Consider the following 63,807-nt stretch of genomic DNA (forward strand, 5'->3'; position numbering starts at 1 on the left):
ACTGGCTGATTCCTTCACCCACACTTTTCCTCTCAAAAAAAAAGTCATCAACCAACTTGGAAGCCAGAAGGGATGAAAAGTGCTGTATGCCCCTAGAAACAGGGTTAGGAGGACAACTGCAAACTATTTAGCAGTGGCAGATGACAACTGAGATCAGAGCTAACACCAAAATTCCTGGTAGACACACCTCCGGAAGGCAATGACAGAAGGTACCCTCCACTACCACGATGCTCTTACCACAAACCTCATTTCACCTTCTTGATACTCTTCAGTGGAAATTTTAGTCTTCCATATTTAACACGGCCTGCAGGTTTCTGATATCTGTAATTTTCTGGTGGCACTTCAGTTGTGACACACTTTAGATGTGACCTGTTCATCCACAGGAAGCTGGAGACGAAATTTCAAGTATTTGAAGAACTCTGCTTGAGCATATGCTGAACGCAGAGCAGCTGACTTCTCCCTAAAAGTTACTTACAAGCAGCACTAATTATCTTATTTTTCTGAAATTCTACGAGTGGCGTCAGTGCTTAAAAAAAACACCAAGACAGTCTTGAGGATAAGGTTTTGCTGGAAATGTTGAGCAGAGCTCAGAGCTGTAGATGATAAGGTCACAGCAAAAGGGAGCACGGAAGCCGAATTTCTTCCGACAGCCCTCCTGGTGCACTAATGCTGAGTATCAGAGAGAAGCAGAGGTTTCCATACCTAATAATAAATTGAAACAAGAGCATCTTGCAATGTGCTTAGTAGCATACAGCAGCAGCAGCTATGGCACTTCCCTTGGTCTCCCCAAGGCTCCAAGTGGGAGGATTCAGGCCACTGCCTTTTGTATATTGTTTAAATTGAAGCACTCAAAACAAGCAGCCAACAAATGTTTTGACATGAAAAGCTTGCCTTTAGGGCTTTTGCTTTTTCTCATGCAATTTTTTCTTTTTTTTCCCCATCCTTCCTACTTGTGCCTTGTTCTCCAGCCCCCTTATTAGCACAGCAGACGAAGAGCCAGAGAGCAGTCTTGATTCTCATCTATTTCAGATCAAAGGGAAGAGAAAAACAGGGCAGGACCAGCATTGCCCTTAAAGAAAAAAAGGAAAAGGCCAGGATCAAGCACTTTTTTATGTCACAGGGGTGCAGCAGACAAAAATGGGTTCACAATGACCCAACTGCCTCGGGCAAAGACCTTTGTCCCCATGCTGCCCTGGACCTTTGCTGCATCTAGCAGCTGACCTGGGGGCTTTGTGAGGTTACCACTGGCAGGTGAGGGGCCACACAACCCCAAAAACCTACTGGCGTCCTTGCTGCTGCATTCCCAGGGTCTCTGTGCTCTCCTCAGGGCAAGAACCCACACAAGTAGGCAGCCCCTGGGGCCACACAAGGAAAAACGAGGCAGGGTTGCTGTCAAAGGGACACAGGGATGGATTTTCCTGGTTTTAGATAAAAATTTGGTTTAAGAGAAATACACATTTGAAGAAATTCTTCCCTCTGAGGACGGTGAGGCACTGGCACAGGTTTTCAGAGGAGCTGTGCACACCCCATCTCTGGAAATGCTGAAGGTCAGGTCAGACAGGGCTTTGACCAGCCTGGTCTAGTGGAAGATGTCCCTGCCAGTGGCAGGCAGAGTGCAACTGGATGGTCTTTAAGGCCCCTTCCAACCCAAACCATTCCATGATTCCATGATTTTGTGTTTCTGTGACTCTATGATTCTATGATTTGATGTTTCAACGCTTCTTTAATTCTGTGGTTTTATGATTTTGGAGGGGGAATTCTAAGGTCACATTTTAACCAAAATGATGCCAGCATGATCAGAGATGGGACTTGACACATCTACGTTATTTTATCTCTACCTCCAATAAAGCTTGAAGAGGATTCTGAAGGAAATCCTAGAAATTAGGCTCCAGTAGATGAAATGTTCACTGTTCTGTTGGTTTTTTCCCCCCAAAGTTGGATATATTGCTGCTGTTTGGTGGGCATCTGTTGACTTTTGCTGAGTATCAGCAAAGTGCTTAGTAGATCCTGGGATTTCAAAGCTCTGCACAGTGGTGATTGTTGCTTGTCAGTAAACAGCCACCTTCTCCTCCCTTCAGGGGGCAAAACCAACTTGCTCCAGTGGAAAAACTAAGAGCTAACTGAGCTATTTCAATGCTTTGAAACAGGCTTCCAATGGATAGGAGGAATGAAAGTGACTCTGGATTTTTTACAGTAACTCAGAGTCTGGATAAAGCACTGGCTTGTTCCCTGGGATGCTGAGATTTTGTCTGGCTGGCTGCATGGTCCCTGCAGAGTCATGGCATCTCCCTTCTCCTCCAGTTTCCCTCTGAATAAAAGAGAAACAAGAATTCTGTTCCATGTAAAGAGTAAGTTGATGAATCATGCTGTCTTAGTGCCTTATCTCTTAACTTGCCATTCTCCCAAAAGAAATTATGGAACACTGTCAGAGTACATATTAAAAAAAATTGGGATTTCTCCTTATGATATTCTTAGCATTTGTAAAACCAGAACAGATGTTATTGTTTTATTCAGCTGAAACAGATCTATGAATTTTGGCTTTCTTTCCAAACTAAGAGCTGGCATGCTAGAAATTCTGTGGAACCTAAAAAACCACCAAGATTCTTACCCAGCACCTCTTAAGTTTCATCAGCTTGAGGAGGGAAGGGAAGGCAAAGCAAGGCAAGGCAAGGCAAGGCAAGGCAAGAGAAGAAGTAGAACATGGACAGAGGAGCAGACACACAAGTGCCCCAAAATCCAGAAGGATGCCAGGATGCCAGAGAGGCTAGGGAATCACATCAGAGAACATCTCCAACCTACTAAAGCTCACAGAAGTCGCTAGAAAACTATTAGGTGGCTGACACCACGTTCAACATCTTTTTTTCTCCATTTTCTTCTACACTCCCCCCACCCCGTTTTTTTGGGGGGTTTGTTTTTTTTTTTTTAGCTCCGAGAAAAATACCAGCACAGAAACCTCCACTCAGGAAATAGGGTTAGCATTCTCTCTCTCACATTGGCATTTTGTTCTGAAATTTTCTTCAAGAACTGTTTATTCTGAGAAGTGCAATTTTAAAATAAATGCCACGGTCACTTTGAATTCCTCAGCCCCATTTAACCACCCCTCTTATCTCCGAAATCAGTTGGGTAGGTGATACATGACACTGTGATAGTGCAAACAAACATCTGCTCCTGTGGGCGTGGGCTTGCTCACTCCAACATGCTCTTGAATCTAATTGGGAATTTCCAGGCATATATTGCTCACGCTCTTTCCAAAATAACTTGTATAAGTATAAAGTGTATGAATTAATCATCCCTTTAATCCAGCAAAAGCTGCGCTATATCTGCTCAATCACAAGACATTTATTTCTGTTCTGGGTATTCAGGATGGAATATTTTTGGTTTGGTTGTTGAGTTTGGTTTTTTTTTTCACAAGTGCTAAGAGGAATTTCCAGCTTAAAGAAGTAAAGCAGTTGATTTTTGCAACAGAAAAGAGATTTAGCAGCATGGTTGTCAATCCTACTGTCCAGAGGGAGAGACTGGACCGAGGCTGTTTGGTTGGGTTTGTCCAGAGCTTCATGCCACACTGAAGTGCATTTTCAGTGTGACTGCACAAGTGTCCCCATAGCTCAGAGTCTGGGTACACACACCAGACAGGCAGCAACATTTCTGTGTCCAGCCTCCTCCTTGGCGTGGCTGAGGGTGAGCACTGTGGCCACTCAGATACCAGCCCAGGTGTTGAGATGCCACTGACCATTCTGGCCACGCTGTTGCCCATGCTGGACCGTGCAGCTGGCTGTGCTGGTATCAGCTTGGGGAGGTCATTTAAGGCATGTCCACAGCTCAGAGCACAGTGCAGAGAGGAGTGGGCAGGGATGAGCCATGCAGGTCCATGTGGCACAGACAGTGCTGTCAGCATGTCCTGGTCCATGGCCGTGAGCCGGTGGTGCACACCTTCCCAACAGGGTTTCTGAGCACGGGGGGAATGTTCCCCTTGGGTTCCTGCTATGGAACTGTGCCCAGGCAGCAGCCAAATTGTCAGAGGCAAGTCGGTAGTGCCATCTGAACAATGCATAAATGTGAGAGGAACAGAAAGTCGCCTGCTGCGTCCAAATGTTGATGGCATCAGCCTGGCTGCTTTTGCCCCACTTGCTGCACTGCCAGCTCACAGCGGTGCCCTGCGGCAAGTCCTGCAGCTTCCAGCTCACCAGCACCTCTGGCCTGCAGATCAGCCTTGGGATGGCTCTGGCAGTGCAGCAAGGCAGCCCAGGTGCCTACCTGAGCATTGAGGAGGCAGCAGCCAGCCCTGCCAGCAGCACCAGAGGCCACAGAGCTGCTGCCTTTCAGACTCACAGCAAAGCCCACCCAGCAGGACAATTTCCAAATTAGACCCACTTTCCTGTCACCCTGGTGGAGTGAAAGAAAACGAGGCCTGGAGACCAGTTTTGGACGCAGGAACAGAGAATCTGCACATCCCAGAGACTGATGACACAGTTCAAGAGGAGCTTGGCACAACCAGAGCTCAGAATACATTTCCCTCACACTTGGCAGGGGTAGCATCCCGAGTCTGCGGGCTCATGTCATTTTTCCAATGGCTTTGTCAATGCCTGTTTCCTCAGGCAAGGATCAAGATGTAGAAAGATGTTTCCAATAGATGACTGATGAAGTATGAAGGTGATTGCAATGCTGAATACATAGTCAAGGTGAGTTTCACAACCAGCAATACTGTCATACCATGAGCCAGTACCACACAATGCACCAAAACAACAATCTTAGTCCAGACCCTATGGAAGATAAACATCTGGAAGCAATAGAGCAAGAGGAAATGGCCTCAGATTGTGCCAGGGAGGGTTTAGTTTGGAATTGGGAGAAATTTCTTCACCAAATGGGTTGTCAAGTGTAGGAACAGGCTTCCCAGGACAGTGGTGGGGTCACCATTCCTGGAGTGGTTTAAAGATGTGTAGATGTGGGACTAAGGGAAATGGTTCTGTGGTGGGCTTGGCACTGCCAGGTCAGAGTTGAAGTTGATGATCTTAGAGGGCTTTTCCAATCCAAATGATTCTATGATCACAAAGGAGACATGGCTAAAATTACTGGAACTATAACATACATCTCATGTGCTGGGCTGAACAGGACATTTCTGCCAGACTCACAAGAAGGAGATAGGATGAGATATGGAGGAAGAGCTCCACTCACTTGCATGACCCTTCCTGGCAGCTACAACACAGGAGATTGACTGTTCACCAATTGCATTCTATTAACAATATCAAATCAAATAAAATCAATTTAAAAAATCAAATAAAATTTTATTTACTTTACATGGAGAGCAAGCCTTTAAGTGGTTCTTGCAACTGCAAAGAAAGCATTTTCTACAATATAGAATTTCAGCAAAAGTTATTGTGATTTGGCTGGAGGAGAAAGAGCCATACAGATATTGGCAGAGTAGCTGAAGGAATCTCTAATTAAAATTTATCCCATTTCACTCGTTAGTTAGAAAAGGTCATTTAATAATGAAGGCTGTCTTAGCAGTTTTATCAAAATGGTATCTTTAAGCCAAACAGCACAACATCTTATTTGATATATTCTAGAATATGGTGAAATATAAAATACTAGTCACAAAGTCAAGTCAGATTTTCATGGGAGAAAACCATTAAAAGAGAAGCAGTTACAAGAAACTGAAATGTCTACAGCAATTCAAAGATGAGCTGGTATGGCTTGCCTTCTATATTGATTTTGCTTTCTGCTTAGCAACGGGATCTCATGTGGGTTATATAAAAATACAAAAACATCCAGCAATATGATTCAGGATAACCTTTTCCAGAAATATTACTTGTATTAATCTTGAATAGAGCTGTTTTACCTTGGAAGATCTGAACAATAAAATACAAACCTGAAGTATTTGTTCTGTGGGGAACTAACTGGAAGTGCTTGCTTGCATCTAAAAAAAGGCTTTGATTTTAATGTGATTAAATATATCTTTATGTGATGTCTGTTCAAGCATATGAGAGGCAACTGAAGACAAAGGAGTTGGGTTGAAGGGAAGCTTAGAAAAGCACTATCCATAATGGCTTATTTCAGAGAATAGGACCTGTTAAATATTATGTAAAATTCCGAGAAACCCCAAGTATTTCTATTTATGTAGTTCCTTTCAACTCCCCAGCAATGTTATGGCAGGATACCTTTTGTTGTACACCCAGTCTGGTGGCTTTGGCAGGACTACTGAAACATTCGTACGAGATGACTGAAGTTTCAAATGCACATGCTTTGGTTTTGCTAACCTTTTACATCTCTTTTCTGATGATACTCAAGTGACTGTATTCCCCAGAAAGGACATTTTTGCCTGTGGCTAGACACCATCATCTTGGAAGATGCTTAATGTTTTCAGCTGTCATTGGAATTAACTTCAGCTTGTTGGGAGCTGAATTTTCTTTGCTTACATGGTCAGCTTTGTTTGTCCTGCGAGGTCTTCCCCAATCTCATGGCTCTGTACTCTGCCTGAATTGTCTTTTTTACAGGAAAGGATGGCAGATTGCTCTTCCCTGGACCCGAGAGTGGTAGCTGTGGAAATCCCAACATGTCTTTTCTATGCAGGCTGAATACATTTCTGTGGTTGTTTGGCATAAGAAAAGTGGAATGGGGAATGCTTTTTAAGACATACCTGCTTCTCCTCCTTTTGTGGCTTCCCTCAAATATAGGATGAGAATAAAACATCCAGTGTCACATGAAGGTGCTGCTTTTGTACATGACAAAGGAAATAGTTCTTCAGATAGCTGGTAGACACTGTATGGAAGGTAACATTAGAAAAACCCCAAAGAGCTGGGGTCAGGTTACAAGGTAAATTCATCAATCCCAATACATGTGCCTAGGGATAGTTTTCATGCCCACTTAAAGCATGCAGCAGCTTGTTTTGTACCCTGCCAGCCCTGCTCACTGCTTCTTGGATAGCTCCTGGTTCTGCACTGCTGTGGGGAATATCAGCTCTCTCATGTGCCACCACACGATGCTGAGACAGTACAGCTGGGGAAGGGGTCTTGTGTCTCTTCTTGGCTCCCCTGTCTTTCATTGCAAATGTTATAAATCCTAGATCTCACCAGATACGTTACCTCTGTGATAATTTATAGATGTTGATGACACACTGTAGTGGGCTGACCCCAGCCAGCCCCCAAGCATCCCCCGTGCCTTTCACTCATTCCCTTTTGCTGGGGGACGGGGAGGAAAAAATTCAAAGGGAGGCAAAGAGACTCATGGGTTGAGATAATGGAGTTTATTAAGCAACACAAAAGCTGCCCACGTAAGCAAAGCAAAATAAAGGATTCATTCACTACATCCCACTGGCAGGCAGATGTCCAGCTGCTTCCTGAGAAGCAGAGACTCAGCTTGGTTAATGGCCACTTGCAAAGACAAATGCCATAATCACTAACATCCCATCCTCCTCCTTCTTTCCCTGAGCTTTTATTGCTGAGCCTGACATCATATGGCATGGGATACCCCCACGGCCAGCTTGAATATCTCCATGTTCCCTCCTAACTTCCATACAACCCCCAGGCTTTGGAACAAGGTGGAGGAAAGAGAAAGAAAACCTCAAAGTGGTTTGAGCACCATAGTTCACAGCAATGCATCATACAGGGTGCTATGAGGAAAGTGACCTCCATCCCAGCCAGACTGGCATCAAAATGGACTGTGGTGGGTTGGCCACGGTTGGCAGACAGACAGACACACACCCTGCTGCTCTCTCACTCCCCTTCCTCAATGCAGCAGGGAAGAAACGAGATGGAAATGCTCATGGATCAGTATAAAGACAGGGGTTTCACAAACCCATTACCATCATGGGGAAAATGGACATGGCTTGGTGAAAATTAATTTATCAGTGCCAAGTAGAAATGAAGAATGGTTAGAAACAAAGATGAAAGCTAAAAAAGCCGTCCCCCTTCACCCTTCATTTCTGATTCTACCTCCTCCTACCCAAGCAACATGAGGCCATGAGGAAGGGAGACTGCCATCAGTTCAGAACATCGCCTCTGACACTCCCTTCTCCTCATGCTTCCTTCCTGCCCCAGCATAGGCCCCTTCCCTGGGCTGCAGTCCCTCAGATAAGCCTGTGCCAGCGTGGGTCCTCTCCATGAGCCACAGCTCCCAGCTGAGAATGAGCTCCTGCACAGGCACCTCTCCCCACACTGCAATATTCCTCACACCAAAATGAAAGTAATGCCATCACAGCACCAACAAAAGTGGCCAATTTACAAACATGATAAAACTCCAGTGCCCGGCCCCTCACAACATTGTAACAATAAAATATTCCCCTCAATTATCCCACTCTTCTGGGTGTTTCCAGTCCAAGTTTTTTTCCACTGCCTTTCCCAATTGACTGTCTTTATCTCAAATTCCTGACCAGATCCTTCCTGTTCCTAACTGGAAGGAAAAAGCAAATCCAGGTGCCATCCTCTTGTTCTTCCTGCTGACCCGTGGGAGGACATGAGAAAGTGAGATGGTGAAGCCACCTCTAAGCTGAAAGGTCACAGACTAAAATTGAAGGCGAAGACAGCAGCTCCTTCTTCTGTACTTATTGATGGCATGGGTCCCTGTCTCAACCATGCCCCTCTAATGGTGCTGAATGCTGGGACAGACACAGCCAAGTCCCAGCAGAGTGGTGAGGAGATCTCTAAGAACACCTCTTAATCTTAGCAGTCTCCCTGAGGTCAGCAGGGCCAGAGCAGCTCCATTTGCTGTGGCACAGGACACTTAATCACAGGATCACATATTTCAGCCCATGACGTGCGAAGCACGTTTTCCTTCTTCTCTTTGCTTCTCACCATCCTACCCTTATTTTCAAGCAGTAATAAATTATTGTCAATTAAATTGAATTAGTTAAATGAAATTAATTTTCCCCAAGTCGTCTCTGTTTAGCCTGTGACAGTAATTGGCAAGTAGTGGTCTCCCTGTCCTTATCTCAACCCATGAACTGCCACTGTTTATTTCTTTCCCACCACCCTTTTGAGGAGGATGAGGGAGAGAGCAATAGGGTAGAGACCTGGCAGCCAGTCCTGGCCAGCCCACCACACATATGAAGGTATTTAATTACTTTGTACCCTTAGCACTTAATACTCTTTTTATTTAGGATGACACCTTGGGGTTTTTTGTTATTTTGGGCTTATATTTCCTGCAGTGCAGAAGGTTTTTGAAAACCCCGCTGGAAAATCGTCTGGGGAAAAGAATTCAGCAAGAGAACAGATGCAGAGCCCAGCACTGCAAGATCCAGGCATCTTTAATGGGATGAGTATGTGCATGATAAAAGAGAAACATACTTGGCATTCCTTTCTGGGTTCAGGAGAAGTCTCTAATGAGGAGACAGTAGAGTCCCAGGGAACCTGGAGGTCTTGGATGTATCTTCTATGGGACAGTGTTAGATGGAGGGGTGCATGACTATGCTGATCCACTGTGGAAAACCTCTGAATTTGCTGCTGCATCATTAAAGCGTTTTCTAAAATGCATACCCTACCCTTGAAAATTGTGTTTGTTTGGCTGCCACAGCACTGGTAAAAATGCTTCCAAACCACATGCATGACACACAAACAGAAGGGCTGGTTTTGTGTATTTATCAGCTTTGGACAGGGCTGAGTGGTTTGCTTTGAAGCGCCATTGCTTTATCATAGCTGAACCTGGACTCAAAGAATACTTAAAGAAATCTTTTCCAACTGTCAGTGGTACTTCAGTAGCCCAAACTCTTATACCTTTGAAGCTAGATTGTAACAATTTGATATAAAGCAGCACTTGAGTTATTAGATAAAAGTACACAGGCAGCCCTTGGAAGCATCCAAAAGTGTCTAAAACCATCAAAAAGCACCCAAAAGCATGATGCATGGCCCAGTGTCACCCAGCAGGGCAGGCTGTGTAGCACAAATGCTTGAGATACTGCACCAAGGAGCAGCAAAACCCAGGCACAAGCCTGGCTTATCCGCAGCCTGATGCTGTATTGGCCAAACCAACACAGGGGTGTTTTAATTACAGTTTAAGGATGGTTAGACTTATTCCTCATTGGCATAACAAGCCAAAGTTAGGTGTTTTAAGCAGTGAAACAATGAGGAGAGGAATTTTGTGCTGTTTGAAGACATCAGACCAACTTTAAGCAAGTTTAGGGACATGGCTGATTGTTGGGCTTGGCAGTGCTGGGTTGGACTTGGTCATCTTAAGGGTCTTTTCCAACCTTGGTCACCCTGTTCTGTGATTATTTTCCCTTCTCTGTGCACATTATAGACCCAGACATTATACTGGCTTTCACAGGGAGTTTAGATTCTCCCAGTTTTCTTCAGCAAGACTACCCTTTCCTCAAAAAGAAAGCTTTCCTGGAATTTGAACCTAAAATCAAAATTTATTGTCATTTTTTGTTACTCACTTTTTAGTTCAAAAAGAAAAGAGAGAGAAAGATGAGACATTTTTTAAATACAGCTTTTTATATAGCTCTGAGTGGGGTTCAATCTGTTTTTCCATGTATTTTTTTCTCTTCTCTCATATATTCATGCTCTTTGTTCTTTCCGGTCTTTTCTCTGTTTCATCCTACTTGAAATGGAACATGAAGAGGAAGAACACTGCATAAGAGCCATTTAAAATAATTAATCAATGTACTTACTCTTCTAAAAATACTCATACAAAACCACCCCCTTTAAAATAAACGTGTAACTAAAACAGTAATTTTGAATTCTCAGAAATGTTTTCATCAAGGCTAAATATTAATTATGCTGTTATTAAAATAAATCAACAACAAATTTATGAATTTATTCATCCTCCTATAGGGATTTACTGAAGAGCTTGCAAGTGAGGACAATAAAATCATCACAGTGAGTAAAATATTATTAAAAGTGTAACACAAGTGTGAAGAATTTTTAAATGTCAGGTTTGTAGATAAAGGCAATAAAATGTTCCCTTAGAATATTTCCTTTCTTTGATCACCTCTTCTATCAGGATTACAAAAAAACCCAAACTGTGAACTCCAATAGTGCCTCTTTCTATTGCCACCAGTAAAATACTTGAGTTGGACTTCGTCCTCACCAAGTAGAGATATTATTGCTGTTTCTCTGGGGTTTCCACCTCTCCTACAGTCCCACCTATGCATTTTCCCAGGGCTTTTTGCTCAGATTGGCTTCAGCTGTAGAGCAAACAGAATTATCCAGGTGGCCACAAATGGGTGGTTGTTCCCCAACTGCTTCCTGCTGGCCCCTGGAGCTGCCTGGTGTCATTAGGGCCCCTGTTTAACCACGTGTATGGCTGGGAGGGCATGTTTGTGTTTCATTTGTACAGACATGATTAGCTCCTTCTCAGGGTTCATCTGCTGTAAAACTGGAAATGCGTTATGCGCTATTACCCAAGCAAATGTAATGCCCCCAGAATAAATATGCCCCGCGAGCTCGCAGGCTGTAATTGATGGAAAAACAGGTGTTCCCCCAATCGTCTGTGATTGCCTGCACATATGGCCTCTTTTATGCCATCCTCCAACTGCTTTGTAATGTTGGCTCCTGCAGAAAAAGAAATAGTGTTACTGTAAAAGAGTGGGTTTCAAGAATGCTCTTCGGTCCACAGCCAAATTAAATACAAGCAGCACAGCCCTTTTAGGTATTTAACTAATTAAACTACTGCAGTCACCATGAGCACTTCAGGCATCAAACTGCATTTCCAGCTACTCTTGTTTTAAAACGTGGTGCCCTGACTTAGCAAATTGAAGCTACATATAACACAAATTCCCATTTGAATGGTGTTAGCATCCTCAAACTGCACATTCCAGATAGAATCAGTGAAATAATATCAGCTCCTGGTTAGTTTTATACTTTACAGACTGAAGTTTTATGCTGGAAAAAACAGTTAGGTCCCAACAGCTGTGTAAGACCTACTGGCCTTCAGTGTTACTAACAGGAAGATTTTGGAAGAAGTTGCAGGCAGAAATATCAGTGGTCACTTTATATAACAGGTTTTCTACAAGATTTTGTCCTCCTGGGTGAATGCACTTGGGGAGAAATAAAAGAAAGGTGGCAGAATAGCTGGGGGGCCACCCTTAAGAGGTGAAGGCTGGTGATACTCAGCAGCCAAAATACTTAAGTCTAGGACTGAGGTGAAGGTCAATCCCCGTGCATTGATCTGTTCCCCCAGCATGTGTCTCTGTTTCTGCATCAATCTTCCTGTCACAGCAAGGCTTGCAGTGGAGAGGACAAGTCTCTGGCTGTTTGTGGTGGTGGAAGATTCCCAGAGTCAAGACCTGGTTTATCTCTCTCTGTCAATCAGGCAGTGTGTGAAGGGACTCAGTGGCATGTTCAGGATGTGTTCCTCCTGCTCCCTTTCAGCTGCCCACAGAGAGAGCTTATTGTTTGCCCGTCAAGAACTACCAATATTTCAGTTTACATATTGAAAGGAAGCTCTGTGGGTAGAGAAAAGAAGCTTGGCTTGATCTTACAAAAATCAAATGAGCTGATCCAGATATGACATCATAGATCAATTTTCTCTCTGGCTTTTGCATTGTCACTGATCCAAAAGAAAAGTCATTACATAATATCTTTCTTCATCCAAAATATACTTGCAACATAATAAGATGATAAAACAGTGGCATCCTCCTGAACCCTTTTGAATTTTCTGCAGATGAACATGGTGCTTTTACCTGCCTTTGGCTTTCCTTACGCCCCGCTCCTGTTTATCTCTGCTCTTTCCTTAATTGCCTCAGCAAGAAGAGAGTTGCTCCTCTTCTACAAGGTGCATGAAGAAGAAGAAATGCATCTTTCTCACTTTATCCCTTCCTGGAGTGCTCTCATTTCAGTGACAGCTTTCTCAATTCACAGCTTGCAGAGTTTCATGCTTGTGCTTCCCACCCTGTAACAGATAAATTTCACAGGGCTGTGGCCACTGTTCAGAGGTGTTGAAGCTCCTGAACTCCCCCAGCCTTTCCCACTGCACAGTTCTGACTGATGGGATGGGTGTTTTGTCACTGTGGACATGGTGAAGCCACAGGGTACCAGCTGCAGAGAGTGATCCCCATGCCAGGAACAGGTGTCTGGAGAGATGCCACAGCAGCCAACAGAGAGCTGGGCTCAAGATTACGGACTTGAACTTTGAAAAAAGATCATTAGGTTTAAATGTGTTATGTCTACTAACAAGCAAGGAAATAGGGTGTTGTGTGTTTTCAAAAGCAGCCTGTCTCCCTTTTTCATGGACAAGTCTTTGAAGGATCAGAAATGTGGGTACAAAAACTCAGCTACAACCTCAAACCTTTGCATGCCTTTTGACAACAAGGAAGAAAAATCCACTCAGTTAAACTCCTGGCCCTTGTGACTTAGGATTTCCTCCTCAGTATTATATGCTGCATTGATGGATATCAGCGTGCAAAGGAACATTTTGCACTAGGTCTACAAGGGGATATTTCTGCTTGGGAAATGCAGTGATTCCCACTGAGCTACCACACACTGAAAAAAACTTCTGCACCAGGTTGTTACTGGGATGTAGATCCTCTCAAAGCAGCTCTACCTTGAGTATCATGTTAAACTGAAGTTATAAAGAAGAAATAATATTTTCATAACCAGCCTTGTGCTTGTTTCTGGTTTTACATTTAGGCAGAATACCACTGGGTGCAGTAGGGACTAAATAAATATTTCACTGATAAACAACAAACCTAAATTGTTTATGAAGCATAAAACAATTATCTTTGACTCCACCTGATGCTGCTGAGCAAGCTGTTCCTATTTATTGTGCTATTATTAGACGGGAATGTAGTGCATTGGACAGCATCTTTCCTGAATGGATGACATAACCAAGTACATGTAGCACAGACTCATTCTCTAGCACAATTCAGAACTCTGTACATAGCCCATCATCCTGCACAGAAGGATTTCTTAAAAACCAAACACATGGGAATGAATGAATCATTTATAAAAGAGTACCTAGACTTTCAAAACACTGTGGTGGATGTAGATGTTCTGACCACTGCTTAAAGATTTGAGGATGTAAATTGTCATTATGCATACATACATACATATACTGATTTCATTTCTGTAAGGAGACAATATTTCTGTACAGTTCCTGAATAAATAATGTAATAAAAAAGACATGTCAACTTGCAGTGTCAGTGATGAGAAATGATACATAAAAAGCACTTTGTGTTTTGACTAGAACAGTGGTGGTAATATTCACACAGGAAAAACCTGCATGGAATCAGAAATTTCTTAGTGAGATGGCCACATATAAATAAAGCCTCAGAAACAATGCTAAAAATGGAACAGAGGGATCTCTAAGGCATCTGTCCAGGAAAGTGAAGAAAATACGTTCTTGGCAGTGAACATTGAGAAAATCATGCAGAGAGTAAAATAAATTAAAATAAACTGGAACCACATGCCCTGGTTGCTGGCTTGGCTTTGATGAACCTTGAGCTGTTGTTACACCATGTTGCAGAAAACAAGCCTGGGTGAAAAACAGGATGGTGCAGTAGTGTCATTTTATCAGTGTTCTATTCCATATCAATATTTATCGATATTCTCTTGGCATTTCTTGTGTACTTACTACACACTCACCCCTCCCCTCCCCTAGATCCATTCATATTCCTGTTGTTTGAGGCTCCTAGTCCTATGGCTGGCGCAGCAGTGGCAGTGGTTACAGTCCCCTGATCCCTGTGGGTCCATGGAGATGCTCAGAACTATATCCACTCTGGCATAATGATGTCTGGGGCTGAAATGTCAGACACTGAAACACTGGTCTTTTAAAGTATTTTCCTCTCCTCTTTGTTTCATCTTTATGTTTTGGTTATTTTCCCATTTTAGAATCCAATGAAGAGTAAGGCAGGCATGTCTGTCACTCCATAGTAAACCGAAGGAAGCACAGCACTGAGGCACAGATCTAAAACCAGCTTATAAAAATTTACAGTTTAAAAGTTGGAAGAACCAAGCAATGAAATAAAATACATTATAAAGTGAAGCTGCTAAAAGGTTCGGTTTCAGAGGCAAAGAGCATTTAGAAAACATTAGGAAACTTTTAGAAGCATTTTCTAACACGTGAAAAGACAGTGAAAGGGTAGAGGGAATGTTAAATAAAACTGAAGGAGCTGGGGAAATGCAGATGCAAAGTGAAAATATGGAAGTAAGTGTTTAACAAATGGAAGTAATTGCTGAAAAAGTACAACGTGCAGAGGCAACTGGATGCGATTAAAAGAATAAAAATTGAAATTATTTTAAAATGAAAAATTGTACAAAATGAATTACTTTAGTTGAGGAAAAATATATTTGCCCGCCATCATCAGGGTGGGCAGCGGTGCCCATTAATACAGCACATCTGTGGTGTGTCCGGATTGTCGGGGGACAATGCACGCTTAATCGGGCTGTGCCGCCCGCAAGCTCCCGGGTTAGAAGCCCAATAGAACAAAACCGGCTGAGTTCGCCCCACTCTGCCCTCGCTCCGAGGCGACAGGGAGCGCGGGCTGGGGGCGGAACACCCACCCGCGACGGGATGGGTGCGAGGGGCGGGCGGGGTCCGCGCTCCTGCCGCACCTCGGCTCGGGCTCGGGCTCGCCGCTCACCCGCAGTAATGGAAACGATCGCACACCGGCACCGAGCCGGCGCCCCGCGCCCGGGGAGCCGACCCCCGACCCGCGGGGACCGGACCCCGCACTCCCTGTCCCGCCGAGCCGCCGCCACCCCCGCATCCCTCCCCCGTCCCCCGGGACCCGCCGGGCTTCGCCCCCGCGCCCCCGCCTCCATCCCGCTCGCTTCCGCGCCCCCCCCCCCCCCCCCGGGAATCACCCCCCCCCGGCTCGGGGGCCAGGTACACTTGACGTCAGGATGGCTGTCGTCGTTTTGACGTGTAAACACTCATTTCCATTCCGGCTCCGGAGGGTCTGTGAGCCTCGGGCAGCCGCGCCGGCAGGCAGGCAGGCAGGGCTCCGCTCCCCGCTATCGCGTAGCAACGCGGCGCCGCATCCCGCCCGCATCCCGCCCGCATCCCGCCCGCCCGCATCCCTCCCGCGTCCCGCGGCCATGGCCGGGCGGCGCTGGGCCGGCCGGTGCGCGGCCCTGGCCGTGCTCCTGGCAGCCTGGTCCCTTCCCCGAGGAGGCAGCGCCGGGCGGCTCTTCCTCAACGAGTGGGCAGCGGAGATCCCGGCCGGCCCCGACGCTGCCAGAGCCATCGCGGACGAGCTGGACTACGACCTGGTGGGGCAGGTACGGCCGGGCGGTGGGCTCCGCGCATCCCGCAGGATGCTCCGCGACGAGGCTCCTTTCCCATCCCGCGAGGCTCCTTCCCTCCCCTCTCCCTCAAACTTGTGCCCGGCTGCCGCCCGCGGGGCTCCGGGGAGTTTGAAGCCCCCGGTGCCCCACCGCAGCCTCCCAGGGTTCGGGTCTGCCTCTGGCGCCCGGCCAGGTACGGCTCTTTCAGAAGGGACGGGGCAGGGCGGCTCTGCTCTTCCTCAGAGGACCAGGCGGGGACCTCCGACTCTCCTTGACGGGAGCGGGCGGGGCGCTCCCGTTCTCCTTGGCGGGACTGGGCAGGGTCGGGCGGGGGCTCCGGCTCTCCCTGGAGGGGCCCAGGCAGGGCACCTGGGTCTCCCTGAGGACACCGGACACAGTCAGGCAGGGCACCCAGCTCTCTACTGAAGAGACCGGCCGGGCAGCCCGCTCTGCCAGAGGGGACCGGGCAGGGCGCCCGGCTCTCCCCCCCGGCAGTCCGGGCAGGAGGAGGGCGCGGGCAATCCCGGCTACGGCCCCGCGCCGCCTCCGCCCCGCCGGCTCCATCGCCATCGCGGGGCTTCTCTCCAGCCATCCCTCGGGCGCTTTTTTGGGATGCCGTGACGTCAGCGTTGTCAGGGATGAGTAACCGCCGTGAGGGAACAGCTTCGTCTCACCTCCCGGCGAGGGTCCTGTGCCGGGCACGGCGTCCGCCAACGCCGGGACCCCGCTGACCCCGGCCCTGCCCCGTGGCCGGGGTCGCGGTCATCTCCCCTCCGTGCCCCCGGTGCTGTCCGTGGGCAGCCCCCTGCGGCCGCCTGCCCAGCCTCGCGTCCGGGCACTGCTGTGTTCTCCCGACTCCCAAAATCCCGTAGGTGTGATCCCACCTCTGTGAGTTTGGTCCTTCTCCCTTTGTGGACGGTGCATTTGTCCCCGCAGCCTTCAAACAGCCCGTCCTTAGGGGAATGGGGTGTTGGAAGTCAGCGGGGTGCACCCAGCTCTGCCGGTGGCTGGCTACTGAGCAAGTGAAAATGCTGCACAACCCAGCCCCACATAGAGGTGTCTGAAGCCGTGCAGAGCTTTTCACACCTGTCCAGCTGAAACCCAGGAAAAGCAGATAAAACTGGTATGTGACCACAGGTGCAGCCTGTGAAAAAGTGGCCGTGCCAAGGTATGTCCAGGACTGTAGTGCTCACTAGTACAGGTGCTGTGTAACTTGAGTACTGTAGTAGTAATGACTGCATTTGAGCAGCTGAAATAAAATTACTCCCCCGACTTCTTCCAACAGCACACAGGCTGTGAGAAGCACTTGTTACTTGAAGAGTGCTTCCTTGTTTGGATTAAAATATCTAAAGGCTGGTTTCTTGCTCCTTTGTCTTTTAGGCAGTGTGAATTCATTCAGGTTTTGATTGTTGGTACTTGCTCGCAGTGGGGAAATATGTCCTAATAATTAAAGCATGCCTGTGTCTTACAGATTGGATCACTGAAAAACCACTACTTATTCAGACATAAGAGTCACCCAAGACGGTCCCGAAGAAGTGCCATTCATATCACTAAGAGACTTTCTGATGATGAGCGTGTGAGTGTTAAATTTATTCAGGTTTTTTTATTATTTTTTTTATTCTGTCTCCTTACTGCTAGCTTCGTAATGAGGTCACAGGCAGGCCTTCCTCATTTTGCAAGTCTAAAATATTCTGCCATCCATACTCCTGCTGAATAATACTTGGCTATTCTGTCACTCACAGGCAGAATCTGACCCTCCTGTACCACATATTTTACAAGAGCTTTCCAAATTAAGAGTTGAGATGTGCAGCCCTGGAATTTCAGATGTTGCTGCAAAATGTGAACAGGGAACCACAGGACTGGATTCAAAGTAAAAATCTGTAAATGCACTAAGTTTAATTAGGCCATCTCTGTGCAATTACCATGTGAATTAGGTTTGATTTAAAGTGACTGAATATCAAGTGGAAAAAAAAAAAAAAAAAGAAGTAGGGGGAAAGGGCTGAGGTTCTGCTAGACTGGCTTTTACAACAAGCTAAAATCCCTTCTCAAAGGATCCATCACACATTCCAGACTTGCAGTCTTTTGTTAAAATGATATACCACTGCAATCAGAGAACAGGGAAACTGGAGAGCCAGGGGTCTAAGGTACAACCCGCTGGTGAAGAAGGCTCCTCGTTTGGCTTTATTTCAGACAGAAGCATTTCTGTGTGTAGGCATAATGAAAAACAGGGGTGCATGACAAATTTAAAGAGCAGACCAGAATGCTGTCAGCCTTTCTTACAAACTATTTTCTGGGAAATGTCACAACAACAACATTTGATTTTAAGATCAGCATTGTTGCAGCAATCACTGTGACAATATGAGCTGTCCAAACCATGAAGTAACCTAGTTGTCAAACCCAGCAAATTATCATATAAGGACAAACCACTTTGGAATGAGTAATTTTCTATCTGGAGGTTTTAGATGCAAATGTCAGCTAGGAGGAAATATCTTGTATGGTGAGACAGGGTGTTTGTTTTGCCTGTTGTGTTTCAAAACTCTACACTCTCATCTATTTCCTTGCAAACATTGGTTTAACAGTTAAAGTTGAAATAATCCTAACTTGGGGATGCTCAAACCTGCAGGTTCAGTGTGAACTGGTTCCAATTTATGCCCACACATATGATCAGATGTCCAATGTCATCGTAGTACAATGCTCAAGATCAGAGTTTTGGGTGCAGTTTCTCTCTTTTTTGGGCTTACTGCATCAAATGAATGTGTTACATGGGAAGGAATGACAGCTTTCAATACATCACATTCTAAAATTGTAGCAGAATGGAAGTGATTGTATTACATAGCTACCAGACATTATTGCATCCTTGCATTCTTAGATCCAGAAACGGGGCTTCAAAGTGCTGCAGGTGATTTGCTAAATTTACTCCAATTTCCCTTCTATTTACCATCCAGTATGCAAATTAACTCTGTGAATAAATGAGATGTAATTATGCATTATGTAAGTGTATAAACACAAAGCAATCATGTAACGCTGTGTAGTTACACAGGGACCTTGTTCAGCAGCAGCCTATTTAAAAAGATTTAGATTCAGCCTTTAAAAAGGGAGAGAAAAGGGAATCCTGTTTTTGTTTGTATAACGCCCTCATGAATTTTACGGTACGTTAAGTGTGAAAGCTGTGGTAAAACTTGGCTCGAATCTGAATATTTATCTGCTTCCTATAGCGTTTGTTGTAAAACAGATAAAGGCTGTGAATACATTGAAGGGATATAATTATCTGGTTACCTAACTTCCTCTAGCATTTGCACTAGTTTCCAAGTCTACCTTCTTGCAAGTAGACTTGAATTGAGATTATTTTTACTTCTTTATGTATCAGTGATGGGAGATTTGGCGTGGGGCCTTCAGCTTTTGCTGGAGATGGATGGTTGGAACTTCACCCAGCTGCTGAGTGACAAACATTTGGCCTGTTTGCCTGACATATCTGCTTGGAAGTTTCAGCTCATTTCCCTCAGTGCACTTGCTTACCCTGAAAAAAAAAAAAAAAGGCATGGAAGTTCTCAATTGTTAATTGCTTTTGGGTGGTGAAGAGGTCAAGCTTTGCTGTGGGCAGGGAAGAGAGACAGGTAATTGCTCCAACATGTGTGCAAGTATGTATGGCCCTAGATATCAATAGGGCAGTTTAGAATACCTATACTTGCATGGGTATATTCATCTTCTATGACCAAGATTTGTAGGGAGTTTAGGACTAAATATATATATAGCAAAGAGAATCATAAACAGCTACCATTTTAAAGGATATATGTTCTTGTAGTGAATTTTCCTAAGGCTTTCATTAGAAAATTTCATTTTAATCAAATCATACTTTTTAATCATAATTTCTCAGTCATTATTATTTCATCTATGGTGATAGATGTCAGGATCATAAAGCTGTTCAATCATAGTAGATAAAAGGAACAAAATTTATTCAGAGCTTGAAAGTAAAAGGTTAGATGCAAGGCACCCTCCACGTGAGGCTTGTCACAGGATCTTGACAATCTACTGAACCTGAGTTTGCTGCTTGGAATTTGGGATGAAAAGGACCAACCTTATCTGTATCAGAGTGACAATGCAAGGATCAACTATAAATAACATTTTATTCCCTCTCCAAAAGGAGCACACAGCACAGAGAGAGGCATCATCATCAGGATTTCATTTGAACTGGGTTCAGTAATACATTCAAGGGTGATACACATTTAAAATACAATCCAGTGCCTTAGAGATTGCTGTGTCTGTGCACAAAGGCTGTGCAACTCGTTTGATGATTTATCAAAGCATGCTGAAGCATTTTGGCTTTCAGTTGCCTTAAGTGGAATTATGCTGGTGATGAAGTTAGTCTAATATTCATAGCTTACTAATTGACCACTCTTCAAAACACCACTAGGAAGGAGACTTGAAGGTCCAGCTGCTCTGTGAGTAACAGCATCATTATGATTGCAAGACTAAAGCCAGAGATAATCTTTCTTCTTTCCTTTTAACTCCCAATAGAGAGTGAATAAAAGATAAGTAGGGGAAAGAAGCAGGCCGTGGCTTTCCTTATTTCAGTAGCCATCATTGTTTAGATGACCTTTTAGCCATACTACATGGTTTTATTTAATGTAAAAACCTGCCTTGTGTCACTCACAGGAGCTGTTTGTTAAATTGTACTTAATGATATTTTGTGAATTAATTCTGTAGTATCATGATTTCACCAAGTTTTCTTCCCCAAATTGCACTGTACTACAGTTTAAATAATCCTGTTCTCCACACCAGCGTTGCTCATTTTGCTTTAGGCTCCAAAACTTCTCTGTGCGAGGAACGCTCTCGGCTAAGAAAGTCCCAAACTAAAGAGGTTCACTTGTCATATTTTCACAAATAATTGTAGGTGTCATGGGCAGAGCAGCAGTACGAAAAAAAGCGAACTAAGCGTGCCTCCATGAGAGACTCAGCAGAAAGTCTTTTCAACGACCCTATGTGGAATCAGCAGTGGTATCTGGTAAGAATTTGTTGCCTTGTGGAAGTGGGGATTGTGGTTGTGCCATCAGCTGCATTATTTGACCGGTATCAGAGAGATTGCACTAAAGGGAATTCATGAAAAGTCCCTTTTGTTAGCACATGCTGTAAAAATGAGCAATCTGTGCATACCATTTTCAGGCAACCTTCTATCTTCTGTGGAGTGTTGTTTCTACAAAGACTCTAGATGCTAATTCAGCTGCTGTTTAGTATGGGGGAGGTGATGTCACAAATTGTTAGCAGTTAAAAACTAATGATAATTTTCAAGTATTTGCTGTTTCCGTGTAAGAAGTCCATTATCATATCTGAAGCTGGACATGTATTTCTTTATTAAAATTGGTAGTGCAGAATGCATAGTTCAGATGAAAACAAAAGCATCTGCATGCATATGACAAGCACCTTCAGCCACAGGGACTAAGATTTATATCTAAGAGGGTCTCTAAATCTCACTCACATGCTCAAAACCTCAGGGAAAAAAAAAATTCCTGAGCTCCATAGTTTCTGTCTACATGTGTCAGTTGAGAAATACAGTTGATCATTTGGGTTTTACATAGTTTATTCCAAGAGCATGTGTTTCCACTGTGCATCTAGCTGTACCTTCAGTCTAGGATTCATTGCTTTTACTCAGAACGGGGATGGGATTAAAGGTGGGTATAACAAATCAAAAACAAAGGTCAAGCACAAATGGGGCCCGAGTGGCTGGAAATACTTTTCTGCAGTTCATCTTAGAGAAATCAGACCAACTCTAGCCTACTTTCCCTCATTTGAGCTAGGGAAGATAAATTATAAACCACATAGCATAAAATATTTTCATGAAGATTCCTGGAGACTCCTTTTCAACAGAAAAAAACCCCTGTTATCTGTAAGAATTTAGCTTTTCTTTGAAGCAGAATATTTGTTTGCTTCCGTGCCTGTATCCAAAAAAGCATGACATTTCCAAGATGTATATTAGACAAATATAGAAACACACACAGAGTTCATAAAAGCAGTCTGGGGGAAAAACTGGCAATGTTCTGCTCTCCAGGAAACGTGGTTCCTTTCCCCCCTATTTATGGTTTTCACTTCTTTTCCCTCTAGTTTTCACACCTGAGAAACAAAAACATGCTGCTTACCCTCGTTCACAGTGCACATTGAATTTTCTGATTAAATGCATAAATGCATTAGATATTTTCTTCCAAAATATGTTTTCTCTCTTGTAGTGAATAACTGACTATTACCTTATTTTTATGATTTGATGGCAACAGTTTTAGCTCTATCCAGTGTACCTTCAACACATCACCAGGAAAAAAATATTATTTGGTGGATTTAAGAGAACAAAGGTTGCAACCTCAAACAATTTCCTGAATGGAAGGAGTCAGATACAGATAGCAAAAAAAAATGAAAGAAATTTCATCCCCATAAAAAATTTCTTTTTCTAAGCCTTGTATTTTATGCAGTATTTCTTTGGAAACAAAGACATAAAAAAACCCTGCCGTCAGCTAACGTAATTGTGCACAGAGAAACAGAAAGAAAGTGGTTCTTTTTACATCTGTGCTTTTATGGGGGCTGTAAGCAAGTTTTATGAATTAGATGTACATACTGCACATTTAGAGGGGGACATGACCCATTCAGGAGATACTCTTCAAAAAACTTGCTGTGGAAGAGAAGGCTATACATGATTCATACTTCCAGCTGATTTACCACAGGAACAGCAATGAGGGTAATAAAGGGAAAGTTGGTATTCAACACAGTTGTTCCCAACCAAATGACTACCTTAATTGTTTTATCCATTAATTATTTTGCTCTGGCTAACTTTAATGTCAGAGGAGAAAATACACTTGGAGGAAATCCAGCTCACTGTACTGCAGGCACTGTCTTGGCTCCTCATCAAATGGAAAGAGCAAACATTAGCAGGTCTGATTATTAACCCAGCGTTCCAAGGTCCATTGGTGCATCCCCACCACTCCTTTCAGTTTCTGCTGCCTACTTAACAAAAATACAAGATGTTTTTTGTACAGAGGCAATCTTCAGGGATCTTCAAGCAGTGGGGTAAATCTTTCAGTGCTACAAGGATTTGTTGAAGCTAATTTTTGTTTTGTATTTGCAAAGTTTGAGCAAAATGCAAAATGCACAGGCTGAGATTGTTGCAGCATCTTTAAAATACGACTTTGGACCTGTTTGGTATAAACTGGATAAAATGCTGACATATTTTAATCCCTTCTGTCCCACAGCAAGATACAAGAATTACTCCATCCCTGCCCAAACTGGATCTCCATGTTATTCCTGTGTGGCAAAAAGGGTTTACAGGCAAGGGAGTTGTCATAACAGTCCTAGATGATGGATTGGAGTGGAATCACACTGACATCTATGCTAACTATGTAAGTTTGAGCATTAGAATGCTATGGAATAGATTAACCAGTTGTAAATTTGACAAACAGACACTCTTCCCTAGCTCATTTTCTATTCTGTAAGTCGGCTCCTGCAGTACAGAGACTGAAATATTTGCCTTAGGCATGATTTGGAACCTGGTCTGTGTCACAGGAAGCTGAATGTCACTTAGCAATGGTAGCGGGGCGGGTATTTTGTTGTTTTGTTTTTCCTTCAATAGATTTAGTTCCCAGACACATTTGTATGTAGTGGTTTAATGCTAAATTATTAAAGCTCCATGAAAAAATTATGGAATTGTTAATGGCCATCAAATCCTACCAGCTTGTTTGTAAATAAAGTAAATAAATACAAACCCTAGAACCCATTTTGTTACACAGTTTAGAAGTGCCTTTTCTAGTTATCTGAATTAATTAAACATTTCTTTTTTTACACGTAGGACCCAAAGGCAAGTTATGATTTCAATGACAATGATCATGATCCCTTTCCTAGATATGACCCAACAAATGAAAACAAGTGAGTAACTTCCAAGTTGTCTGAAGAGAACAAAACAGTACTGTATTAATTTGTGTGTTATAAAAGTGTGGAAATTTCTATGTATGTCTCCTGTGGCAATCATTTAATAAGAGGAAGAATTTGTGTAACAGAATCACAGGATGGTTGAGCTTGAAAGGGACTTCTGAAGGTCACCTGCTCGAGCAGGGAGCTCTAGAGCCTGCTGCTCAGGATGATCCAGGTGGCTTTTGAATATTTCCAAGGAGGGTGAGGCCACAACCTCTCTGGGTGACCTGTAGCAGTGCTCAGTTGCCCTCAACGTAAAGAATCACTATTGGGTGTTCAGATGGAACTTCCTGTGTTCCAGTTTGCAGAAACATTCTCACGTAACATTGATAGAAACACTGGGATTAAATTCCCAGATGAAGAACTTTATAACTGTAATATCCGTGTGATGTCCTGAATCTGCTCGTGTCCTTGTGTGTGTGTTTGTACTGATGTGTTCCTGCAAGATGAAGGCAACGATCTATTCATGTGACTCTGTGTGTTTCTGGAATGATACCTCCCAAAGCATATCTTTCCTTCAATTCTCTGCTTTGCAAGGGGAATGTAAGAAAAAAAAAAATCGTCTCCTGATGGGTCTGTCAGACCTGGTGTCATCCATTGTAGTCCAGTTATGGATTTTTTTCATAAGAAAGACACCAGGAGGGGCCTCCTTAGAAGCTGGTACACAAAATAAGTCAATTTCTTAAACAAATTAGGATGCCACTACTCAGTACAGATAGCAAGAAACTGATGCATTGTTTCCCTGTTTCCTATCAGACAATACAGTAGCAACATAAATCACTACATGGGGAAAAAAAAAAAAGGTCAGTCAGAGGATAAAAATCCCATGACTAAGATGTTTGAAAAATGGCATTTCTACATTGTTACAGTGTTACTTAAGAGAAAGAAGCCATTATCCTCTTGTTATGATGCCATTATCTCTTAAATCTATCTGTATTTCCTCTAATCTTTATTAGTAAGTAAATGGAATTCAGCCCAGAAGCATTGAAGCATGTCATTGAATAATAATCTGTAGCATTACATAATACAACTCTCTTACCTTGACACTCATGTGAAGGCTTTCTGTACTGTGGAATTAGAACCACCCATGGCAAAAAAAAAAGATTTACATAGAAAATAGTTGTAACAAGAAAAAATTAGCAATGGGGATACTTTAAAGGCTCGCTTTCTGAAATCCTAAATAAATGCAGTCATATATAAAAAAGTATCTAAACGTGTGATTAAAAAATATTTATATTTCAGTCTGGAAACAGCTTCATTGCCCAAATTTTACACTGCTTTTGCACTCTACTAAAATACTGATATCTACAGTGAGATTTAGGAAAGCATTTATCATCTCATGAAAATGTTCCTTTGATCATTAAGTTGGTAAAATTATAGTTAATGAAGCTTACGAGAAGTATTTTTGCATCATATAGACACAACTCAAATGCTCTTCAATAACTGCACTGCATTCAATTAAAGGAAGAATTTGAACAAATCAAGGTCCTTGACTAGTCTTTCTGTACAATACAACAAAGATGTTATTATTTGTTCTTTATTCTTGCTGTATTTATTCAGGCATGGGACACGGTGTGCAGGAGAAATTGCCATGCAAGCCAACAACAGAAAATGCGGAGTTGGAGTGGCCTACAACTCCAGGGTTGGAGGTAAGGAAACAAAAATAATTAGATGTCTAATAGGAATGGAAACAAGACAGATGCTGAGTGTTGTTAGAAATCATTAATCTGAAATACGAATGATTGGTCATTCTTGGAAAACATGAATCTTGCAGTATTAAAAGCTTCAAAATCCTGTCTGGCCACAGTGCTGAGTGTCACCTCCATATGACAGGATTTCTTGATTAAAGTCTGGAATTTGGTTATGAATAGATAGGTAGAATATGTAACAACAGCAGCAACAGTATAGGCAGGGATGGTGATGATTATGATAATAGTAATTAAGTAATCATAATGTTAACAATATTAACTATTATTATAATTAATAATAATAACAACAACAGTAACAACAATAATAGCAACAACTTATATTGTACCTAGAGTTAAGACTGTATCTTTTAACAAATGATGGACCAATTACTTATTATTGTTTATCCAGGGGAGGAGAGGGATTGAGTAAAGTAGGAGTATACAAAATTATACCCACCCATACTTGCAGCATGTTGTTTCCATCTACACAATTACATTAAAAAGGTCATGTCAGTCAAGTTATTCAAGCTGCTGTCCTTTTTGTTTCAACACGTCCCTTCTCTACTGTCACCATAACTTAAATTTGAAAACAAGTAGAGTCTTGCTTGCCCATCAATCAATATTGTTGTTTTGTTTTTTTAGATTGGTGACTCAATCTGTTAGTTGTTTATTAAATAATCATGATGCACGGTATCAGTTGCAAATGGTCATTTAGCTCAGAGGAAGTTATTTGTACAGCCCTACTTTTTCCATTATTCCCTCTTTTTCCTTTTAAATGATGGGATGATGAGTGGTAATTGACACCCATAACTGTTGTTCCCACTATTTCAGCGTGGTGTTTGTCAGTTCCCAGTTACTCCACTGAGCTGTCATGGATGTCATCTTTGCAGTTTGCCTTTGCCATAATGCATTATGCTGTCATGATCTGTTTAAATAAAATATCTCACTCATAATATGAAGACGTCAGATTTTCAAAGGAAGGCAAAATGGATGAAGCTGCAAAGATGTCTGAACTCCCACTGTGCCCATATTTTAAGACTCTTGCATCTACAGAGGAGGTTTTTCCACAGCTATTTGCATCCGATCTGTGCTCATTTGCAAATGCAAACTACATATCTGTGTGGGATGACTTATCTAGAAAAGGGAAATAACAGCAGGAAAAGCAGTCCAGCAATCCACATTACCCAGCAAGAAACATACACTTGGGTGGGGGAGGAGGAAGAATGGAAAAGTTGAAAGAAATTGTAAGCTGTTAGATGTGACCAGACTGATTAAGATAGGGGTGTAACAAAAATATGTTCAAAGAGCAGTGGAAGATAAGAGAAGTCTTCAAAAGATTCAGATAAATTTGGAGTGGCTAGACACTGCAAGATTTTTTTGATGATCCAAGCTCCATGGGGTTCATTTCTCCAGAGGCTGTTTTACTACTTTTTTTTTTATATATATATATCCATGAAATGACACACTGCACACTTCTACTTGGCATTAGTTCAGGAGGACTTCCTTAAGTGTCTGTCTGCTGGTAGCTTTTGCCATACTGGACAAATCCTGTGGTCCACAGCCAGGTACTCCTCTTTCATAGTCAGCAACATCTGCTTTAGGGAAAGAAACCCTGACATGTGGAATACCTTGTTCTCCAACCTTCAGCATCAGAGGTTGGTTTAACTTTGCCTTGAAGGTTAAAACAAAACATTCCATTATTTTGTTGCTGTTGTTGTTTTATGTGAAAGTACTGAGTTTTAACAATCCTGGGTGTTCTCACCGGTCACATCAATGCCTGGCCCTATTCTGAAGCCTTGACTAGCCTCTCCAGCACTTTGTGGCTATAAGTACCATAGGCTTTTCTGTGCACTGTGTGAAGAAAAAACACTCTTAATGCCAGTTTTCAAAGACACACTTCTCAGTGCCCTTTCACATTCACCTCTTGGTCCGTGTAGAGCTGAGAAATGTGTATCGATCACCTCTGGAGTAAAGCAGGGTGTGTGTATTTTCATGCATACCTAACCATACCACTGTGTTATGATATTTCCATGGTGCTGCCATGGAAATTAAATTATTAAGAAGCTCCATTTTACAAAGGACTGGGCTGAGAGTTCATGCAGAGTGATGTGTTGCTAAAAATAGCCTTCTGCCAGGCAGACACATATATGTGTCTGAAATTACCTTGGGCATTGCCTGCTCTTGATTTTGTGGGACTGATGATGGGAGCAAGAATAGAAAAGAGTTTATGCAAGAGGACATAATTGGAATCTGCTTAAGGGAATATCACTGCAGTCATCAAATCCCTGAGTTACTTGAACAATCAGAGTTTTTGACGATCAGGAAGGCGAGGCAGCGATTTTTTTCCTTGAACTGTTTTCGTCAGTGTGGAGTCATTGTTCTTGGGGGTATTTTTCCTTATTAAATTATTTATCTGCAGAGTTGTCTTTGTCTTTTTCTGTGGGAAGTATCTGCGCATTACTCCTCACATTCCCAGTATCTCATTATGTGTTGCAAGCTCTCACCTGGGGCTTGCAGTCGCTTTCATGCAAGCAGATCTTTGCTCACAGTGTGCTGGCTTGAGAGAATCTGGCAATTCTGAGCCAACTGAAAAAAGAGTAATCAAACCACTCTCAGTTTAAGACAATCCTGGGTAAGTGATGTTTTTAGTACCTGGGGCACAAGATATATACCTCGGTGCTTTTTCCAGCTTTGTGAGTGATAATGGAGCAGCTGTGGTTGAGCGGATTAACTCCTTTGTCTGATTTTACCACTAATGAATATGAAATAATAAAGCTCAGCTTTATCTCGGAGGTATTAGGAGTATTAAGAGGTCAGCCAATTGGGGAAAGAATTATGCTTGCAGTCTTTATTTCCCTTGATAGCATAAAATAGAAGAGCAAGACACTAAGCTGCAAGGGTGAGGTTGGAGGTTTTTTGTTGGGTATTTTTGGGTAGTTTGGGGTTTTTTGTTAATAGAATGACAGCATCGTGCCTGCTGCGCTCCCCATTTTGTGGAAAATACTAGAAAATGAGTACTCATAATTCACCAACTGCCAGCAATGGTGCAGCTGCTGGAGTACTAACCTGCCAAATCCAAGGGAACCCAGACATTTTTATTGCTTGTAAACACAGGCTGAATCCTGACTGCTGTGGCTCTTACACTGCTGCTGTTGCTGTAAGAGCCATGCCACAGTGGGAATTTTGCCAGATTTCTGCTTTTTCTGCTGTCCTTCAGCACTGGACAGAGGTAGCAGCCCCACTGCAGAGATGTGGCTTTGCACAGCAATGGATCCAGTGCAGATGAACTGCTGCCTGCACCTGAATTTTAAGTACCACTGAGATCAGCCTTGCTCTGAAGAAGATTAGATCATGCAGCTCCTAATAAATTGTTAATGGCTAGATATCTCTGGATTGCTCACAGTAGAAAAAAAAGGTGGCAGTAGCAAAACAGGGAGATTTTTTTTCTGTGGTGTAGATTGAAGAGCTGGTGAAAGTGCAGCATCACAGAGACAGCAAAACCTTTAATGACTGTGAGGACTTAGTGGTTTAGTCAGAACGTTCAGAACTACATCTTTGAACTAAAACTCTTAGAACTCCTAAAGATAAAAGTAATGTTGATAAAACCTCTTTAATTTCAGTGGCATTTTAGCAGTTTGAGAAGGCTGTGTTACAGATGTAGGAAGAAGGAGGAAGAAAGAGAATGCAATGAGAAAAAGCAGGAACAGTAAGCAAGACATCATCTTCTTGGGTGTCTGTAGAAGGAGAGAAGGAAATAAACAGAAGGCTAACAAGATTTTAAGATTTTACTTTTTTAATGGCTGTAGAGAAACACTGAGCTTTGCAAATAAACTCTAACTATTGCTTTACACTGACAGGAACGGTCCTCAATATTGCTTATCTGAACAGCAGTCAGCTGTGGTTGCAGTAGTTATGGCTTAATTTTACTGGAAATGTTCAGAACAGCTAACAAAGACAAGGAGGAAGGAACAGAAAGTAAACCCACTCTGCTTCTTTTTTTTTTCCTGTGAAGGTATACGTATGCTGGATGGAATAGTCACTGATGCTATTGAGGCCAGCTCGATCGGCTTCAATCCGGAACATGTGGATATTTACAGTGCAAGCTGGGGCCCTAACGATGATGGTAAAACTGTGGAGGGACCTGGGAGGCTGGCACAGAAGGCTTTCGAGTATGGGATAAACCAGGTACAATACTTCAGGGAAAGATAAAGCAAAAATGTGGCAGAGAAGAGAATTTTAAGATGGTTGATACCACAGAAAAAATGAAAACAGTTTGTGCTGTCTTCGATCAAACATATTTGACATGGACACGGTATATTTTAATAGTACAGGTGAGGGAAATTTCCAGCCAGAAAAGGACTTTTGAGAAAACACCATTAGGGCTTTCTAAACTGGTTTTAAGTTGCTAATCTCCATAAATAAGCTTTCTTTTTACATCCTTAATTTTCCTGCCTTTGTCTCTCCCTACACCCACCCTTTTCTGCTGCTTGTTTCACACTGAACAGTAATTGGATTTCTGCATTGAAAGCCCATAAAATTTAACACAAAATTCCTGCTTCATGAATATTTTGCTGTGTGAAATAGTGATGCATTTTAGCACCCTGTGGATGAGCTTGTATTGTGCTAATTGCATTAATTTATAAATTGGTGCATATCGTGGTCCAATTAAAATGAAAATAGCGCAAATGCATGATGGAGAAAAATATTTTTACTGGAGTTTTTTTCATGTTACCCTCTTTAGATCTGTTTGGATAATAAATAGGGTGCAAACTGAGAGCTGCCATGTATTTGTTAGTAAACTACTCTAGCTTTTGCCAGTGAGGTGAAAAGATATCTAAAGACAGGTACTAATAAAGAGAGGAAGACTGAATCATAGATGAGAGAAAAGAGAAATGGCTTGAAGGACAAGCAAAGAGAAAATTTTGGATAAAGGGCAATTAACATCAGTAGGCAGAAGGAGAAAAGGAGAGAACAATGCAAATGCTGACAGCTGAAAAAGACACTCTGAGGGAATAATGGAGACTGAGAGGAGAGAGCTGATAACAGGTTACATACCCATAGGTAGGCAGCAAGAGCAGAGGGAGAATTAAAGGTGATAATTAGGCGACAAATGTTCGTTGGTCTTACTCTGAAAAACCAGGTCCTTTGGTGAAGAATGCGTCCTTTTAACAGCTTGTTTTATTTCTCATGGGGAACAGATTTAGCCATTTGCTTGTCAGGATTCCAGGATTCCTTTTGCAAAGGTCTGACTGGTCTCCATTCTGTTTAAAGTCAGCCAGTGTTGGAACTGACAACAACTCTAATGCCTGGATCCTTCACTGCTGCTCTGGTGAAGCACCTGAGCACAGGCTCAAACTGAAGAACTGAGAAGTGTTACTACCACTCTAAGTGAAATCAGAGCAGGTGTTGGGATACACCAGTGCTTTTCTGGACTGCAGCCTTTGTTCTCAAAGATAGTATATAATTTTCTGTAGTTGTGGCTTGTCCTCCCCAATTTAAAAGCTGTATCACAGAACACATCTTACTTCTCTTTGCTTTTAATGTTTCAAGTGCTGAAAATGTCTTAGCATTTGCATAAATAATTTCAAATCTCACCCAAATGGAGTGCTAAAAAAAAAATTGTATTTCAGCTACTGTGGAATATTAAATGTGCATATATTAATAATGAACAACATAAGAAATTTTGCTTGTCACACAAAACATTTTTTTTTCCTCTGAAAAATTAGTAGAGCTTAAGACTGGATAGTGATGCGTGTTACATGGTTATGCCTGGAGGCTGGAGATTCTGACCCACAGATCTGTGACAGAAGGGAGGCTTTTAAATGTGTCCGTCATTCATGCCCCTAACTCATACCTCTGTGAGTGCCCCTAACCCATACCTCTGTGAGTACAGGAAAGGCAAGTGAAAGAAACCCTGATAAACTTGCCTATTCTTAAAAGAAAGAAGGACATTTTTTCTAGAAATGGTGAGGACCAAAACAGCAGCATGTGGAAAAATTTGCACCGTTGAACACAGACTGTTTTAAACTTGAAAACCTGAGGAAAATTGCTGTATCTGGAACACTAAACCTAGGCCAGCCAGACTGAGAGATGGGCTGTAAGGTGAGCTGTGGGATATTTCAAACAGCTGCTTTCTTCTGTCTGTGTCTTCTACAGTGCTTCTGGAAATTTCTCCTCTTCTATGTTTGCTATATGAGGCTTTTTGGGGAAAGGAATTGTTGAGGATACATCGCAAGGTCTGAAATCTCTTTGATAACCACTCATTTCTTTTTTTTTTTTTCTTTTAGGGCCGAAATGGGAAAGGCTCCATTTTCGTGTGGGCTTCAGGGAATGGAGGTCGTCAGGGTGACAACTGTGACTGCGATGGTTACACTGATAGCATCTACACCATCTCCATTAGCAGTGCTTCTCAACAAGGGCTTTCTCCCTGGTATGCAGAGAAGTGCTCTTCAACTCTGGCCACAGCATACAGCAGCGGGGATTATACTGACCAAAGAATTGTAAGTTGCTTTTACAGGTTTCAGAACAAACAGAAAGGTAGGATATATGCAAATAATAAATGAAACCTCTTAAATGCTTGGCTTTGAGTGCCTGCTTTATGTTCTGTGTTATGTGCTTAAGTGCTTTTGTCTGGAAACTTTAAGGGATTTGTAATCCTGTATTCTTCTACCTTAAAACAAAATCATTGTGCCGATGCAGTTAAATCAACATGCTGAATTTGTCTGTGGTTTGTGAGTGCTCTTTGTGTATGAAAGCAGCCTCTGCATGGTTTGATATGGTCCCATTCTTCAGAAAAGGGCAAATGAAGAGAGATCTGGAGTAAAAAGAAAACCTGTGATATCAGGGCCTCTGTTACACCTTGCCATTACCTTTTGTAAGACAGACAGCAGCAACAGTGCTCCCAAATCTCCCAAACTCAGAAAGCAGGCATACCAGTCTGTGTGCCTTCCTGTGTGCCTGAGGAAAATTGCTGTGGCACAATAATGCTGAAATATCTGTAATTGCTGTCCAGCCCTGGTGGATGCTAATTTTACAATACACTGCACTGATGGGGATTAACACACTGTCATTCCGAGTTAGCCAGGGGATGAGTCCTTGCTAAGTGGCTTCTCTTTATAGTCAAGATTTAGATACATGGGCTGATGAGTTTGGTGTTTAATTTCCAAATACAGCACGTTTCATTGCAAATTATAGTTCTTCTGCTGAAGAGGGAGCAGAACACCAATACTAATCCTATGAGTAATTTCCTAGTAAGCAGTAATTTTGATGTTCTAGGCCCAACACAATGATCTGTTTTCATGATTCACCAGTAAGCCTGAAATACTTATTGTGAAACCTTAGACTAAAATAAGATTTCAGTGTGGGAGTATTTGGTTCCAACACAAAACGTTTTGATACAAAAATTATAGTTGAAGTAAAAAGAGTGGATTGAAGTATGAGCAGATTTAAACACTCATCACTTTTTCTGCTGGTGAGGAGTGTATTAATACACACCAAGTAAAGGACACATAGCTATGCTTGTGAATATGGATGTGACTGTATTTACAACTGTTTATTCATGCAATCTGGGGGTTTTTTTCCTTTATTTTACTTTTTGTCAGACAAGTGTTGATCTTCACAATGAATGTACAGAAACTCACACTGGGACCTCTGCATCTGCACCTCTGGCAGCAGGAATTTTTGCTCTAGCACTGGAAGCAAAGTAAGACATCACACAATTACCTTTGTAACTCCTCTCTCTCATTCATCTCACCACCTTCCCCAAAACGCCTGTTTTAAGTGGCACCACCTCATGCTGCATCTCCACTTTTTGTCAGTCAGACTTGGTCAGGCTGATGACAAAAAATAAGCAGCTGTTTGCCCCAACTCCTTCCTAGAAAAGCAAAACAAATGTGAGTAACTCATGATAACTGAGGAATATTTTGTGTATTGGCAACAGGTTTTACTGATTTCTGGTCAAATGCACTCAAAATTGAGGGTGCGCATGGATTCAGGAGAATGTGATTTGAAGACAACAAGGCTGCAGGAGTTTAAACTAAGCCTCAGCTAATTCAGAAAAGATTTTCTGCCAATGATGAGGTATAAAAGGGAAGGTGCCCAAGCTTATCTGTCAGAGCAGGCAGGGAGCAGCTGGGTTCAGATCCTGTAGGGCAGGTAGTCAGAGTTTAGGACTTGGGAAAGGTAAGAAAGGACCGGACAATGGCTTTTTCACAGAAAGCACTTTAGGCAGGAGCGCATAGGTTTAATAACTTGGATGGTGTGGATTCAGCTCCATTTTCTACTGCACACCCCTTTGGTGACATGAGTGAAGACTCTTAGGTAATTTAAAGGGTAGACTAAATCACAGATGGAATCAATACTCAGTTTTCAATGTCTAGGTCTTACAAAGACTGGTGGGAAATTCTAGTGTAGCTAGCTAGCTTTAAATGCCTGAATAGTTTTGGAGGATTGGACTCTACTCTTGCTAGAGACCTGTTCTTCGTGGACACAGAAATCCTGTCTGCTTGGAGAAGTATTGTGAGGATAACTGGAACATGATATGTGTTTTAAAACAGTGGGATGCCATACACATTTGAAGCATGTTCTGTTTCAGTCTAATAATTGATAGAAAATGATAGATAGCCTTGAAGAAACTAACCAGGCACATTTTCTCAACAGCCCAGATCTAACATGGAGGGATATGCAACACTTGGTGGTGTGGACCTCAGAATATGATCCACTGGCTGGAAATCCAGGATGGAAAAAAAATGGAGCAGGACTGATGGTTAACAGCCGATTTGGGTTTGGGCTACTCAACGCCAATGCATTGGTGGATTTAGCTGATCCCAAGAGATGGAAAAGTGTACCAGAAAAGAGAGAGTGTATTGTCAAAGACAAGAGCTTTGAACCCAGGTAAGGATTTGCATCAGCACTTACCAAGCTGGTGTCTATAGTAATAAAGCCTGAAGGATCATATTCTTCACAGATTGCTCTGAACGAGACTAAGGGACTTCTTTTGATTCATTTAGTTTTGCTTAACTGTATTCCCCAGAGGCAGGCAAGCAGCATTTGCTTCTTGGTTTGTTTTTTTTAATGTAAGACTGATGGAAATTACTAGCATGAAGTCTTAACAAAGACTAAGATTATTACATCTGCTTATGCAGACTGTGTATGAAAGGATGATACTGTGAGGCTGAGCCAAATCAGCAAAGCTGGGAATTTCTAGACAACCATCAGATGACAGATAAAAAGATACTGATGTCTCACAAGAATTAAAAATATGTATATATCTGTAATGGGTCTTAGCAATTCTTCTCCTGTGACAGGCTTGTATATGTTGAAATCAAGGTGATATATTGAGCTTTAGTCATGTCTGTAGCATTTCTCTTATGAAACACAAGTGTCTCAAAGGCTCATTGAAAAGTCTTACCAGCCACATGCCCACAGCATAGTGGGCCTGAACAGACAGAGTAATTATCATTATTCACTGAGCTGGTTAATCAATAAGGATATCTAGACTCTTTTTGTCTCCACATGTTCACATGTGGATACTTATCCAGAAAAAATGATCTACTTCAAAGGCTGAAATTATACCATGTGAATGCACCAAAGGTCTGTCTGCAGAAATACATTGTAGTGTTTTGAAGTCACTGCTTGGTAACCTTATTAATTATGCTATTTTACCATCAAATTGGTTTTATGGGCTCTGTCTTTTTCACAGAATGTTGGCCCACTACTGATGTATGCCACACTTGCTGTTTATCTATTTTTATTGCAGTCTTGTACGTTACATTATAAAAAAAGATCCCATGATGCTGAGTTAAGAATTATTTATGTGGAGATTTAGATAGCCATTCTCTTCAGAAGTAATGGGAATTGTGCAGAGAAAGCTATGCAGAGTCTCTCTCTGCGCAGATCATGAACAGAAGACATTACCTTTTATTTTTGTTGAGCTGGCATTGACTCTTCCTTTCTCATCATTCTGACACGGCTGTTAAATGTGTTGTTCACACTTCATGACCCAGAATCAAAAGTTCCAGTGAGTAACCAAAGAAATACTGCAATTTTAACAGATTATTAAGAGCAAATGAAGAAGTCATCATCGAAATTCCCACAAAAGCCTGTGAGGGTCAAGAGAACTCCATTGCATCTCTGGAGCATGTGCAGCTCGAGGCAACAATTGAGTATTCCCGAAGAGGTGATCTTCATGTCACTCTGGTTTCTCCATCAGGTGAGGGAGGCAAAGACACACTTTCTTTGTGTTACTGTAGTGTGTAACATTTACTTCATGAAAAAAATGTGGTTTTCAGTGCTTAAAGAGAGCTAAATATATCATTGGACAAATCCAATGTGAGGATAAAGCACCCTGGGAACTATAGAGACCTGTCTTCAACCTTCACCCATTCTGGGTTATTTTTTTGAAAAGAGGTTTGAAAATCATAGTTCAAAAAATGAAGGCACAGAACGTTTTCACAGAGGCAACAGGACCTATGAAAACTCAGGGTTCCTGGCAGACAACAAATTATAGATCAATAATTCTTATCAGACTTCCTGTAATTTAGCAGATTAATGGGAAATGAGGAATATCTGATTCCTTAGGTTTCATTTCATGCATCTTCCCATTGGTGTATTAAAAAAAAACAAAGTGTTTTTTTGTTAGGCACCTTAGTACAACTACACTAAATGAGCTAGAATATGGCAAGCTGTCTTGACAATGCCCTGAAAAAACACAATAAGACCAAAAAAAAAAAGAAAAAAAAGACTTAGCATAAACAACTAAGAGTAAAGTCTGTTAGATCAACTGGTATTAATAAAAAAAAGACAAACCTTCAGATATGAATTTGAACATCAGGCTGATCTAATTTTTCTATTTCTAGGTAGCAGTCATCAAGTACTGCTGCCTCTACTGCAGTATCATTTTGCTTTCATGGTTAAATTGCTTTTCCCTTGTTTCTTGCTGCTTTTATACTTTCCTGCAACACATTAGTAGCAAATGTATGTCATTCCTTTTCTATATTTATGGTGTTACCTTTAAATATATTTATACTTGTGACAAGGCTCCTTGGGGCCTCACTTTTCCTTATTAAGTAAATATTGCTCCCTTGTCTTTTTCCTTAAATGCAAACAAGCCAAACAAATTTCCTCCTAAGAAGTAGAACCTCTTTTGCTGCAGAACTGCTTTGTGAGCGGCAGCATTTTTGTAATAATAACAATGCAAATGCTTTTAACACTGTCAAAGGACCAGACTGTATAAATTTACATCCACTCGCCAAAAAAACCCCAAACCAGTGATGAAATCATGATAAGGCCATGGTTTCATAATACTGCATGAGCTGGTCTGCCTTCAAAACTTCCATTTCAGAAGTTTCTTGAACAGCTCATCGGTGGAAAAGACTGGCTGTGCCTGACACCTTCTCCTTATGCTTCTTTTATGTGCATTCACTACCTTTTTGTGCTAGAACACTGAACAAGATGTACCTTCTTGGTGTGACCTAACAGCCTGTGTGCTCCTAAACGCTGCTGTAAAAATAATTACAGGAGCCACTGCTAAAGGAGCCACTGCTGAATAGTGTATTTTCCAGGTCAGCTCTGCTCTAGGCAGTGTGCAAGCTGAGAAATGTGGAAAGCTGGGAGCAGGCAGTGTATGGACAGTCACAGGGTTTATCTTGCACCCACACAGGGACCAGCACTGTCTTACTGGCTGAGAGAGAGAGAGACAAATCTCCCAATGGCTTCAAGAACTGGGACTTCATGTCAGTTCACACATGGGGGGAAAATCCAACAGGCACCTGGATTTTAAGAATTACTGATATGGTAAGTATGCCTGTATGCTAAGTAGCTGTGTTTGGGAGCTAACACAGATAAAATGATCACTCATCACTACAAAGCATGTCGAACAACAAGCCTGCTCATTAAGCAAGCTAAATGAAGGGGTATTTAAGATACCCAGCTGGGTTGAAGATTAAAGAAGAAAAATAAGAGTCACATTTTCGTGTTCTTTACCTAAATGCAAAGCACCTCTCTCATGTCATTGACATATACCTGTCAAAAAAAATTCATGCCTGTGTTTTTCAGACATACATCACTGAAATAAATCACTTAATAAAGTTTTCTTTATTAGTGGAGATTCATGGAGAGAAATAAGCAATCAAATGACATATGGTTATCTGGAAATTTTTTCTGCAGAAAAGAACACAGCATGGATCCAGGCTTCTCTTGGTCCATGTGCAGTTTTCACAAACTGAAAACATTTTGAATTAATGATTTTTGGGGGGATCTTAGTGACCTATTCTGATGTATACATTTCCCTAACTTCTTTCTGAGAGTACCTACTGCTTAACAATGTTTAAGGATTAAAGCCAACTAGTCTACAGATACAAAATAAATCAGTTTACTAAAGCCACCTGGGGATATGGATTACAACAGCAAGACACCAGAATTAAGTTGCTTGGTAGGCAGCTGAAAAATAATTCCCTTCAAAGAGAGAGTGATCAAGCTCACTCATCTCATTGAAGTTGTCTGTTAATAATCTTGTCCTTAGGGGTCAGATCTTGCCAGAAACTGAAAGCTTCCTGTTAGACACTGAGACTCCAGCCCCTGTTGGCATCAAATTGTAAACAGGAGGGTATTGCCAAGAGCTGAGCAGATGGATACAGCACTAGGAGTAAATATTACTATCAGCAGTGCAGTTTTAATGCTGCAGGCTTATAGATAATCCCATGGTTACAGATACCCTGCTCTTTGAAAGCATTTTTGTGGAACAAAGTTAAGAGAATTTCATTTGTAAATTAGCTCTCATTTCAGGTGAAAGCTTCCTGAAACTTACAATAAAGCAAGATTTTTGTCCTCAAGACACGATACACTCTTTCCTCACCCTGTTGGTTTTTGTGTTTTCTGTACTTGTCCCTTCCACTTTCTACTTCTGAAATACTGCCACCAAAATTTATAAATAAACATTTGCTGCCCTCTTCCACACACTGTATTTCAGATTGCTGTTGTCCACCACATAATAGTAAAGAATAGTATTTCACATTATCATTTCCAATGGTAATTTTTATAAGGAAATTACCAAGGAATGGCCTAGTGAACAAATTCTATAATGCAAAATACTACTTCAGTAACTTCTAGCATTATGACAAAATTCCATTGATGCTTACACGATGAATTTATATTACATCAAAATGTGAATATTTGGAGCAGTTAAGCTATTGTATTAAATCCCATATGCTGATATACTCTGTCTCTACTAAATCTGGGGCTCTTGTGCTTATGAATCATACTCTATAGGTAGGTATTGAAAGCCTGATAATTTGTTTTGGGCGCTTCCGTGTACTTTGCATTCAAGTGGTTTTTTCATCTTTTATGTCCTGAGAACCTATTCTGATGCCACGCTTGTTTTTCAGTCCAGACGAATACAAAACGAGGGAAGGATTGTAAACTGGAAATTGATTTTGCATGGCACTGCTACCCAGCCTGAACACATGAAGCAGCCACGTGTGTATACATCCTACAATGCTGTGCAGAATGACAGAAGAGGAGTGGAGAAGATGACGGATCTTGTAGAGGTAGAGTTATATTACATTTATTCCTTACCTGTTTTTCAGTTTATAAGAAAATTCTTGGGTTTTTTTCGCCTAGTAAGAAGACACTTATTCATTTTGTATTAATTTTATCTAACCCCTGACTGGTTTTGAGTGTATATTGTAATTTTGCCCATGTCGACAACTGGTATTTTTTATTAGTCTCTGTTTTCAAATTGCAAAATCTAAGGGTTTTAGGATGATAACAGGAAATTGCCCCTAAAGCAAGGAACTCTATGGCCAATGCAGTTTTGTGGTAGAAGAAGGGAGAAAGACACCTCTGACAGACAACACAAAATTTATGTAATTCTACCGAGAGCAAGTGTCACATCCCAAAGGAACTGTGCCTGCTGGAGTGCTTCCAGGGAGTTTGGAAGGAATTTCAGGAACAAAGGGCTTGACAAAAGTCAGGGACTCATTAATTCAAAAGGTTTGGGTCGGTGGATCTGTTGCTGGGTCGGTGGATCCTTTATCACCCCCTGTTTACCCTGCAGATAACAGTGCTCTAAAAATACAAGGCAGCGTGACCCTGGGTTTCAGGATGCAGAGGATGGTAGTAATGTACAATTTCATAGTGCTTGATTACGTCAACAGCTTCAGAAAATAATCCCATCACATCAAATTGTCTCCCCATTAAGTAATTAGGACATCCATAAAGCACAGAGAGTTTAACCTTCCTCAGACAGGTTATGAAAGGTGGGCGTGATAACAGTCTTTAAATCCATTACATAAATATCTGCAGGTCTGGCAGCCGCAGGCAAGAAAAAAAAAATTGGAAGAAAGCAGAAGTGGATTCAACAGGTTCTGTAGGAGAAAATGGGTGGACATGGTAAAAAATACATGAAGGAAAAATGAGTGTTCAGTTAGAAACACAGTTCTAGGTTAATGAGGAAGCTCTGCAGGTATATACTAGAATTGAATCAAGATCATGCCTTTCACCAACTGCTCTGTGGATCTGTATTTGGGATTGGTCTTCCAAGGTCTCCTAGATATGTGTTATGGCCACCCATTAGCCATACTTCACTGTCTTTTCCTCAGGTGAGATCATCTACAGAGAAGGATGGAAACAGTGCTTCAGCCCTTTTCCTAAGCATACAAGGCACAATCAGAGCAGCCATCACCACTGCATATGTTTCCTTCATTTAGACTGCTGTGTCCTGTGGCACAGCCAGAAATGTCTCTTAAGGCTGAGACAAATACTGGTATAAAATGACATGTTGTATCCAGCCAACGTGGAATCTGAATTTATAACTGCCTATATTGTGGGGGGATTTCGTATTTTATACAGTACAGTCCTTTGGATAGTTTGTTTTGGTTGATAATGGTCTGGTTGTTTTCTAGATGCCCAAGTGGCTCCTTGAGTGAAATAATAACATTTGCCCACACATAGATGGAGATCACCAACCAGAGCAAACACTAATCCAGTCAGTCTTTCATTGATGCCTGATCTTTTTTCATGCTAATCTGTGTTCTAGGACCACACCACACTGGAGAGCCTGAGTGAAAAACCCAAGGCCACAGAAGACACCAGCACCAGCAGTGACAAAGCAGAAGATAAAATCCCATCAGAGGCCATGCTGCATTTGCTGCAAAGTGCTTTTAGCAGACAGATGGATCAGAAGCAACTGCCAAAGAAGACTGCAAGTGAGAAGTCAAATATTCCATACGAACACTTCTATCAAGCCCTCAAAAAATTGAACAAGCCCTCCCAGTTGAGAGGCTCAGAAGAAAGTCTGTACAGTGACTACGTTGATCTTTTTTACAATGCCAAACCTTACAAGCATAGAGATGATAGACTGCTGCAAGCGTTGGTTGATATCATAAATGAAGGAAATTAACTGTAGGGTATGGCACTGAGTTGGAAATATTCGTTCTCCCCACCTGTAGTTTTTTTTCCAAAGTCTGTGTATGCTCTAGTTGTGTGATTGCTGCTTTGATTGCTTCATATTTAATACAAATATCAAGGAAGGAAAAAAACGGGTGTGAGGGGATAAGGCAGGAAAATTACACTTTTTAGTATTATCTTTTTTCAAAGCCTTTCTTCAGAGTAGATTTCCCCCCTCAGGCATGAAATGCAATAGTACTCCCCTGAAAACCCTAATACTCTATTTTAAACAATTTTCACATACCTTATTCTTCCACCCTCTTCACTTAAGCATGCAGTAGGATTCAAAACCTGAATTACCAAGCAGTTTTGAACCAAACTGCCAAAGCTATGGGGATATATTCTCATCCATGGATTTGTTGTGAATATTGCAGTCTCTGTTATATTTGTCATTTTTCTGATTTAATACTTGCAGCCAGTAGTGCTTCTGTCACAGGTGTTTTGTTCCTTCTCCAAACAATGCTCCCTCACCCTTCTGTTCTCCTGTAAAGGAACATCTGGGAGGCTGGGGTTGGACTGGGGCATCACTGAACGCTGCTGAAGTTATTCACATTTTAGACTACAGACAGACACATACTAATAAAAAAGAGCCCCCAGCAAGGCATCCCATGCCATGGGATGTCATTCTCTCCACCTGGCTTGGACGTACCTAAGTGAAGTGCCTGAAATATGAGCCTGGTCTTTCTAGGCAGTATGTGTTTAATGAGGACAAAGTCTCCTAGAGAGAGCACTTCAGAGCACTCGGCTTTCTTTCCACCGGTTATGAATCACCTGATGGAGTACTGATCTACTTGTGTTAATTATATGAGCTTTGGGCTCCAACCTCTTACCTGTGGAGCCTCAGTTAGCTCTCTAAAGTAGTACAGCTGCCTTCTGAGAGGCCTACGTCTGCAAGTAGTCAGGCCAAGTGGAACAGAAAGGGGAGCTGTTGCAGAAAAGTCCACCAAAAGACTGAAAAATTCCCAAAACATCTAGGAAGAAAAGGCAAAATTGTTCAAGATTTAAAAAAAAAATACCGTGAAAAGGTTGGGCATGGAATGTGGAGTGGAAGGATGAGGATGAGGCAGAGGTGGCTGTCAGAAAGCGACTAGGGTGAGCAACTCCCTAGCATTAGCAGTTTTCCTCTTTAAAGAGAGCCAAAATTATATATTATTTTGCTTCTAAGGATTGAAAAAAAAAAAAAAAAAAAAAAAAAAAAAAAAAAAAAGCCATGTTGGATGCTCAGAAAAGCTAGGGGATCTAGAAAAAGGAAATGAAGATTCCCAGGGGATAGTTATCTCATTGAAGTGCTAAAGAAAACTGAAAAAAGTGCTGACTGCTTTTCACTTTTCTTCCTCTTGTTTACTATTGAAATGTGTTTTGCAGATGCTCTAGAAATATTTGATTAGATTCTCCTTCACTGTCTATTCCTTAAAATTATGCAAGAGTCTCTAAGACAGGAATTTTACACTTTGCTAACAATCCATCAGTTCAAATAAAAATTTTTCTCACTTCACACTAAATTCTGTAATTTAAAGGTAAATCTATTTACTGTAACTAATTAAGTTTTCTGTGTAAAAAAGGACTTCTCTAAAGACAACCTTGAAAATTGTCTTACCAAATGTAAGATTTAAAAATCATTCTTTGTGGTGGCTTTATGCCTTTCTTGGGCTTAGTCTGCCTTTTTGCCAACTGTAAGAATTCTTCAATATTTTTCTAGCCAATAGTTGAAGGATAACGTCTCCATTATTGAATGTCACTTGTATTAAATCCTTCCCTCTCTACTAAGAAATTTGCTTAGGAAGAGAAGTCATTTAAAAAAAAAAAAGATCCCTGCAAGTGGTGCAGATCAGAAAGCTCTGCCTTTGCTGTCCTTTCCACACAAAAGCTTTCTGGCAATGCATAACTAATGAACAAGCAAACCATGAAAATTTCTAACTGCTGCTATTACAGAATGAGAGCACTTACTTTCGCTAATGTTTAATTTTCAGAATAGACTCATCTGATGAGGTAAGGACCACTTTTAGTCCCGTGCTAAGAGGCTGGTTCCCTCAGATAACAACAAATGTAGCCAGTCCTCATTCAGGTATGTTACAGTGAGGAAAGTACTAACAACACTCCATCAGGCCTTGAAAGAAATTTTCAGGTTAAAAGGTTGGGAAACAAAAGACCCTCCTTTGTTTTAAGATCCGTTCCTATGCTGTAGCCAAAGTTTCAACAGAGGACAAGTTTAAAATCTCTCTTTTGAATGTTTCCAACCCAGATCAGCTTGTACAGGAGTAAATTATTTTTATTGTTAGTCTTTCCTTGGTGCCTGTGTGGGTTTTGTGAAAAATGTAAAAGTTGAAAAAAAAAGTTTTCTCTCAGAATTTTAAATTATATTTTCTTTACAGGTATTTATAATATAGCAAAGATTTTATTGAACAGACAGAATTTTAAAAGGCATAATAAATTATATTGAAGAACCAGATTTTTTCTTGAGAAAGAGACAATTTCATCCAATAAAGGTATTTTTTAAAAGGCATGTTACAACAGCAACTGCAACATGTATGTGATGTGATGTTAAAATTTGTCTACTAGTAGCATAATACAATGTGTTAGCAGAGCTCAGTGTGTGGTCTTAACATTTGTGAAGAAAACAGTAAGATAAAGTCAAGCTATTGAATTAAAAGAAATGGGAAATTGAGTTTAGAATGAAAAATAATCTCTTGGGGAAATAACCAGGGGTTGGGTGGAAAAAAAAGTGAAATGTATCAAAAATGAGGCCTTTCAAGGGATTTCTTCACCACTAACACTCACTTGTTCCCTTCTCACAGCTGCAGCAAGTAAGATTTGAAGTGGACATCACTGACAGTAGCACTTTCTGTAATTCAGACAGTTAAAAATATTCTGCCTATCTAATACACAGATGCACTAAAATGCAATAACGCAGCAGAAAGAGTCAGGGAGTCAAGGTAAACACAGGGGTTGTCACTTCCTTGTATGAAAACAGTTGAAATATGTGTTGTTCCCTCCAGCACTACTCACATTTCAAGCCAGCAGAGAAGCAAGCCCTTACACCCCTATACACTGGAAATAGTGTAACCAACTACCTCTCAATTACAAAATCTGCTTGTCAAATGCCCTAGGGATAATTAAAACACTTTAAATGTGCTTTCAATGGATGCATTCCCATAGCAGAAATACTTATAGTAAATGTACACAGAAAATGGATTTCTGAAGCAGCATTAAAAAAAAAAAGAGGGAAATCTAAGTCTAAATTAGAGCAAACTACCTAGCTTCCACACTAAACAATGTTTTTTTCTCTCAAGTTGGCTGGGTTTTGAAATGCTGCATTTGAACTGTCTACCTTCATCCTCTTTGAGTTATCCAAGCAGAGTTTCTGGTCAATCCCATCTTGTAACTCCAAAATTGTTATTATAGTTTTCAAATGAAGTGTCCTTTTTCTTACTTCTCCCTCTCCTCTTCACTCTGAAACCAATCATAAGCATTTTCAGTAAATAGCAGGCTACTTTAAGAGAGAAAAGAGGGGGTCTTACAAATAAAATGCTAGCTCTAATATTTATTATTGCATTATCTTAGTGTCAAGAGATTAAAAGAGGATGTGGTCTGTTAAAAGAGTACATTCAAGGGTTGGGGAAACACCTGATTGTTGCTTTTTTTGTGTGCAGATTACACTGTGGAGGTGACAATCACAATTAACTCCTTGTGCATCAGAGCAACAGGAACTGTAATGTCCCTGAGAGTCTCCTTCTGCAACACTAAGCCAGCCTCTGCCACTGCAGTTTTCCAAACACTACAAACCAAAGGAAAGTTGGCATCTGAGTTAGTTCACCTCTGAAAATAATTATAGATGAAAAATACAGGGGGAAAAAGATTTATTGTACAACACAGAGTACCTGCACAGCATAAACCCTTTCTGTTTGATCAAGTATTTCCTTTCGAGAAGTCCATTTTCAAAGCTCTGAGGAGCCATTCCATTCGCAAGAGTGTTTTAGAAAACTCTAGAAATGTGTATTTTGCTTGGAATCAATTGTCTATCTAATATTTCTAGCTGCAGACTGAAAAGGTTCAAACTCCAACCTCACTAGGCACTAATAAAGATAATTTCTGTAAACATTCTTCTATTTAATTACACAAGTACCCATTAAAAATATCACTTCTCCTACTGCAACTTGTGAAAATATTGTAACCAGAAAGAAGGAGAAATTTTACTTCCAGCAGTGCAGTAAATGCCTACTGGAAAAAAACCCCAGATCTAATATGTTCCAAGTTCCACTAAGATACCAGAGAAAAATAAATAGATAATATGTGAAAATGAGTGGTTATCAGGAAAATATATCTTAATGGTTGTATCATTTCAGCTATTTGACTGCCTCAAATCAAATATAGCTAAGCATATACCTCTTTCTTTCTGATGTCACATTCTTTTCCTAAAACAAATGAATTGGTTGCTGTTGCATGTAGCACTTTGTTTGACTACGGCCACATTATCAGCCAGTGTTTCAAACCATAAACATGCAGCATAATGCAGTGCCATATATTCTGATAAGGAAATGCACTTAGGACCAGGGACGTGCAGCTCTAGGTGTGCTGCTGCACGAAGGGCTCATGTGAAACAGATCCATAAAGACTGGACAAAGAGGAGAGACCTATGCCAGCCCCATTAGACATAGAGAATAAATCCCCTCTTCAGAATAATGATGGTGGGATGCAGAGCATCACAAACATCCAGGATGTCAAGACAAAGTTCAGTTTCACAGTTCAACAGGAAGCTCAGCTACTTCCATCCTAATTCACTGTTCACGAGAGACATGCTAAAAACTGAGGATTTAGAAAGAACTCTCAGCTATGAGTTTCTCCTCTTTTACACTCTATTTCTGGTACCCCACTTAAGAGAGGTGCACCATACTTGAATGAAACTTTTCTGAAAATACCAGTAGACATTAAAAACACTGCCTCATCTGTGAGTTTCAGGCATCAGGCTGTCTGAATGAAGTTCATTTCTTACACTTTTACATAGAAGAAATACACACAAGTGTACATGACTCCATGTAAAGTCTCTTTGATGGTAGAATGTAGCAACTATTAGCAGGAACATCAAGAAGGAAGAAGCTGCAGCACTAATTTACTAAAAGAAAATTTAAAGCTAAATTTCAGCTTGGATTTTCCATCATAGTAGTATTAATAGTGCATGTTGTTTTAGAGTGGGACAGAAGAGGAAGGGAGATTTGCTTGTTTGGCAATCCGTTTAGCAACTAGGGGTGAAGAATTTGCTGAAGACTTTGCCAAAGAATTCTGTGTTTCTACAATTGCACTAATGGAGAAATAACTCTACTCTTGTAATGCAAAAGATATCCATAACTCTGTAGGGGGCTTTGAAAAATTTAGAGAATTAAATATTGCTGGCCTTGTAACAAACCAGCAAGTGTGTATTGGGCTCTGCAAATGCTGGATCTTGGGTCTCTAGCAAAAACATTGCAGTCAAAATTCCTTCGAGACTTTGAGCATCAAATTTGAAGCTTTTTAGGGAGGGGCATTCATAATACCTTGAATATTTATTTATATTTACTTTAAAATTAATAGACATAGTCTCCTTTAGAGCATCTGTAAGTTCCAGAGGTCATTCTGAGTCACACTACAGAGGAGACTGACTGTCTCCAGGTGAATGTGGCAGCTCAGTTGTGAATCATGCTCCTTGTTCAGGCACTGAATTTATGTGTCTAACGTTAGGCAGTGTTAACATTGCCCTCATCTCTTCCCCCCTCTTACTCTCAGGATGTTGCTGAGCCGTGCTGAACCCACGTTTTGTAAAGCTGAGCTGAAGCTCTTGCCCGTGTGTTCAGACAATGGAGCACTCCAGCCCACTGATGGCTCCAGAAAATTTGCAGGGATCTCCCTTTGCTGAGCAAGACTGTCCTCTGAAATTGGATTGTTCTCTTTCCTCAACCCCCCACACTTGAGAAAAATAATTTCAGAAAACAAAAGGCATTCTTTGCTTTAGCGAGTTGTTTTAACACAGGCTGCATGTGATGTAAACCCATTAAACCTACGTTTAATCTTATTTACTTGCTTAAATCACTCTCCTGTCCTGTTTAAGTGCATATATGTGATCAAATACCTCCCTGAGCACTTGGCTGAATCAGAAAGGATTGCTCCTGCATGGTATTTCTGCACACAACAAGGGGATATGATGCTAAAGTTCTACTCAGTTATTGCAAATACCTCCTTGCAATCCTATCTTGAGTGTGTGAGTCATGCCTGGATTTCCATACACTGTGCCACCAAGTCTCATGAGCTGCTTACATTGCTTCGTACTGGGTTTCAACCTGGCATGGTGAATCACCTTCCCTCCGGGAAATGCGTGCAAAACCTTCTTTATTAGGGAAACAACATTTGCAAAGCCCCTAACAGGCCTCATACATTTGGAGAACTTCCTTCCACACAGGATAGCTTCATGTCCTTAATAAACACATCAGGTGTTCAGGTATTTCACACCTGTGCGACCCTACTCTTCTTGGGAAGCTCAGGGAATGCTCTTCATTTATAAGAAGCTAGACCATGTGTAGTGTATTATAACAATCAATTTATTTTCATATTATGGGGCTGTACAGATGCATCAACATCGAATAACAGTCAGAAGACAGATGCTTTGTTATGGATTTTGAGTAACTCTGCAATGCTCATTCTGAATGCGCTCACGCACCCGAGAGATGAAACAGGTGAAAATTATTTGAGTTGGGTGTTATTCCACAGCAGTTGAAAAGAAAGACATGGCAGGTTGGAAACAGAGCCGAGCAGGAAGGAATGCATTTCGTGCATTTTGTGCTTTTCCATTCTCTTTATTCAAGCAGCTCTCAGTTACAGTACCCTGGCTTCAAACGACAAATTTTAGAGATCTTTCTGCTGCTGATGAGTCAGATATGGTTTGTTTTGTGACAGAATTAATTGCTTTCTTGATCTCTCATGTCTCTCTTTCCTATCAGAACTCTAATTAAAAAATCCAAAGCCCAGCATTTCCAGCTACTCAAGGTTCATCAGCTAAGCAGCTTGTGTTAATGAGCTCAGTTCTTTGAATTCACCCCTGCAATTTTATACTAGCTGAGAGCCTAAGCCATTATCCATTTTTAGGAACAGTCATCAACATGTACTTACCTTTAGAGATGATCAGTTTACTCTTCTCAGAGAAGCTAATGGCAATTTCCTCAGTTCAGTTTGTTGCACTGCTCAAAAACCCTACACACACCTATCAGAAGCATGACCACCATACATCATTCTTGCCGATAGAAGGGTCTGTCTTTACAGAGCCTTTTAAAGAAAGCAGAGGGAAGGAGGGGACAACTTCCCTCAGCTTTCAGTGGCATCTGAGAAGTTAAATCCCTTCAGACATATTTTAAAACCCAGCCTATATTGCACCTCCCTGGAACAAAAGATCCATGAATGGATTTCCAACTGTGATTATGCATTAAACTACTTGAATATTATCATCTTCTGCTAGCTCAAAGTCAAGGCTCAGCCTCCAAATGTCTTGTATTTGCATCTGCAGTACGTGCAGTCATACAATTAGTTTCTCTGTGTGTGGGAGTAAGAGTGAAAGAGGAAGAGATTTGATTTACTGCACTGTATATAGCATTGCACCTGATGTCTAGATCACCCTGCCCCATCATCTCCTCCTTTCCTGAGTCACAAGTGGAGCTCATCAGCTCAGGCACTTTGTTTTCATCAAGCAGTACTGCCATCCCTCAGTAATAACCAAATAATGAAAAAGAGTTAACATCCTCATGGGATTTAGACATTTAAAAACAACAAGGATTTATCTTCATGGAGGCAAGCCCTTTGCCCTCAACCTTCTTGGCCTTCACCCTCAGTGAAGGGCATTTTTGGTGGAGTGAAATTAATGACAAAACACAGTATCTCACACATTTTATTCTCATTGCTGTCACTTGGAGCTACGCATTGTTTGCATGATTTGCAGGTCCCGTAACATGTGAGAATATATTGGTTCTCTTGAAAGTACCAAAGGAGACTCCAGACAGTAGCTAACCTGAAAAAAAAAAGATATAGTCAGAACCAGAAAGCTGTAAATCAGCCAAGAGCTGTTAGATCTGAAACAGAAGTACCCAGCCTAAAGGTAGTGGTCATTGTTCTCTAGAATTACCAATATTATACACAAACAAGCATGGATGTATCTCTATATAAATCAGTAGAAACCTTACAAAGGTAGGTATCACTAACTGCTCTCTTGAGTAGCATTAATTTTCCTTCGGTGACAATGCTCCACATTTTTTTGTAGACAGCAAATGGAGACCAGAGTGCCAGAGCCCTCCCGTTCTAGCAGCTGTCACAGTTTTTAATTTTTTCCAGCCCACAGGTGGCCAGGAGAAATATCATAGAATTATAGAATCATGCTGAGTTTGAAGGGGCCCATCAGGATCATCGAGTCCAAGCCCTGGTCCTGTGCAGGACACCCTAAGAGTCACACCATGTGTCTGAGTGTTGTCCAAATGCTTCCTGAACTCTGTCAGCTTTGGTGCCATGACCACTGCCCTGGGGAGCCCGTTCCAGGGCCCAACCACCCTCTGGGGAAAAACCTTTCCTGATATCCAACCTAAATGTTCCCCAACCCAACTTCAGGCCATTTCCTGAAGTCCTGTCACTGGTCTCAGAGAGTGACCAGATTGGTACCTGCCCCTCCGCTGCCCTTTGTGAGGATGTTGAAGCCTCAGAGAGGTCTCCCCTCACTCTCCTCTTCTCCAGCTGAACAGACCAAGTGCCCTCAGCCGCTCCTCACAGGGCTTCACCTCCAGGCCCTTCACCATGCTCATGGCATCCTTTGGATGGTCTCTGACAGTTTAATATCATTTTTATATTGTGATGCCCAAAAATGCACACAATATTCCAGGTGAGGCTGCCCCAGCCCAGAGCAGAGCAGGACAATCCCTCCCTGGCCTGGCTGGCCATGCTGGGCCTGGTGCCCCCAGGACAGGGATGTCCCTCCTGGCTCCAGAGCACTGCTGGCTCATGTCCAGCTGGCCATCGACGAGGACTCCCAGGACCATCCCAGGGGCAGAATCCAGCACTTTCCCTTGTTGAACGTCACACAGTTGGTGATTGCGCAGCCCTTAATTGTCAAGGTCTCTCTGCAGGACCTCTCTGCTTCTGAGGCAGTCAACAGCTGCTCCCAGCTTAATGCTGTTGTCAAACTTAGTATTCCTTCTAGTTCTTCATTCAAATCATTTACAAAGATGTTGAAGAGAACCTGCCCTAAGATGGAGCCCTGCAAAACCCCACTAGTGACAGGTCACCAGTCTGATGTTACCCGATTCTCTATAACTCTTTCTTCCCAACCCATGAGCCAGCTGCTCACCCATCCCAGGATGCGTTTATCCAGCTGTGGGATGAACATTTTGTCCAGAAGGGTCCTGGGAAAGACAGTATGGAAAGCTCTGCTGAAGTCCAAAGAGATTACATTGCTTGGCTTCTCTTGATCCACTAGGTGGGTTATCTTGTTGTAAAATGAAATCAGGTTTGATAAGCAGGACTTTCCCCTTATAAAGCCATGATGGCTGTGACTGATGACTGTGTTGCCCTTCAGGTGTTTTTCAATACCTCCCAGACAATCTTATCCATGATTTTACCAGTCAGTGAAATGAGACTGACAGGCCTGTTGTTTCTGGGGTCCTCCTTCTTGCCCTTCCTGAAAATCAGAACAATGTTCACTGGCTTCCAGTCATCTGGGACCTCTCCAGTTCCTGACTGGTCAAAAGTCACTGAGAGAGGCTTTGCAATGACATCAGCATCTGAGAATTCTCAGACAAATCCCATCAGGCTCCACAGATCTGTAGGCATCCAGCTGGAGCAGCAGGTCCCACAGAAGGGTCAGCTGGGAGTTAATTATTCTTGCAGCTGTGGTCTTCCAGCTGAAGGCTCTGAGACTCCCATGGTCCATCATCACTGTTGAAGAAAGTGGTAATGAATGCGTTAAACACCTCTGCCTTGTCCGTGTCCCTGTTTGCGAGGTGACCATCCTCATATTCCATCCTGGAATGGGGCAGTGTTATTTCTACATTGTCTTTTGTCATTAATATATTTGAAAAAACTCTTTTTAGATGAGCACTAGAACTTCAGCTAACCAGAAAAATAACACAGGTGGGGAAGGATCACCTTTTGTTTGCCCTGGAGAAGGGAAGGTTGAGTCATCTTCTGATACATTTCATGTTTAACAGCTTGCTGTGCCATTGGTGTGACTACTGTTCAAAAACCTTCTGATCCGGGGTAATGCTTGGCATACCCTAAGTACTGCTGCTGACAAACAGGGTTGCCCAGAAGCCCCTTAGACAGATTAAAAGGTTATACTTGATTTTTTAGCTTCAGGTAATACATGAATTCCCAGCACTGCTTTTCTCTGCTCGATGAAACTCTGGCTTTATCTTGATAAACACTTTCTGATCCAGATGAAGCTGGCTGCAGGAGACAGCTGGCAGACAGGATTTGTGTGACAGTCCCTGCACTGAGCAGACCAGAGCTGGAGCAAAATGAAGCAAGAAGACGAGTGAAAAGGGTGCAAGAGACCTGCAAGGAGGAACAAGGAACTCCTGTCATTATGCAAGAGTAAACAGGAAATACACAGGAGATGAAAGCAGACCACTTGGAATGAACACAAAGAGGTTGTCAGAGTAAGTAGAAATGAGACAAGGAAGGCGGAGGCCCATTTGGAATTAAATCTGGCCAAGGATATCAGCAACACTCTGAAATTCAATAAGGGCAAATGCAGGGTCCCGCACGTGGGCAGGAATAACCCCAAGCAGCAGCACAGGCCTGGGTGATCTGCTGGAACACGGCTCTGCAGAGAAGGACCTGGAGGTCCTGGGGGACAAACAGCTGTCCCCGAGCCAGCAGAGTGTTGTGGGCACAAGGAGGCCAATGGGATCCTGGGGTGCACTCAGAAGGGCATTGCCAGCAGGGCAGGGAGGGATCCTGCCCCTCTGCCCAGCCCTGGGAGGCAGCTCTGGAGCGCTGTGTCCAGCTCTGGCTCCTCAGCACAGGAGGGACACGGAGCTCCTGGAGGGGGGCCAGCAGAGGCTGTGGAGCTGAGGAAGGGCCTGGAGCATCTCCCTGCTGAGGAAAGGCTGAGGGAGCTGGGGCTGCTCAGCCTCAAGAGGAGCCCCAGCTGAGAGGGGCCCTCAGCCCTGGGTGTCCCTGGCTGCCCCCAGCGGGGCCCAGGCTCTGCTCTGTGGGGCCCAGCAATGGCACCAGAGCCACGGGCAGGAACTGACGCCTGGGAAACTCCCTCCAAACATGAGGAAGAACTTCTTCCCTGTGCAGGGACCAAGCACTGAGCAGATTGCCAGCAGAGGCTGTGGAATCTCCCTCACTGGGGACATTGCAGAACCCTCTGGACACAATCCTGTGCCCTGTGTTCTGGGATGGCCTTGCTTGAGCAGGGAGGTGAGACCAGATGAGTGACCGTTGTCCCTTCCAACCTGACCCATCCTGGGATTCTGTCATTCTGTGAATGACTTGCTTTCTTCTGCTGTAAACAGAAAGGATGCAAGCATTGCTGGGAGCTGCCAGCTTCCAGAGCTCCTTCTCCCTGAATGCTGCTCAGCAACTTCATTGACACAAGTCTGCTTTCTGCTCAGGATGAGCAGAGAAGCCCACATGCCACTGCTGCCCAGCCACAGAATGATCCTCACTGCTTTTGCTGCTCCTCTGCAACAACAGTCTGCAGTTTTGAACAGAGAGGTCCCTCTACTGAGGGGATTTTATAGGTTTTCTCTTTCATTAAAATTTACTCAGAATGGTCTTACATTCTGAAATGTGAGAATTTCCATGTGCACTATGGCCCAAATACTTTGGAAAGGGTCCCATCTTGCTTACTCAACAGGCAAAGCTGTGGTTCTAGTGTTCTCAGCAGCCTTTTGCTTTCCTATGCCTCCTTCCTCTGCCGGTGATGGATGTGCCTCCCCACCACCTTTGCCAAGCCACGCCTTTCCCAATGTGTGCTACTGCAATGAAGCTGCAGCACTTGCAGGCTTTTCCTGGAGATGGAGCCACCCAGCTCCTTTCCCACCGCTTTTCTTGCTCTTGTCTGAATTCTGGCAGCAGCAGGGACATGCAGGGCAGGGCAGCTGAGCACAGTGGTGGGAATTAATTCCCAGTATGGTGCCAGGACCCAGAGGTGTTGGAGCTCCCTGCTCAGCGGTGTAGCTGTATGTGTCCCCAGCTGTCACTGGAGCATCTTCACAGCACAGCCTGGCCTATGATAACTTGTCAGCTCTCCTGCTGAAATCACTTCCCATGTTACCCTTTCCTAGGTTTCCTCTTGCTGGATTGATGTTTACTCTGCCTGCAATTCCCCCAGGTTTCTCTTTATTAAATTTTGCTTCCCACACGTGTGCTTTGCGCCTTTTGCTTTTCTGTGCCTGTGATTCTGGTGTCTGTTGCTTTGCATTAATTTGCAGCTCTCACCAGTTCTAACTAATCCTCCCAAGTATCAAACCTCATCTCCCAAGTATCAAACCTCATTACTCTCTGCTTGTTTCTTCTTCTGAATCACTAATGAGGGTGTTAAATAGAACAGCTCCTGACACCTACCCTTGTGCCATCATATTATACAAACACTCCCCAGTTTGCTATATTGTCACCTATCATTTTGTTCCAGTCCTTCAGCCAACTTTGAAATGAGAATGTTCCTTCCAAGCCTGATTTACATTGATTTATCAGAGAGAAATTACATCAGTGTGTCGTTTCACTGCAGTCCAAATCTGGTTGGTTTTGCTCTCCTGCAACTGTGCCCTCTAGTGCATTTTTTGGCTTGCATTCTTTCAGAATAAAAACATCAGTAATACTGCCAGGCAACACTTGTTGCTTGCTGCTCAGGTGGTTTTGGCCATCTGGATTCCTGGTGGTACAAAATACTGCATGTAATCTGTGTTTCACTTCTGTGCTAAGACCCAGACAGTCTTTTCAGTGACAAAGTTCATCTGCCAAAATTATCAGGTACACGGTATTTTTTCTTAAGCATAACCTACTGCAGATGTAATATTTTCCAGGAAGCATGGGAGCAGATGAAAACATGGATTTCAGACAGCTGTTTGGTTTTCATCTTGTTCAGCTTCAAACCCTTAGAAGTATTCCTTGCTGTTTCAGATAACAATGCAAGAAAAGCTGGGGTGAAAATGGAGAAAGGCAAGCTGGAAAGTGGCTGCTAAATACAGGAAGCTGGTAAATAGAGGTAAATTAAGAAAGGTTTTGTCTTTGCATCTCACAGGTCAGGTTTGGTGAAGGTTTTCCTGGTGCTGCTGGTGTTACTTGTAGCCTTGTGCATTGCAGCTGGCTGTAGCAAGCCAGTTCCTTTCTCATCCTGCTGCTGCTGCTGAACTTGCCAGCAGCTCATCTGATGGGAGTGACCATGCTGTCAACAAATTCTGCTCTGGGGAAGCACCAGCCTCCCCAGGGGTTATCATCTCTATCAGTAGAGTCTTTATTTGTGAATAGACACGTATGCAGTGCATCAGTGGTACCAGATTTAACACTGCACCCAGAATCACCACATTTTTGGTGATAGCTGTCCCCACTGAGTGACACAGAGCTCTTTTAACTGGGCACCATTTTGTGCCCTGGTAAGCACCAATAAATAACATGGTTTTTGAAGTGGAAAGGGAATTGGGTAATGTTTGTTTTGTGTTCTGGTGTGAGAAAATGTGATGTCTTTTTCACAGTCAGCAGTAAAAAACACCCTCAGGTCTTATTTTCCTAGTTAGCAAGAAGACTGTATAAAAAAAAACATTGACAGGTGCCTTCCTATTCAGCATGCTGACAAACCATGCAGAGCACTCGGTCTGCCTTGAAGCTCATGGAACTTGTTAAAACATAAAAATTGCACCAAATAATTGAACAATTACAAATTCCTGAGAACATCCTTCATTTTACCAGCAGAAAATTACACCCTTAACTGCCAAGGTAATTTTGATAAAATCAACACTCTAGGCTAGGAATTTATCAAGCAAATAAAGCTTGATTACCATTACTTGATAAAAGCATCAAATTGTCAATAATAACATACTATCACCATGAAAACCTCTTGCTCTTTCTATTTACCAAATCACCTTATCTATTCGTGCAGCAATTGCAGCATACAAGTTGAAACAGTAGTCTTGATTTTGCCATCTGTTAAATGGAGGAAAAAACCAATATTACTGTGAAGAGCTGAAAAGCTGTTTTGTAATTTTCATATTGCCTTGGGACCTTTGGAAGGAATTGCTCTCTTGCAGGAAAAGCACTGCACCTTTTTCTTCAGCTCGTCTAGACCATATGTTTCATTTTTAATTAAAGCACGACCTTGCAATGAGGATGGCTACCACCTCATCATTAGCTGCATGAAGTGTTCCCCCTGACTTCCCTAGGTGAACCAATGCCATGATTTATGCCATCCTTTCATATGTCTCTATGGCAAACAAGTCTCCCTCCAGCTGAAAACATTTTCTCTTTGCCTCAGCCTCTGCTTCCCCAATCCTGAATGGAATTCCCTCCCATAACAGTAAGACAGATATAGTCTGTGGTGTTTTACTGGGCAATGTATAATCACAGACTCATAGAATCACTGAGGCTGGAAAAGACTCCTAAGATCCTCGACTCAAACCTCTAAACCAGCACTACCAAGCACACCACTAAACCATGTCCCTGACCACCATGTTTACACAGCTTTTAAATCCCTCCAGGAACAGTCACTCCAGCACTGCCCTTGGCAACCTGTCAAAGTAGAGGAGAAAGGCAGGTACTGAATGAAAAAGCACTTGTAGTAGAGCACAGGCCTTGTGGTTGGAGATAATGTCGCATTTGTATTGACATGTGTTTTACTTCCCACAATTTTGGCTTTGTCTGAGGTCAACTACTTCCTATGCATCACTCAAACATGAACAAAACAGGTAAGAATCTTCCTCATCAATAGGGAGTATAAACTCGGTGACAAAGGGCAAATGCCACTAAAATGCCGACATTTAGGGTAGAGACCAGGGGAGCTGGTGCCTTCTGATCCCAAACACAGCAGGCTCAGTGTGCCAGCCAGAGGCATATCACCTCGCCAAACTGATCCCAAAGGGCTGGGATGTGGGGCTCAAAGCCCACCTGCAAGGCCTGGGGCCACCAGAGAATCTGCCTGGAGCTGCCAGGACTGAGCCTTGCAGGTGACCCAGGGACTGAGAGCACCTGCAGTGCAGCCCAGGGAAACACCGCAACCGCAATCTTCCTCTGCGGGAACAAGGACAACTTCTGCCTCTCCTCAGGTGACATCGGGGTGACAGCAGCACCGCTGCCCTCTGCCTTAGGAGAAAAACAAGCTGAAAGGCTGCTGAACAAAACCACCCCTTGCAAAGGTGGGCAAGATCATTCTAATGACTCACTTGGTCTCCAGGCCAGCTAAAGATACTGGGAGTTGTTTGTGCCAGGGCTGCAGGAGGGACATTGAACTTCCTGCCACACTTCCAGAAACTGGAGAATGGTAGAATTACCTCAACATCTTCAGCAAAACCCTGGCAGTTCTTGACCATGCTTCTGCCTGGGTCAATCCCCATTCACTGTCATTGCCAACCATCTGTGCCCACCCACAATCCCTGCCTTTGGCAGCTTTCAGCAGGGCAATAGAGTGAAGCTGCCCTGATGCTCTTTGCTCGCAACTGGGCCCCACTCTCTGGTCAGACTCCCAGGTTGGTATTTCTCACCCAGCAGGGCCCTTGGCTGGACAAGAGAGCAAGCCAGAGAAGTCAGAGAAACAGATGGGAAAGAAAAACCTCAAACTGATGTTTGAAATAAGCACTCATTCAATAAGCAAATGGATTACACACCCACAGTTCTGCAGGAAGGAAGATGGGGAAAAGTGAGTGCAAAGAGCAGGAGGAATTGTGCTCACCCAGCCCATCCTCAGGCTCGGAGCTCCATCTCGTGGGTGCTGGCCACCAGCACTGGCCACTGGCCAAGGGGGCAGGGGTCCATCCAGCCTCTTGGGGACCTGGAGCTCAGCAGGGCCATGGACACGCCTTCCAGTGGCCTTTTACTTATTGCTTTTTAATGCTGAGAAATGCAAGGTGGGTGCCATCAAATCTCTCTTAAATGTCCACGTTGGAGTCACTGATGGACAAACCTGTGTGTCTGTCAGGCCTGTCTGTGAGTTCCACCTGCTCTGTCATGGTTCAGGGCTGCTTTGTCTCAGCACAGTAGTGAACGGGCAAGCATTTGTCATCTTCAAGCTGAGATGTTGCCCCGATCTTTCCAGAGACACTCGGTCAGCTGACTCAGACCTTCTGAAGGTGTGCATTGTCCGTATGTCAGCTGCGAAATACAGTCCACCATAAATGTCATTGTACCCCATCAGCTACAGCCTTTTTTTCAGAGGGAACCAGGACAAAGCCATGGGAGAGTGGGATGGGGCCTCTACCAGGTGTATGCACTGAGAATAAGGATGGGGCAGAAGTCAGTGGAAAGCTGCTGGAGAAACAGAGTATCATGGACTACTGATTGCACATCTCCTGCAGAAGAAATCCCTTGATAAAAAGAGATGTAAACAGCTGAATTGATGTCCAAGGCAGTAACACGAAAGCAGTGGTGAGCAATGCTAATCTGGGGATGTTATGGACAAAATGAAGAAACCCTGCACGGGATAAAAAAGGGTGTAATTTAATCTTCTGGACGAAGAATACTTCACAGTGAGTACTTATTCTTGAAGCACAACCAAATAAAAATGGTTGTAATTCTTTAAGGACCTTTAGATCCACACTAAACTATTTACGGGGGAGGGGAAAAAAAAAACAAACAACCAAAAAACTAAAAAGCCATCCCTCTACAGCACTGATAAAGCTGTTTTTCAGTTAAAGTTTTTCAGTTAAAACATGAGTTAATGGCAAGTGCCTAGGAAAGATTCAGCTGGCAGCATCTGACAACCGTTCCCTGGGTACAAGGGCCTTTGGAGAAGATGCTGGAGCAAGGTTCACACACCAAAGCTCACATATGCTCCCTGAAAGCAGAGCTGTCATTTTGCCACGTCACACAGGTGTGTGGCTGCCAACCAAGCCCTAAATAAAGCAGCCAGCTGGACCCTTTCCAATATATCCTTAATGATCAACTGAGGCTGCAGGCGGCTTCCTCTCTCATCTTCTATAGCTCTTGAAGCCCTGGCCTGGCGCCCTGCACTCACCTGGGCCTTGAATAGCAATCTGCCCTGCTCACATCTTGAGCTGTGTCTCTGGAAGGATTGGGGTACAACATCTCAGCTTGAAGATGACAAATGCTTGCCCGTTCACTACTGTGCTGAGACAAAGCAGCCCTGAACCATGACAGAGCAGGTGGAACTCACAGACAGGCCTGACAGACACACAGGTTTGTCCATCAGTGACCCCAACGTGGACATTTAAGAGAGATTTGATGGCACCCACCTTGCATTTCTCAGCATTAAAAAGCAATAAGTAAAAGGCCACTGGAAGGCATGTCCATGGCCCTGCTGAGCTCCAGGTCCCCAAGAGGCTGGATGGACCCCTGCCCCCTTGGCCAGTGGCCAGTGCTGGTGGCCAGCACCCACGAGATGGAGCTCCGAGCCTGAGGATGGGCTGGGTGAGCACAATTCCTCCTGCTCTTTGCACTCACTTTTCCCCATCTTCCTTCCTGCAGAACTGTGGGTGTGTAATCCATTTGCTTATTGAATGAGTGCTTATTTCAAACATCAGTTTGAGGTTTTTCTTTCCCATCTGTTTCTCTGACTTCTCTGGCTTGCTCTCTTGTCCAGCCAAGGGCCCTGCTGGGTGAGAAATACCAACCTGGGAGTCTGACCAGAGAGTGGGGCCCAGTTGCGAGCAAAGAGCATCAGGGCAGCTTCACTCTATTGCCCTGCTGAAAGCTGCCAAAGGCAGGGATTGTGGGTGGGCACAGATGGTTGGCAATGACAGTGAATGGGGATTGACCCAGGCAGAAGCATGGTCAAGAACTGCCAGGGTTTTGCTGAAGATGTTGAGGTAATTCTACCATTCTCCAGTTTCTGGAAGTGTGGCAGGAAGTTCAATGTCCCTCCTGCAGCCCTGGCACAAACAACTCCCAGTATCTTTAGCTGGCCTGGAGACCAAGTGAGTCATTAGAATGATCTTGCCCACCTTTGCAAGGGGTGGTTTTGTTCAGCAGCCTTTCAGCTTGTTTTTCTCCTAAGGCAGAGGGCAGCGGTGCTGCTGTCACCCCGATGTCACCTGAGGAGAGGCAGAAGTTGTCCTTGTTCCCGCAGAGGAAGATTGCGGTTGCGGTGTTTCCCTGGGCTGCACTGCAGGTGCTCTCAGTCCCTGGGTCACCTGCAAGGCTCAGTCCTGGCAGCTCCAGGCAGATTCTCTGGTGGCCCCAGGCCTTGCAGGTGGGCTTTGAGCCCCACATCCCAGCCCTTTGGAATCAGTTGAGCTGGTCCTCAGGGACCTGATTCAGGCACTGCTGGAGCCTGGCTTTTGGAGCACCAAGCTCCTGATGGACCTGGGTACTCCTGGTGGGAGGAATTCAGGCATCACCCCAAAGCAGACTCACCTGTAGATGTGCAGGACCAGGTGGAACATTTTGGGAAACAAAGTGGAGCCTCTTATTCCCCAGAGATGCTCAGAATATAACTACAATACTAAGGAAAGGGATATAAAAGCATCTGGCTAAAGCCAAAATAAAATCAGCTGGGTGGGACCCTGGACAAGGAAGGCAAGAAAGTGGAAGATTATGTTATAGAAATACTCACATTTCTTAGAGCTGTAGTTTTACCCTGCAGGAGATACATACCTCAAATCAGAGAGATTAATTATTTTCTAACAAAAAATTTACACTGTGTGCTTACACCTTAAAAAAAAGCATCTTGAATTTCAGTAGTAGTCAGTGATGTTTAAGCTGCCTTTCTGCAGCTGAAAATACGGCTGATGAGACCAAACCCAAAGTCATCTTCTCCTGTATCAGCACGTGTGACAGAGATGACAGCAGGCTTGCAGGCAGGGCATGTTTTTTAACAGGGAAAACAGCTCCTTTCCCCACATGCACCAGTGCCGGTTTGGCCAAAGTTAGAAATATATCCTCTGAGAGAAGGCAGGTCACAACCATCCCTCCCCCACCAGGTGCGGGAAAAAAAAATTTTCCTCGAAGGAAAGTGAAGAAGATAAAACTATTTATTTAACAAACACACGGGAAAAGGATAATAATGCTAAATAATAAAATCTATCACTGTGGAGGAAAAACCTGGGAAAGTGTTAGAGTCCTCCCTTTGGTCTCCTCGGAGCTGAGGCTTGGCCCAGGGCCAGGCCCTCTGTGCTCAGTGGAAAGTCCTCCCGATGTGTTCTGATATTGAAGCAGTCCAGCAGAAAAGAGAGAAAATCTGAAATTCCAGGGAAGAAAAAAAAGTCCAACTCTCAGTCTCTCTCTGGAGAAAAATAAACTGAACCACTGGCCAAAAACTGACTGGGAAGCAGCAAGCTGGGTGCTTCCTCGGTCTCCTCCTGCAACTGGAAAAAAGTGTCTTTCTCTGTGTGACCTTGAACAAGCTGCAAACTGCTTTGAAGAAGTTTTGCTCAGGTTTTCCTTCCCCCTCTCAGGCTCAGTTTAGAGGCATAGAAAGGCACAAGAATTAATTTCTGGGCATAGGGCAGCAATATGGGATACACATCATAAAGTAACCCCAAGCCCCAGAGAGATTGAACACAGGTTTACATGCCTCTAAAGTCTTCGGCTGCAACACAGGTTTAATCCCCAGAGACTAAGAGGGTTATTAAGAAAGAGGTTGTGCTCCCAGCAGCAGGATTTAAGGCTAAACCCTGTCCAGCATTTTCTGCTTGGTGTAACAACCCCAAAATCTCCAACCTCCCTGTCCCAATTCTCCTCCTGTCTATAATTTTGCACTGTGGTTTTGCCTCAGGATCTGATGGATGGAGAATAAACTGCTGAACGCTTCAAAACCCAGCTCCCTAGGATCAGCTCTTATTTGTCCAATTTATAACCACCTTGCTTTCATGAGGATTTCTCTTCCCACCAGCTAACTGGCTCAGAACAAGACAAATCATTATTATTCCTGCAGAATTCAGAGTGGCCACTGGAAGAAGATGATTTTTTCTGGCATGTTTTCTTTCTGAAAGATATACTCAGTGTGATAGTCAGGGCATGTGCTTGCCGGGCTCCAGAGAAATGGTGAGCTGCCACAAACAGATCTGCTGACTTCCAAATCCTCAGTAGCTGGCTCTTGCTGCACATACAAAACATGGTCTCACATATTTTGTATGCAACAGTGGCTGCCCCTTTGCTCTTGATTTCAGTCTTCCTTGTTTGCACCTGTGCTTAATAGCGGCATTTTTTACTTCACTCCATGCATAGAAAACTTCCACAAGCTTCTAATTGTTCTTACTTATGAAATTGGGGCGATCTCCAGGACATTAGCAGGCAATTTAAAAAAGGATTTAGAAAATGTAATGAATAGGAACAGGCAAACAGGAGCGTGTCATGGCTGCGTCCTCTCTACAGCCATGTGCTGTGTCATCCCAAAGGGACCCTCTCCAGGACCAGGTGAACATCCACGAATTAGTGAAACAGAAGATCAGGAGCCTCCTTCATGCTCCCCCTGCTGATGTGGAAAACAATGAGGACAAAGCAAGGCCGAGGCAAAGAAGAACCGAAGGCCTGATTTATGTGTTCCGAGGAGATGTGACTGCAGTTTTGGCAGCTGACAGGCTTGAAGATTTAGCCCAGTCTTCTTGTTCCCTTTTCACCTGGACAAATGGCTTAAAAGGAGGCACTGGATTTCGAGTGTGTGTAGGAGAATCCAAACACAAGCATAATCTTCCAGTTTGTGAAGAGGAAGAAATTGACTGCTTTGAAGCACTCAGCTGGTTTCCTGGTTAATTTCCGTGCTGCAGTCATCAGTTCCATGACTGAATTGCAGAATGTTGTTAATCAACCAAAGTCCTGGCTTTGTGGACGCTTACAAGTAGGTGCAGCCAGAAACTCCTTTTCAGAGATTATGGACAAGATGAATGTAATAATGGGAACAGTTCCACTAATCTGCAGCAAGTGTACCACTTGTCTGGAGAAAGGCTCCTTGTCTGGACTGTGGATTGTGTGACAGACTGTCCAGTATGAAGAACAAAGTGTGAAAGATTGTATTGTTTATTAAAAAGGATGCCTTTAAAACAATATATGTAATCAAATATACTTATATGTATTGCCAATCAAATATACTCATGATATGTATTGCCAAGTATTGCTTCCTTTAAAACAATATATATATATATATATAATCAAATATACTCAAGATATGTATTGCTAAGTATCGCTTCTGCAACTACTGTATTGCTGTACAGATGCTTGCATAACAGGAGAGTGTGGCATGCCAAACACTGTGTGTTCAGCTCTTTTTCCATATAAGAACAAAAAAAAGACGATATGCCAGATACTGTGTCTTCTTCTTCTAAAAATGGACAAGGAACAAAAGGTCGAACAGAGGACAGAAGAGGAAGACTACTTCCTTCATCCTCAACGACCACCGGAAGGCAGAAGAAGACCCCCTAGCAACAAGTGGCACATGCGCAGAGTGGTTAAAAGCAATCCACGAAGACGGAAGTAAAATCATATAAATAGGGGGGCCAGCTAGAATACTGACGTGGCAGCGGCGGAGCGCAGACTCCCCCTGTCACCCAGCGCTGTAAATTTACTCACTTTCTACTTGCTACAATTAATAAACCATAAATTGTTGCTAATTGGCGAAGTCTTAATTTATGACAAAAGCATCCTTGCAGAAGCCAATATTTGAATTTACAGGAAGGCTCCATGCAGCACAGATGGAACACCACTCACTGCACCTACAACTTGCAGAATTCAAATGGAGTTTCAGTGAGATGAAAAAAAGAAGCTGACAAAGCCCAGAGCCTGTGAGAGCAATTAATTATGCTTCAGCAAAAATTAATCACTCATGAGAGGTTTGACAGTGTAGGAGCATTAAATAATGCATTACATTGGAAGCAGCAGGCACAATCACTTTTGAATGAACAGGAGCAACAGCTACAGGAGTAAAATAAAAAACTAGAACTGCACTCCAGTGAAGAAGGAGATAAAAGCCAGGTCTTACATGAATCTCTAAAAGAAGACACACAGAGAGCATCTGGCTGTGGACTGGACTTTACAGCTTCTCTTAACAAAAGGAAAGAGAAAGCAACTGTGAAAAATTCTATATTCTCTAACTCAATCTTTATTTCATATATCCAGATTTAAGCTTCACTTTTCTGTGATTTGTCCATGGTTAGTTTATTGTCTTACTCTCTACTTTTATTTGTTTTAAAATCACAACCTTGTGCATTACAATCTCTTGGAAATAATAATGAAAAAATGAAACAACACCCCCTCTTATTTCATCTGGCACAATATATTTAAGATAACTATGTGATGCAGAATTAACAAAACCACGGCCAAAAGCCACTTGTAGAGATCAGGTCACAAAGGAAAGATGAAGTTTTGAGACTTATCGCAGAGGGTGTAAAATGTTACGGAGTTTTTGTCTCTTGCAATTAAAACCTTCAGTCTTGAAGGATATATCCCGGGCATCCTGATGGATGTGT

At 42.7% G+C, this 63,807-nt stretch overlaps 1 protein-coding gene across 1 annotated transcript; it reads left to right on the forward strand.

The window, feature by feature from the left end:
• Window positions 1–15,968: 15,968 nt before the first annotated feature.
• Window positions 15,969–43,841, forward strand: PCSK1 (proprotein convertase subtilisin/kexin type 1). The gene is made up of 14 exons (XM_068998400.1): window positions 15,969–16,151; window positions 17,629–17,733; window positions 21,049–21,159; window positions 23,387–23,533; window positions 23,980–24,056; window positions 25,662–25,750; window positions 29,802–29,974; window positions 32,077–32,289; window positions 33,391–33,491; window positions 34,448–34,681; window positions 35,842–35,999; window positions 37,449–37,582; window positions 39,172–39,333; window positions 40,824–43,841. Exons 1-14 carry the CDS (start codon window positions 15,969–15,971, stop codon window positions 41,184–41,186), a joined length of 2,250 nt encoding a protein of 749 aa, XP_068854501.1. The 3' UTR covers window positions 41,187–43,841.
• The last annotated feature ends 19,966 nt before the right edge of the window (window positions 43,842–63,807 follow it).

This window comes from Aphelocoma coerulescens, unplaced genomic scaffold (assembly GCF_041296385.1).
Source record: "Aphelocoma coerulescens isolate FSJ_1873_10779 unplaced genomic scaffold, UR_Acoe_1.0 HiC_scaffold_100, whole genome shotgun sequence".
In the NCBI taxonomy this organism is placed as follows: Eukaryota; Metazoa; Chordata; class Aves; order Passeriformes; family Corvidae; genus Aphelocoma; species Aphelocoma coerulescens.

Excerpts from the sequence above, each read along its gene's own strand:
- PCSK1 (XM_068998400.1), top strand. The coding sequence starts at position 15,969 with ATGGCCGGGCGGCGCTGGGCCGGCCGGTGCGCGGCCCTGGCCGTGCTC. Across the intron at positions 21,160-23,386 it reads GGAATCAGCAGTGGTATCTG|CAAGATACAAGAATTACTCC; the intron begins GTAAGAATTTGT and ends TCTGTCCCACAG. Across the intron at positions 32,290-33,390 it reads ATTATACTGACCAAAGAATT|ACAAGTGTTGATCTTCACAA; the intron begins GTAAGTTGCTTT and ends ACTTTTTGTCAG.